This window comes from Hypanus sabinus, unplaced genomic scaffold (genome assembly GCF_030144855.1).
Source record: "Hypanus sabinus isolate sHypSab1 unplaced genomic scaffold, sHypSab1.hap1 scaffold_1806, whole genome shotgun sequence".
NCBI classification, from domain to species: Eukaryota; Metazoa; Chordata; class Chondrichthyes; order Myliobatiformes; family Dasyatidae; genus Hypanus; species Hypanus sabinus.
In genome coordinates, this window is record NW_026779894.1 from 1 (window position 1) to 65,000 (window position 65,000).

The window sequence follows — 65,000 nt, forward strand, 5'->3', positions numbered from 1 at the left end:
AGTGCCCCTGCCCCCTGCTTCTTTAGACCTGACGAAGGTTCTCGACCAGAAACATTGACTGCTTTTTTCAACTGATGCTGCCGGCCCTGCTGAGCTCATCCAGCCTTTTTGTACGTCCAGTAAATGGTTGACTCGTGCATAAGTCTTTACATTAATTCTTACTCATAGACTCAACTCACATCGGTAAAGGCATTTTTTTTTTGAGGTTTGCAAAATGGCTTTGTGTGGGTGAGATTATAGTTTACAAACCTGATCACATTGTTTATGAAAAATGGTTGATTGATGAAGCCCGGGGTGGATATTGTATTAGTCGAATTTGAAAAGCTTACAACAAGGCCTCTCATGGTGGTTCGGAGGGAGATTCCCTTTGTGTCTGACCCCGGGAGTGTGTGATGGGACGGGGTGGAGGGAGATTCACTCTGTGTCTGACCCCGGGAGTGTGTGATGGGACGGTGTGGAGGGAGATTCACTCTGTGTCTGACCCCGGGAGTGTGTGATGGGACGGGGTGGAGGGAGATTCACTCTGTGTCTGACACCTGGAGGGTGTGATGGGACGGTGTGGAGGGAGATTCCCTCTGTATCTGACCCCGGGAGTGTGTGCTGGGATGGTGTGGAGGGAGATTCACTCTGTGTCTGACTCCGGGAGTTTGTGATGGGACGGGGTGGAGAGAGATTCACTCTGTGTCTGACCCCGGGATTGTGTGCTGGGATGGTGTGGAGGGAGATTTACTCTGTGTCTGACTCCGGGAGTGTGTGATGGGACGGGGTGGAGGGAGATTCACTCTGTGTCTGACACCGGGATTGTGTGCTGGGATGGTGTGGAGGGAGATTTACTCTGTGTCTGACTCCGGGAGTGTGTGATGGGACGGGGTGGAGGGAGATTCACTCTGTGTCTGACACCGAGAGGGTGTGATGGGACGGTGTGGAGGGAAATTCACTTTGTGTCTGACACCGGTAGTGTGTGATGGGACGGGGTGGAGGGAGATTCATTCTGTGTCTGACCACGGGAGTGTGTGATGGAACGGTGTGGAGGGAGATTCACTCTGGGTCTGACACCGGGAGTGTGTGATGGGACGGTGTGGAGGGAGATTCACTCTGTGTCTGACACCGGGATTGTGTGATGGGACGGTGTGGAGGGAGATTCACTCTGTGTCTCGCCCCGGGAGTGTGTGATGGAACGGTGTGGAGGGGTTAACGATTCAATGCCTGACTCCGGGACGGACGGAGGGAGAATCACTGTTCCTTGTTCCTGAATTCCAGAGCATGCTTGTTCCAAGGACTGGATCAGAAATGAAGACCGGGGAGGGGGGGGGGGACACGTCACGTGATGACGTAGGATCGGGACGCTGAAACCCAGCCCTCCCGTAAAAAAGTTAATCAATTAATGTTTAAGTGAAGAAAAGTTAATTAATACTTTTTTAAGGTTACTTATAAATTACTTTGGATTGTTTTAAGCTATGCGTCATAAACAGTGGACGAAGAAAACTGCTACCGCGAAGACCGCTCATGTTGGAACAGAATCAAGGCCTACTTCTACTGAAGAACCGCGGACTCAGGTACAACACACCACCGGTGAAACAGAAAAGGAGAGTGCGGCAGCATCGGCCATTTCTAAAGGGAAAGATCAACGAGAACTGCGCAAGCGTAAAGGAACGAGCATGCGCAAAAGAGAGCAACCAGAACTACAAAACCCAGCAACGACTGAAACCGACAGTGAATCGAGTCTGAGAGAGAGGCGGACTCTCTGGAAAAATCAGACGAAGATGGAGAAGAAGAAGAAGAAGATGAAAGTTCCTCTGAAAATACAAAAAAGATTTTGAGGCAAATAATGCATAAATTAAATGCATTAAAAGTAATTAAAAGTAACCAAAAAGTAATTAAAGAAAACAATAACAAATATGGAGGCTATGTTTGATAAAATGACAAAGAAACAGGAAAAAATGGAAAAGAAAATTACAGATTTGGACGTCAAAATGGAAGAAATAGATGGAAGAATGAAGAAGATGGAAGATGATAATGATGCCTGGACATCAGAAAGAAAACAACTCGTGGGAAAAATTGATAAGCTTGAAAATTTTAGTAGACGCAACAATATTAAAATTGTTGGACTTAAAGAAGGTACCGAAGGAGAAGACCCAATAATTTGTTTTCAAAAATGGATTCCTGAGAAATTGGAAATGGGAGAAGAAACTTTAATTGAAATTGAAAGGGTGCACAGAGCCTTAAGACCAAGATCTCAAGATGATCAAAATCCGCGATCAATTTTGATAAGATGTTTAAGATACCAGGATAAAGAAAAGATTTTGAGGGCGGCTGCCCAGGGTGCTAAAAGAAGAGAAGGTCCGTTGATGATAGCAGAGAAACCAGTTCTTTTTTATCCTGATATAAGTTATAACCTTTTGAAGAGAAAGAAAGAATTTAATCCAGCTAAAAATGTTTTATGTGAAAAAGGTTATAAGTTTTTAATGCGTCACCCAGCAACACTGATAAATTTTTTGGAGGAAGGAAAAAGATTTTTTTCTGATTATCAAGATGCGGAGGTGTTTGCACAAAAACTTCCATCTCTTCGTTAATTAAACGTAGCGATTTCTAAATGTAATGGTTAAAGACGAAGACAGAGAAAGCAAATGGAACTGATGGACATTTAAGGACGATATAAGAGAGAAAAGTAAAATTTTAGAAATATTAATTGAGAATAGTATGTTTTTTATATATACTTTTTATGTTGCGGGGGGCTGCGGAGCTTTGAATCGGTTACTACGGGATTCACGTGTGTAATCACGGCGATTGCCATGACCCGTACAATAGAGGGGGGTAATGTTGTGTTTTTTTTCTTTCACAACATTAGTAAGGGGCTATTTTGTTTTTTTCTTTATTTTCTATTTTTCTTCTATTGTTTTGCCTGGATGATTGGTGGGGACACACATAGCAACATGGTGACTTCTAAAAAGATTTCCCAGGATGCAATGAAAGTTGAAAGATTAGGTATTATTATAGATTGGAGTGACATAAATAAAAATAATGACTAATTTATTGATTTTTTAAGTTTTAATGTTAGTGGGCTTAATGGACCAATAAAAAGAAAAAGAATTTTAACATATAATAAAAAAATGAAAATAGATATAGCTTTCTTACAAGAAACTCATTTAATGGATATAGAACATCAGAAATTAAAAAGAGACTGGGTTGGAAATGTTATTGCAGTTTCACTTAACTCAAAGGCAAGAGGAGTTGCAATTTTGGTTAATAAAAAATTACCAATTAAAATACAAAATATATTAATTGATTCGGCCGGAAGATATTTAATTATACATTGTCAATTTTTTTCAGAACTATGGACTCTTATGAATATTTATGCACCAAATGAAAATGATGTAAAATTTATATAGGAGGTCTTTTTGAATTTGGCTAATGCACATGATAAAATATTAATAGGTGGAGATTTTAATATTTTGTTTAGATCCAGTTTTAGATACATCAATAAAGGCTATTACAAAATCAAAAGTAGCAAAATTAACTCTATCATTGATGAAAGATTTAAATTTGATTGCTATATGGAGAAGAATCAATCCAAAAGAAAGGGATTATTCATTTTATTCAAATAGACATAAAACATATTCAAGGATAGATTTTTTCCTATTATCAACAAATACTCAAGATAGAGTGAAAAATGTGGAATATAAAGCAAGAATATTGTCTGATCACTCTCCTTTAATAATGACAATGATAATGATAGATAAAGAGGAATCAATTTATAGATGGAGATTTAATTCAATTCTACTAAAACGTCAAGATTTTTGTGATTTTATGAGAAAGCAGATTCAGTTCTTTTTAGCTACAAATTTACATTCAGTTGATGATAAATTTATATTGTGGGAAACAATGATAGCATATTTGAGAGGCCAGATAATAAGTTATACTTCTAAAATTAAGAAGGAATATATGATAGAAATAGATCAATTGGAAAAAGAGTTTATAAAATTAGAAAAAGAATCTCAAAGAAATATGACAGAAGAAAAACGAAGGCAACTTATTAATAAGAAGTCAAAACATAATACACTCCAGACATATTGAACAGAAAAAGCAATTATGAGAACTAAACAGAGATATTATGAACTAGGTGAATTTCTTGCATGGCAGTTAAAAACAGATCAGATTTCTAAAACAATAAATGCAATTCGAACAAAAGTGAATGAAATTACTTATTAACCTCTAGAAATTAATGAGGCTTTTAAGAATTTTTATTCTGAGTTGTATAAATCAGAATCAAAGAATGATGACGTTAAGATAGAAGAATTTTTATCACAAATAACTCTTCCAAAATTAAATACAGAAGAACAGAAGGGATTAGGTATGCCTTTTACATTGAAGGAAGTTGAAGAAGCTTTGGGATCACTTCAAAGTAATAAATCTCCAGGAGAAGATGGTTTTCCACCTGAATTTTATAAAAAAAGTTTAAAGATTTATTAATTCCTCCTTTTATGGAGTTAATATATCAAGCGGAAAGAACGCATAAACTTCCAGAATCTTTTTCAACAGCTATTTTAATAGTATTGCCAAAAAAAGATAGAGACCTTTTAAAACCAACATCATATAGACCTATTTATTACTAAACTCTGTACTAAATGACCTTTTTTAATGATCCTCTTTTTAAAACGTTTTTATTGCGTTTTCAAATAATTACAGAAAGAAAAACAAATATACCCTTAGCCCCTCCCCTCTAACAACCCTACAGAAAAAAAGAAAATGAAAAAAAAGAAAGAAAGCGAGAGTGCCTGTATATCTGAAGATCCCCACATGCTCCACGGAGTTCGTAATAACTTTATTATATATACTTGTTTCTTTCCCCAAATAACCAATTATTTTATCTTCGGAGCAGTCATTTGAGATCTTAAGCTGTGTTGCCTTTAAGGCATTTGTTTAGTTTATTATACTTTTGCTTTAGTAATTTGTTTGTTATCATTTTCTAGTTAAAGTTAAGGTTGTTTAAAGTAAATTCGTTTTCTGTGATATATAGCGGCATGCGATGACGTCACTCCCGGTTTCGCCGTGTGTTGTGGGAGAATACCGGTTTGGAGAAACAGGAAGGAGGGGGCTTATGTGTACAGTATCAGCGCGAGAAAAGTTTTCTTTCTACGCACGAGAAACATTAGTGAATCAACGCCCTAAGTTCATGAGATAATCGATATGTTGAATTAAAAATGTTAACGCTGATTCTGTTAAAAGTAATGATGATTGATAAAGTTTATGTTTTTTGTTATTTAAAGCGTTGCGGATAGTTTGTGTTGAAATGTATTTAAAGCCAGTCAATGGCATGGGTAGATTCTGACTGTATGTTGCACTTCAATGTAAGATTGTTGTTGTCGTTTTACTTTTGCAAGTGTTTATGATGTAAATGTGATGTCAAGAAGGAAACAAATACAGTATGTTTTTTGTATTGTTTTATCAACAGTTTTCACCATACCTTAATGTGGAAGAGTGAACATTAAATGGTTAATCTTACTGGGACCGCCTCATTGATTGGTTTATGCTTGGTGTTTAGTTCAGAGTTATTTTACAGCTGTGCGAGAACACTACATAAGCATTTACGAGAATGACACCATCTGATTTCAAATCCCAGAAAATCCTGCAGTCTCGTTCCTGCAGTTCTTCCATTGGAGTGAAAATCATATAGATATTGGAGATGATGTATGTTGCCGTATGTCGATTACAATAATGACATTTGTGCTGTTCATTTTTTTCAGACAGCTGCACCATAGACCCTGAAAGTGACATCAGGAATATCTTCTCCGCAAGTTACAGTGAGCATCTGGGTTAAATCTGATCAACAGCACAAGGTCAGAAACTTAGTGTCACTACCAAAAGTTCCAGCCAATAGAAGTTCAACACTGTATAATGTGTGTTAAAGAAATGTGAAATAGTGCAACACTTGTAATAATAATTAACAATCAATGAAGCATACAAACAATGTGTTCTTCATTAGCATTTATTGTAAGACTGGAAGTGGTTACTACTGATATTGGCAACATTTATTCACCATACCTAATATCTGTGCTCTTGAGATTGTCCCCATTAAACACAAAATTATTATAAATAATTAATTTTAGACGTACTTATTTAAGACCATATGACATAAGAGCAGAATGAGATAATCTGGCCCATTGAATCAGCTCTGCCATTCAATCACTGATGATCCTTTGTTTTATCTCCTCCTCAACCCCATGAGAAAGTAAGGATACATGGGATCCAAGGAGACACTGCTTTGTGGATCCTGAACTGACTTACCCCAAGAAGGCAAAATGTGCTTGGAGACGGGTCATATTCTGCATGGAGGCCAGAGTCCAGTGTTGTGCCTCAGGGATCTATTCTGGGACTCCAACTCTTCGTGATTTTTATAAATGACTGAGACGAGGTAATTTAATGAGATGAGGCATTAATAAGATGCAAAACTGGGCTGAGAAATGGTAGATGGAGTTCAACCCAGATAAGTGTGGCCTGGTTCATTTTGGTAGGTCAAATATGATGGCAGAATGTAGAGTTAATGCCTAGACTCTTGGCAGTGAGGAGGATCAGAGGGATCTTGGGGTCCCAGGCCCAAATTTTCTTTAAATAACTATTTATGGTTCTTAGTAATTGTTCCATCCAAATAAGTAAGTTTATTTCTTACAATTTTAAAAGGAAGGTTAGTATTAATTGATACTAAATGATTCAATAGAATAAGTTCACTCTTATCCTGAATACTGACTAAAACTGGAGACAAAAGAATGTACGATAGCTAATAAAGTCTCAACATTAGGAATATAAAGCAAAAGGTCATCGGCATAATGCAAAATTTCTAAGGTAAGGACATGTTCGGCACAGCTTTGTAGGCTGGAGGGCCTGTATTGTGCAGTAGTTCCGTGTTTCTATGTTTCTATCATATCTGTTTCCTCAACATTTCATGTCCCTCCACCAATATTCCTAATATCTGCAAACCTGGCAGGAAAGCCATCTATTCCTTCATCTAAGTCATCATATACAGCATAAAAGTAAGTGGCCCCATAGGAACCCTGCGGATCACCACTAGCCACTGGCAGCCAACCAGAACAGGATCCATTTATTCCCACTCGCTGCCTCCTACCAATCAGCCAATGTACTACCCATGTTAGTAACATTCTTGTAATACCATGGGCTCTTAATTAAATGCGCAGCCTTCTGTGTGGCACTTGTGTCAAAGGACCTCTTAACGCCCAGATATACAAAATACACTGCATCCCCTTTATCTATCCTACTGGCATTCTCATCAAATTATCGCAAAAGGTACATATTTTTAGCCAGATGGTGGAGGAATTATGGAATTCGTTGCCACATACAGTGTGGAGGCCCAATCATTGAAGGTGCTTAAGGAGGAGATTGATAGGTATCTAATTAGTCAGTGTATCAAGGGATATGGGGAAAAAGTCGAAAATTGGATCTAGATGGGAGAATAGTTCAGCTCATGGTGGAGTGGCAGAGCAGACTCAATGGGTCGAATGTAATATGAATTATTAATAGAGTAAACGAATAGACTATAACAGAGACAGTACTTAGCTCATGACGAATTAATGTTGTCACAAATAAAGTGACTATGAATCACTGATTATTTCTACTTGGCATAATTTATAATTATTTAATTATTTCTGGTTAAATATTGCTATATTTCTACACAATTCCTGCTTAGTATGAATGTAACGAGACCCAATTTCCTTCGGGATCCATAAAGTATGTCGTTCAGTCTGTCTGTCTGACTGAAGTTTCTGGCAGACTGAATTCCTTCCGATGGATCATTGCTGGGAGTGCTCGTTCCTTTTGGGCAGCTCGCCATCTACAACACAAGTTCAGAAATATTCATTTGTTACTGAAAGCATAGTACCTTAAAACCTGGAATACAACAAATGATTAATATTGAAAAGGATAAAAAAAAAACCTGACACATAAAGGTTTGGAACAAGAGGAAGTGGATTATGATGAATGTTAAATTGTGCCAATGCTTGAAATAAGGGATGGCAATAAATAAAGGGCAGCAAGAAGACCACAGACATGTCATCAGGTTTGAAGGACCATGTGCCTCAATGACACTGAGTTCTATGTTGTCTGGAGTCAGGGCCTTCTGCTTTAGCTCTTGGTAGTATCAGCCATACCTAACAGGTCAATAAGTAGAGGCCAGGCGAAGAGATGTCCATGGGTCCTGCCCGTTCAGGGTTTCAGTTCAGCAATAAAAATTCAGACTGGTAAATCAAAACTGGTCTGGAAAAGCAATAAAGAATAATTCTACATCTGAGTGTAACTGTATTCCTGAGTCTCCACATGAAATGCATACTAGACAGTAGAGAAAACTAAGTGGAAGTACTGACATGATGAAGGAAGCCCTGGACACAACCAGAGAGGAAGACCTTTATTGCTGCCAAAAACACCGGTAGTGTAATGGGCAGAAAATATAAATAGAACAGTTGCATTTGTCTTTCAGCATTGTTTGTTTTCGAATTATGATAACTCAGAACTTATAGTAGGATGCAGAAAATTTAATTCCTTTACTGCACAGAAGAAAGAGACATCTGGAATTTACTCCAATGTCGTGGTGAACATCCTCTTATCATCAGTCGTGTGCTCTGAATCATGCACCAAAAAATGCTGCTTGATATTTGCCACACACACATACTCCTTGCAGAAATAAAAATATTATTTCTGGAGCTGTATTTCCTCAGTGTCAGCTTGGCTTACAATTGAGACTAGATACAACTATTGTATTATACAATATTAATTAAAGTTCATAATGTGCTCCTTTGTTGCCTTTACATAGATCTAGTTTTATCAAGAGAACAGAAACATTCCCCGATATGTGACACAGCAGACTCTGCTTAGCTAATATTATAGACTGATTACTTTTGTTGAAAGTTATCAATATACGTTATCAAATGACAATTTTAATTAAATTACAAAGCAGTTCAAATCACTACAACAGGACTGACGATTTGGTATTCACTTAATGAGTGACATGTCAACAGAAACATTGAGAAAGTTTGTAGTATGATACCAAAGCAAAACGGATTATTGTGTAATGTGGGCATTGATTGCAAATTGATTGGAACTCATTGTCCTGTAATTCTGTTTGAGGCATCATGGTCGTGGAATTATGGAATTCGCTGCCACATGCAGTGTGGAGGCCCAATAATTGAGGGTGTTTAAGGAGGAGATTGATGGGAATCTAATTAGTCAGGGTATCAAGGAATATGGGGAAAAAGTCGGAAATTGGAGATGGGAGAATACTTAACTTCATGGTGAAGTGGCGGAGCAGACTCAAGGGGCCGAATGGCCTACTTCTGCTCCTTTACCTTGTCTTGTCTTGACATGTGAATTATTAATATAGTAAATGAATAGACTAAACTCAGAAACAGTGCTTAGCAGATAACGAATTAATGTTGTCACGAATAAAATGACTATGAATCACTGATTACTTCCACTTGGCATAATTTATTATTATTTAATTATTTATGGTTTTATATTTCTATATTTCTACGTGGGCTTTTCTGCCGGCTTTCACTATTACGCTGTTACAGGAGTTCTAGCCTTTCTTCTGGTGCGTCTCAAGGAGCTGTTCCCCAGACCCTCTTTTATCCCCACTCATAGGGTCTCAGATGTCACTCAGGGTGGAATGATGCCATCCCCTAACCTGCCCACGTTGCCTAAGGGCTTCCATGAAGCAGAGTACTCAATACACAATTCCGCCTCCAAGAAACAATGACCTTTTCCGTGGCTTTGTATCGCTGGGGGCCAGGACATTCCAAACTTCTCTCTCTCATTTCCTGGGTCTCCTACCCTGACTTAATAGCGATCTTGCAATTCTCAAAAATGAAGAGGGAGAAAACAGAGAACTATCGACCTGTCAGCCTGACATCGGTGGTGGGAAAAATGCTGGAGTCCATTATTAAGGATGAAATAGTGGCATATCTAGATAGGAGTGATAGGATTGGCCCGATCCAGCATGGATTTACCAAGGGTGAATCATGCTTGACTAATCTGTTGGAGTTTTTCGAGGAAGTAACCAGGAAGTTAGGCGGGGGAGATGCAGTGGATGTAGTGTACCTTGATTTTCAGAAGGCATTTGATAAGGTCCCACATAGAAGATTGGTGGGTAAAATCAAAACTCATGGCATCGGGGGGAAGGCATTTACATGGATAGAACACTGGTTGGCAGATAGAAAGCAAAGGGTAGGTGTGAATGGGTGTTTCTCGGAATGGCAGGTGGTGACTAGTGGGGTGCCACAGGGCTCGGTATTGGGACCACAGCTGTTTACCACTTACGTTAATGATTTGGATGAAGGCATAAAAAATAACATCAGCAAATTTGCTGATGATACTAAGCTGGATGGCAGTACGACATGTGATGAGGATGCTGGGAGAATTCAGGGTGACTTAGATAGGCTGGCTGAGTGGGCAGATACTAGGCAGATGGCGTTTAATGTGAATAAGTGTGAGGTTATCCACTTTGGGAGTAAGAACAGAAAGGTAGATTATTATCTGAACGGTTTAGAGTTGGGTAATGGAGCAATAAAATGAGATCTCGGAGTCCTTGTTCATCAGTCACTGAAGGTGAATGAGCAAGTGCAGCAGGCAGTGAAGAAGGCTAATGGAATGTTGGCCTTTATTGCAAAGGGAATTGAGTACAAGAGCAAGGAAATCCTTCTGCATTTGTACAGAGCCCTGATGAGATCTCACCTGGAGTATTGTGTACAGTTTTGGTCTTCAGGGTTAAGGAAGGACATCCTGGCTGTAGAGGAAGTGCAGCGTAGATTCACGAGGTTAATTCCTGGGGTGTCTGGACTGTCTTACGCAGAGTGGTTAGAGAGACTGGGCTTGTACACGCTGGAATTAAGGAGATTGAGAGGGGATCTGATTGAAGCATGTAAGATTATTAAGAGATTGGACTAGATAGTGGCAGGAAATATGTTCCAGATGCTGGGAGAGTCCAGTACCAGAGGGCATGGTTTGAGAATAAGGGGGAGGTCATTTAGGACAGAGTTAAGGAAAAGCTTCTTCTCCCAGAGAGTTGTGGGGGTCTGGAATGCACTGCCTTGGAAGATAGTGGAGGCCAATTCTCTGGATGCTTTCAAGAAGGAGCTAGATAGGTATCATGGATAAGGGAATCAAGAGATATGGGGACAAAGCAGGAACAGGGTATTGATAGTAATTGATCAGCCATGATTTCAAAATGGCGGTGCAGGCTTGTAGGGCCGAATGGTCTACTGCACCTATTGTCTATTGTCACAGGCGTAACACTGACATGATGAAGGAAGCACTGAACACAGCCAGAGAAGGAAGACCTTTATTGCTGCCAAAAACACCAGTAGTGTAATGGGCAGAAAATATAAATACAACCGTTGCACGTGAACTTTTAGCATTGCTCATTTTTGAATTATGATAACTCAGAACTTGCAGTAGGATGCAGCAAACTGAAGTCCTTTACTACACAGGAGAATGAGACATCTAGAGTTTACTCCAGTGTCATGGTGAACATCCTCTTATCATCAGTCGATGCTCTGAAGCATGTACCAGGAAATGTCGATGGATATTTGCCACACACACACATGCAGAAATAAAAATCATATTACTGGAGCTGTATTTCCTCAGCGAAAGCTTAGCTTACAATTGAGACTGAATACAATTGGAAAGGACGGTGAGTTGTTTCCTCTGGAGCACCAGATCCTGTGTGGAATTCCGATGAAGGTTTATAAGTTTAAAAGAGGCATAGATAGAGTAGACAGGGAGTATCTGATTCCCGGGGTTGAAATGTCAAATATCAAAGGGCAGGCATTTAAAGTGAGAAGGCGTGTGTTCAAAGGGCATGTGAGGCGTAGGGTTTTTTTTTTTTATTCAGAGAGTGGTGGATCACTGGAATGCACAGTTCTTAATAGATCTTAACAGACCTTTACTTCTAACAAACCACAAAGTCACCTGTTGTGTCGTCGGAATCTGCTTCTCAGACTTTCGCTCATATTTTCCTGTGAATTGACAAGAAACAAAGAATTGTGAATTCAACTTGCAGCTCAGTTATCTCAGACCATTGACTTTCTTGCCCATGGAAAAATTCCTCACCGTGTTTTCCGGAGGTCGGGTTTGAGAATATAGAGTTCGGGTATGAGGACAGATGACACATTATAGTTGAGTGAATGACACACACCAATCCTCATGGAGGGATCAGAAATGCAGTGAGGGAGCCATTTAAAGCTCATGGGGGCCAGTATGTCCGAGGAGCTAACCTGGACCCAACATATTGATACAGCTGTAAAGAAGGTGTGACGGCGGCTATATTTCAATAGGAATTTGAGGAGATTTGGAATGTCACCAAAAATGCTATGCTTTCTTGGAAGCTTGACAAAATTTGAATTATTATCTGAAACATTGACAAATTTCTACAGATGTCTGTTAGAGAGTTTATTGACTGGTTTCATCTTGGCCTGATATGGAAGCATCAATGCCATTGTACGGAAAAGCCTGTAATATGTACTAAATATGGCCCAGTCCGTCATTGGTGAACATCATCCACCATTGAACACAGGAAAGTATTCGGCACCAGTTCTCACTATTTAATTTGACCAGACAGCTCCTCAGAAAATATTTCCAAAATTTCCGTCCACCTCCCACCCCACTTGTGCATCAATCAAAGTATCTTCTCGATGAATAAACCCTGAAGTATCATGGGAACATTTCCATTGCAAGACCAACACGATTTTCTATAACTGTCCGTGAGTAACTTCTCGTGGGAAATTGTAATTGACGTTGTTTTCAGCCCTGTTGGGGATGCCTGCCTCAAGTAACATTCATCTATTTTGTCTAGTCAAACCAATCTCCCATTCATTACTATTCCAGCCAATTAACTTCTGAAAATATATACTCATGATGGCAAATCGACTTTATTGCATATGGCATGACTTAAGGAAGAGCTAATGCATAATCTATATTCTGTGTGCTGTCTGTCCCTTCATCTTTGTGATGTTGCTGCATGCAAATTTTCCTTGGTACTGAATCCGCACCTCACTGAATTTATGATAATAAGAATAAACTCAATTTGACTTGGAAAAATTAATGTTTTTTTATTGCATTTCAGTATGTACATTATATCAAAAAATAGATGTTTGACTTTAAATAAAATGTTGTTTGGAATATTAATGATCTGACACATTTGATTTAGTCAAAGCCCAAAGCATCATTGAGGATCCCTTGCACGTATCTCCCAATCTCTTTGACCTATAATCATCGGGAAGGAGGTACTGGAGCTTGAGGACTATGACTGCTAGACTGGGTAATAGCTTCTTTCATTAGGTTACAAAACCAATGAATGCCCTGCCACTCCCGACCTCTCATCACAAGACAGTGAGCTCTTTACTGTTAGTTGTTTTTTTTTAATGTGCTGCACACTGCATGCATTGTGAATTATATTTTATTCACTTATTTTTGACAATATTTAGTTTTATGTGCTTTGTGCGATCAATGTTCTGTGGTTGGAGCACGTTGTAGAGGAATGTTGTTTCGTTTGGTTGTATATCTGTGAAGAAAATTGAATTTGAACTTGAGTTCCTGAACCTGTTCAATTTTTGGGATTGCAGGCAATTTCAACAATGAACACTGTTAAAGAAGTGGAGGTAAGACAATCCTACCTGTGAAGAAATTCCCTCTGCATTACTGTTTAATCTGTGTTCAAAATGTCCGGTCATTTGAGCTTTGGAAAACTCAGTGTTAACAAGCAGCAGGAGAAACACCAGGACGACAAGTGTTTTTTGGAAGGCCATTATCTGGAGGAAGGTATCTCACTTTTGATAGCTCTGGTAAAGAGAAAAGAAGGACATTGAAAGCTTATGGTTATTGAAAGACCTAGATAGAGTTGAAGTAGAGAGGATGTATTTTGTGGTGGTGGAGTATGGGACCAGACGGTACAGCCTTGGAGTAGAAGTATGTCCCTTTACAACAGGGATGAGGAGGGATTTCTCGAGCCAGAAGGTGGTGAATCTGTGGAATTGCTTGCCACAGACAGCTGTGAAGCTAAGTGATTGGGGATGTGTAAAGTGGAGATTGATAGATTATTCATTAGTATGTTTGTGAAAGGTTCCTGACCAGGGGAAGCAAATGAGGTTGAGAGGGATAATAAATCAGCCAAAATGGAATGGTGGGGCAAACCCTTTGGGTTTAAATGGCCTAATTCTGCTCCTATGACTTTTGGAAACTACAAATTGAGAGGTAGAATATTTCAGAAAACTGAGAATACAGGTAAAGTGAATACAGACATACTTCTATATGACAAGAATGACTTATCGTTGGATAGCTGGGACAGTAAATCAGATCAGTTTTAAAGGCAATACTGTATTTTTGTAGTTTAAGTTGTGTGTGTTCAACAATAGGCTATAGTATATCTGTGCTGAATTCAGTTCCCACATATTGTCTTGTACAATCAGATACCTGTCACTGAAGGTAATAGATTATCTGCAGAAGTACAGACTCTAGTAGCCTTGAAGACTACTTTAGAAGACCCTTCAATTGTACATAGAATAACATTAAAATTACTATTCTCTTCTTTAATCACAGAGAGTATGAATTTAGATTCCATTCCGTATGAGCTGCAAGTTCCTGTACTGCTGCCTTTGCTGAGCTGATTGTTTTCCATTTCCCTAAAGTTGTTTTTATGCTGAGTTCGTATCAGTGTCAAGTGTGACCAGGTGGTGTGATTCTTCCCTTGAGGCTATAGAATGGGTTCAAGGTCCAATCTTGTGAACAGTTCAAATTCTAGGATGCTATTTCAATGCAGCTCTGAAGCAATCCAGACAGAGATGTTAAAGCCTCTTGAGTGATTTCCATGTACCTTGGAAAAGATGGGCAAGTTCTCCCTGGTGTTCAGTCCTTGTCCTTTCTATCAGTGTCATTATCAAACACATTGTCGTAACATTGCTGCATGAGTGAGATTGGATGCTGTTTTTTCAATTTATCAGAAACTCTACTTCTAAAATACCTCAATGACAGAGAAATGGTTCAGGACAGCCCAATCAGAGCATAATACATTCAGTGGCCATTTTATTATGGACACCAGTACATCCCATTACACTTGTTAGTGCCGATATCTCATCATCCAAAATTTTCGATGTAACTTAATGCATAAAAGCATTCTGGAATGGTCAAGAGATTCATTTGCTGTTGAGACCAAACATCAGCATAGAAGAGAAATGAGATCTTAGTGACCTTGACCATGGATTGATCACATGTGCCAGGCAGGGTGGTTTGAGAATCTCAGAACCTTCAGCGACTTTCATGTACAAGAGATTCCAGCGTTTAAAGATAAGTCATCTGATCTTTGGCAGTTCTATGGGTGAAAATATTTGTTTCTGTGATATGTCAGACTGTTTAAGGTGACAGAAAGGTGCTATTAACTCAAATTACGACATGCTAAATCAATGGTGTGCAGAAGAACATCTACATCTCATGAACATGGAATGTCGAAACTAATTTAACGTCATTGCTGCTTGTGTAGTTTAGGAGCCAACATGTTTAATGATATTGTGAGAGATTTAAAATTCTAATTGGAATCTTTACCTTGAGTTTAGAAATAGCAAGTTGTAAATTGCAAAGGATTTAACCAACAGCTACAAAGTAACAGTCAAACATGTCAGTTTGCTATGAAAATGCTTTGAGAACATAGAACAATGACGAGTACAGCACAGCACCAGGCCATTTGGGCCACAATGTTGTGATGAACTAGCTATAAAGCAAATCAAAAACACCCAAACACTAATCCTTCCTGCCTATACCATGTCCATACCCTCCATCTTCCTGCAATCCTCTATCAGATTACCCCTCAGCCTTTGGAGCTCCAGTGGAAACAACATTTTATTACGCCTCCTGTGATAGCACACACCCTCTAAATGAAGCAGTATCCTGGTAAACATATTCTTCACCCTCTCCAAAGCCTCCGCATCCTTCCAAGTGTGGGGCAACCAGAACTGTATGCAGTCATCCAGATGTGGCCCAACGAGAGTCTTACAAAGTAGGAACATGACTATTGAGCTAAATTATTTGAATAATAAATGCAAGCATGTTGTAAGCCTATTTCTAAACAACATACCAACTTGTGTAGCTACTTAGAACTAGCAATGAACTAGGATGCCATGATCTCTCTGCTCAGCAACACCAAAGGACCTTGCCCATAACAGTGTTCTGTCTTGCGTTTGCCTTACTGAGGTGCAATTCGTCACATTTATCTGGGTCAATTTCCATTTGCCATTTCCCAGCCTATATCTGCAATTGATCTACATTTTGCTAAATTTATTGCCAGTTCTCCACACTATCCACAGCTCCATCAATTGTTTCATCATCTGCCAATTTACCAATGAAGCCATCTCCATTTAATGCTTGTCAATAATTATTTCAGAAAGACTCAGACAAATCAGATTTACCTGTAACGAAGAAATCGAAGTTGCTTTCGTTGACCTGCTGAATCAGATTTCGGTGGTTGTCCCCTATATATTGTGATTCAGGGAGGGGAACAACCTCAAATGGAGTATTTTGCAATGGCGCAAATATTTGGATAAACATGTTTGTGAAGATTAATCAATGCACTGTGACTATGAACAAACAGTTCATATCTTAGTGTATTCAAATGGGGATCTTATATACTCACTGTGCCTGGAGATGAAATCCACATATTTACAAAATCAAAGTGAACACTCTTACTGTTAGGAGAAGTAAGAACCAAGATGCACTTATACCTCATCCGTAGCATGGACTCTCAAATTGCACCGTCCACTGCAATCTTGGTCAGCAACCAATAATTTCCTATCTTTTTCCTTCCTGTGTTCCTCAGGAGTAGAGTGACATTTGTGATTTCCCGGTCACAGGGAGCAATTCCTGACTAATTATTCTTGCACTATGAATGCCTTCACAATCGCTTCAGCCTCTTTTTGCGAATCCGTGGTGTCTTGTCCATCCACCGTCAGGATTTACAACTCTCCAAGCAATATCTCCTTATTAAAAGTGATGATACTCAATGCCGCCCAGGCTTCAATTTCTGGCATCTCTTCATGACGGAAAACATTGGAGACTGACACAAAGTACGTGTACAGTTCTCTGCCGTTTCAGTGTATCTGACAACTTCTCCAGTGTCATTTCCCAGAGGTCCAATATCCATTCTACACTCTCTTTTACTGTTTATACATCTGTAAAAGTACTCTTTGTATCCTCTTTAATATTCACAAAAAGAATTAGGTTTAATATCACTGCTATATGTCTTGAAATTTGTTATGCTCGAGAAGTACATCGTAATACATTATAATAAAACCAGTAAATCACAGTGAGATTTCTATAAAAATAGTATAAAAAAGTTAAATAAGTAAGAAATCCGATGTCAGATGGGAAGAGGCTGTCGCTGAACCATTGAGTGTGTGCCTTCAGGCTCCTGTACCTCCTCCATGATGGTAGAAATGGGAAGAAGGCATGTCCTGGGTGGTGGCGGTCCCTCATGATGGATGCTGCCTTTTTGAGGCAGCGCTCGTCAGTGATGTCATGGATGCTATTATTTCATCCATACTTTTCCTTAATTCTATTGTAATTATTCAGCACATTATTCTACACCTTCTGCATTATTAATGTTTTACCTTATCCTACCTCATTACACTGTGTAACGATATGATTTGATTTGTCTCAAGGGTACACATGCAAAACATTCACTATTGCGGTACCTATGGCAATAATAAAAACATTCCAATTCCAATCTGTTGAACCGACTTCCCTGCTATTTAGTGAAATACAGTCCACAGCCCTAGTTATGTGATTTGTCAGGACTTCAGACCTAGCATGTTTCAGCTGGGACCTGTCCAATCAAATCATCTCCATCCTTCCCCAATAGTGGAAGCAAAGTACCATGAATCTAAGCACTCTTCTCTTCCTCCAGCCAGCCCTCCTGTCACCCGGAGCCATTGGATCGTCCTGACTTAAGGAGGGACAGCTGTCGCCTAATAGGGGGCAGGTGTTTATAAGGGACTCGCGGACTGAGCCTGGGTGTGGGTTGTCCTACTCCGAAGCCGGTTTTACCCGATCTGTACCTGGGCTGCCGGCTCTGAATTCTGCTCTTTCCCTGGTTGCCGGCCTGCTCGGAATCCTGTTTTGCCCTGGTTGCCGGCCTCTTCTGCATCTGTTCTGTCCGGTTGGTCTTGTTCCACTGCTTCTCTCCTGTGCGCTGGTCCCGCTGTTCCGCCTTAGTCGCCTTGCCTGCGCTGTCACGCTGTCGGTTGCCCTTCCCAATAAACCGGTGTATCATGGTAGCCCTACTGCTCTCCCTGGACCCAACTTTCTTCTGATTCCTTGCCTTCCTCGGGCAGGACTGGCTGGACTGCCGCTGCCCGGTGGGGATTCTGCCCTTTCCACCCATTACTCACTAAGGGTTGTGCCCCGCACCTGCCCAGGTGTCCGCTCCTTGCAGATGCCTCCGTGTTTTTAGCCTGGGAGGTGGCCCTGCCCGGGATCCATGCGGCCCGCCACGAGCTCTGGGATCCTCCTGCCCTATCACGAAATCGGGGATCCAGCCCCGCCTGCATAAGCCCCTGCATGCCATGGCATCCCCATCCTGTCCTACCCCTAGTACTTCAGTGCCTGCGTTCTGCATTTGGGTCCAATCCTGTCCCCGTCCTGACAAGCTCCTGGAGACTTGATACTATCAAAAGGCTTGTCAGGAGGCAGATAAGAGTCAGGAGTCTAGATGTAGGGATGAGAGTGAAGAAAAACCAGAATGGGTAAGGATGGGATTTCTCTATTAGGTCTCCAGATAGAGTTTGAATAACCAACAGACTTATGATCTGTTATGGCTTCTGTCACATGAAGTGGATGCTTTTCACTGGGTACTGTAAAACAAATGGAAAGTTAAAAACAGTATATTCCCTGAATGGATGGTTACGTACTCGTGACATGACAGTGGTGCCCTTGTCACTTGACAGGGGTTGAAGCTGTACTGGACTTGAGGTAATGGTCTTGTGATGGTGAAATAACGTCAGTTTCCCACCAGTAGAGATCATGTGACAGTTTTTTTTTTAACTGGTTATAAAAGGAAGACTCCACCCTGTGAGGAGGGACAGCTCGTGGCTGGATTTGTCAAGTTGATTTCATGCCACTGCGTGATTTAATGGGATGACGCAGTTTAGCTGAAGGGTGAAGTTTTATCAAATGCCAAAAGTTTAAAAGATCATTGCCAGCAGGTTCTTGAAATACTGCTAGTTCCGAAATCAGTGGAGAGTGAAGATCGAAGATCGAGGAGGATCTACTTCGACGGTGAAACGGGTTCGACCTTATTTAATCCTTATTCGAAAGGATTTCGTGGACTGTTCACGTGTTAATCTCTGCGGGAAAGCAGGAGATTGAGGTCAGTGTGATAAAGGAAAGGTCAGTGCCTTTAAGCCGTTCCGTTTTGTAAATTCGTCGTGGGAGAAGTTCGACATCGGGTATCGAAGTGAAGCGACGTGAAAGAAAATTTAAATAGTCTTATAAAGTCTCTCCTTTTAGCTGAACTGTGAGCATATCGAACTTTTGGCAATACTACTTTAAAGAACTGTTTTTGCAATATCGCTTTAAGGACTGTTTGAGCTGCCGCACAACAGCTGTTTCCGGTTACGTTAGTGTTTGGTTACTTTTGGGGGGTTTGTTTTCTGTGTTTAATAAACGTGTTATTTGTTATACAGAACCCCTTGCCGAGCTCATATATTCATTGTTGCCGGAATATGTAACAGGATGACATCAGCTTTTCTGTCAATGCAGAAGCATCTCACCCACTTCCACGTAGCAAATCAGTGGTCAGCACTTTACACCACTTAATATCTTTGAATCCAAACCCCAGCTCCTGAAGGGAAAAAGGTAGGTCATCAGGCATCGTGAATAAATTATTGAGATTTATTTCTCGTCAGCTGAGGAATACTATGTTACCCTGCAGACTTTGTATGAATTGAACGAGCTGGTCTTTGTGCAACAGATGTCAAGTCTGATCTCTAATTGCGACTAATACGTATCCGTGGAGGGAAATCCCCATAACTGGACAACTGTAAATCCTGCATTGGACTCAGCCGACGGCCCCTGTGCTCCACCATAGACTTTCCATAGAGTCCAAAAAGAGAGAGTGACATTCCACAGATCTTCCCAGTTCTCAAGCTGGGAAATCCCCTGGCTAAATTCATCTCAGATTTACTAAGTACAAACTAAGTTAATAGACATGTTTATACCATTTAGAAGACATTTGGACATGTGCATTGATTAGAAAGGTTTAGAGGGTCATTGAGGGCAAATAAGAAGCTCATTCAGGTAACTTGCTCAGAGTGGATGTGTTTGGCTGAAGTGCCTGTTTTCTGTGCAGTATATTTCTCCAAATCTATTTTATTAAGTAGTTCAGATTATTTTCTTTTTGTAATAGTGGACATGTGTTTTCAGCCGATGAATCTTTAACACTGAGTTTGTGGAAAAAGCTCCTCACTGATTGCCGATGTCAGCAGAGCAGCAGCTCGCTCTGGAACTGGCCCTGTGCTCTTCGAGTCCAGCTGATGTGCAGTCAGCTGGCAAACCAGTGCAGAGGATCAATTGTCAAACTGATCTACTGTCACTGGTGCTTCCAGCTCCCCTGTGAGCTGACTCCGTTATCGAGTGTGACTTTATATATAGTAAGCAGCACTCAGCTTTCGGGCTGGCATGGACTGGCGTTATGAAGTGTCTGTGTGCCAAGATGGAAACATACCCAGATGAATTGTCGTAGGCCATGCTGAGCAGGTTCTCCAGAGAAAAATTGTAGTAAGAGGACAGCTTGCATAATGTAGATTTTGAGAAAATGATGAGTGATAATCTCAAACACTTTAGAATCTCAGTGTTTCCTGTGGGACTACTAAACCTGTTCCACTATCCAGCAGAGATCAGAGGCTGGTCACTGTCTGAACTTGATAGATTCATGGTGTTCTTTGCCTTACATCCACATCAGGTTTAAAAATGTTACTGGTGTTTATCTGCTGCACCTATATTTCCAGTACGCTCATCGCTACCCTTTCAGTGACAGATCTGAATGCCACTCGTATTGACCCAGACATTTACATTCGGACCTAAAATATCCTCTTCTACACCTCACCAATTGTTCACTTACATCGAAACAGTGCATCGTATTCCAATATATTTTATGTGCAGTCACAAAAAGTACAAATTGATCAATGTATATTTCACCCTTTGTGTGTTCTACTGGTGCCTGTCGACCATGTGGCCTTGCTTATCTTGTTGCTGCTCAGTTCTGTTATTCAGCTGATGGAAGACTGACGTATCATAGAGGGAGAAAGATGAACTTAGAGAAATGGAGACTGCAAGAACTGCTTCTGTTCTCAGCCATTCTCCATGACAACAAGAATTCTGGACTGGCTGGTTGACAGGACACGCTCAAGGAACAAAGACAGAATGAATGTTAACAACGTTTGAGGGCAGCATTAGTGAAATAACGAAGTTGAATTTGTTCAGGTCTCGTACCACACATCCGCCAATCTCTTTGACACCCACAATCTTTAGGAATTAAATGCTGGAACATCAGATCTACGACTGCCAGACTGGGTAACAGCTTCTTCCCTCAGGCTGAGAACCTAATAAATATACTCGCACCACCAAGGTCTCATCACGAGCAATGTGAGCTGTTTATTGTTTACTGTTTACTCTTTACAATTCACCCGTGCTGCCCACTGCATGTATTTGAATTTTATTTTAGCCATTTATTTGTGACAATGGTGTGTTTTATGTGCTGTGCTTTGTGGGTATATGTTTTCTGAGTGCACCATGGGTTGGAGGAACATTTCTTTATTTGGTTGTCTGTACTTGAACTTGAGTTACTGAACCTGTTGAGCTAGTGTATTTGTCGGTGCAGATTAACAATGCACAAATTACAGAAGTGGAGGAAAGTCAAATTCACCTGTGCAGACTGAGGTAGATCCACTTTGCTTCTGATACTTTTGAGTATACGTTGGGCTCTGGAAAACTCAGGGTTAACAAACAGAGGCCAAGTGTATTTTGAAAAGGCATTTACCTTTAGGAAGAGATCTCACTGTTCATGGCTCTGGGAGAAATTCATTGAAACAGGCGGGTTTGTGGATCTTGGATATGAAGTAGAAATGTTGGTTATGGGGTGAGGGTACTATTATGTTGGTGGCAGTCTAACATGTCTGGTGCTATGAAAATGCTTTGAAAACAATGCAGAGTACTGTTGGGGGGAGACAGTCTATGGGGGAAGCAACTATGGTGGCACTTCTGACACAGAGTCTGCCCCTGTGACTCAGATGACAGGGACATCAAAGATGCAATAATAACAGGGTTGACTTAGTGGGCGATTTTAATTTCCCAAATATTAATTAGCATCTCCATCGAGCAAGGGGTTTAGATGGAGTGGCATTGTTAGGTGGGTTCAGGAAAGTTTCTTGCCAAAATATGATGATAAGCCTACATGAGGAGAGGCTGTACTTGATCGAGTATTGGGAAATGAACCTAGTCAGGTGTCAGGTCTCTCAGTGGTAGAGCATTTTGGAGATAGAAATCACAATTCTATCTCCTTTACCATAACATTGGAGAGGGATAGGAACAGATAAGTTAGGAAAACGTTTCATAAGAGTAGGGGGAAATATCATGCTATCCGGTAGGAACGTGGAAGCTTGAATTGGGAGCAGATGTTATCAGGAAATGTATGGCAGAAATGTGGTAAATGTTCAGTGGATGTTTGTGTGGATTCCTGAAGAGATGTGTTCTAATGAGACAGGGAGAGGATGGTACGGGACAGGAACCATGGGGTACAAATGCTGTTGTAAATCTAATCAAGAGGAGAGCAAAAGCTCATGAAAGGTGCGAAAGACTAGATAATGATTGAGATCTGGAAGATTGAGGCCAGAAGCGGCCAGGTGAAGGATTGATGAGCAGGATAAAGGAAAACCCCAAGGCATTATACAATGACAGGAATAGCAAGAGGATAAGACGTGAGAGAATAGGACCAATAAAGAGTGCCGGGGGATACGTGTGAATGGAACACAGGCGACTGTGGAAGGCGAGGGGTGGAGCCCATGGCAATGATATTTGCTTCATGAATGGGGACAGAAGTAGTTCCGGAGGATTGGAGTGTTGCAGATCTTTTTCCATTATTCAACAAAGGAAGCAGAGTTAGCCCGGGAAATTGAAGACCAGTGAGTCTTACTTCAGTTGATGGTTAGTACTTTGGTGGAGAGATCCCATGAGGTCGAATTTATAAACATATGGAGAGGTATAATATGATTATAAATTAAAAGCATGGCTTTGTCAAAGAAGGTTGTGCCTTACGAGTCTGATTGAATTTTTTGAGGATGTAACTAAATATATTGATGAAGGTAGAGCGGAAAACGTAGTGTATATGGACTTTAGTAATGCAATTCATATGATATCCCATGGAAAGCTTATGGAGAAACTAAGCAGGCATGGGATCCAAGGGAAATTGCTTTGAGCATCCAGAACTAGCTTGCCCACAGATGGAAAAGTGTGATTTTAAACGGGTCATATTCTGCATAGAGGTCGGCGACCAGAGGTGTGCCTCAGGGACCTGTTCTGGACGCCTTTCTCATTCTGATTTTTATAAATGGTCTACATGAGGAAGTGGAAGAGGATTTAGTAAATTTGCTGATGTCACAGAGGTTGGGCGTGTTGTGGATAGTGTGGAAAGCTGTCAGATTTCACAGCAGAACATTGATATGGTGCAAAACTGGACTGAGAGTTGGCAGATGGAGTTCAACAAAGATAATGTGAGGTGGTTCATTTTGGTAGGTGAATTATGATGTCAGAATATAGTATTAATAGTAAAATTCTTGGCAGTGTGGAGGAACAGAGGGATCTTGGGGTCCAAGTCCATAAGACACTCAAAGCTGCTGTTCAGGTTGACTGTGGTTGATGAGACATACGGTGCATTGGCCTTCACCAACTGTGGGATTGAGATCAAGAGCCGAGAGGATAATATTGCAGCTATATAGTACCCCTGTCAGACCCCACTTGGAATACTGTGTCCAGTTCTGGTCGCTGTACATAAGGAAGAATGTGGAGACTACAGAGAGGGTGCAGAGGAGATTTACGAGGATGGTCCCGGTAGTGAGGAGCATGCCCATTGAGAATAGATTGAATGATCTTGTCCTTTTCTTCTCAGAGCAACGAAGGATGAGTGGTGACATAATAGAGGTGTATAAGATGATCAGGGGCTTTGTTTGTGCAGATAGTCAGAGGTCTTATCCCAGGGCTGAAAAGGCTAATGAGTGAGGGCACATTTTGAAGGTGTTTGGAAGTAGATACAGAGGAGATGTCAGGGGTAAGTATTTTAAGCAGTGAGTGATGAGTTTGTGGAATGGTGCAGGAGGATACAATAGGGTATTTGAAGAGACTCCTGGGATGGAACATGGAGTTTAGAAAAAAATAGAGGGCTATGTGTAATCCGGGGTAAATTCGAAATTCAAAAAAATGTTCGGTAAACCATTGTGGGCCAAAGGACCTGCATTGTGCTGGAAGTTTTCCATGTTCTATGTTCTAAATGCTCTTCATATTACAAGACATTCAATCCTCGGTTTTATATTCTGATTCTCTTGAAATAAAATTTTACACGGCATTTACCTTCCTGACCACAGAATCAACCAACAAATTAAGTTTTCAAATGCTGCACAGGAATCCCAAATGCTTTTGCACTTCAGATTTTTATGTTTTATTTCCATTTAGAAAGCAGTAAAACTTTCATTTCTTCTAACAAAGTTTACAACCATAAACCTCTCAACATTGGATTCATCTGCCACTTATTTGACCATTCCCTTAATGTGTCGAATTCTTCTGTATCTTCCCTATTCTTTCAAATCTACCTGCCGATTCACTTCTCTTTGTATCGTCTGCAAACTTTGCAACAAGGCCATCAATTCCATCAGGTCCATCAATCCCATCATTCAAATCATTCTCATATAATAAAAAAAAATTGGTCACAACACAAAGCCATGAGGAACACCAATAGTCAAGGTAATGAATCAGAAAAGGATCCCATTCTCCCCGCTCTTTTCCTCCTGCTAAGCAGCACTTCTTGAATCCGTGCTGGTATCTTTTCAATAATACCATGGGTTTATAGTTTGTTAAACAGCCTTATGTGTGGCAGCTTGTGAAAAGCCTTCTGAAAATCTATGTCCACAACATCAACGTATCTACATCGACACAACATCAACATATTTGTCTATCTTATTTTTTTCTTTCTTCAAAGAATTCCAACAGATTAGTCAGGCATGGTTTTCTCAAGGAAACCGACAAGCTATTCGTGCCTCCCAGAATCCCTAAACCACATCCTTTACAATCAACTCCAACATCGTCCCTACCACTAAAGTCTGATTATCTGGCCCCTTCTTTCCTATCTTCTGCCTTTCACATTTCTCAAAGAGTGGGGCGACTGGGACGTTCCGGAGTTTGGAGAACAATTCCAGTCCCATCATGCTCGGAGTCTCTTTACATCCACTGAGTGGAAAGCTTGGGATATTCCCGACTGATCGAGTTTCTTTTCACGGTTCAAAGACCGATAGGCTTGGGAATTGATCATTACAAATTGTCCTGTGATTACACAGCTTGTACCTTGGTTTACTAGGTGGCGCAGCTTGAGGGGATGGAAGTCCTTGTTCCATCTTGCATCTCAATAAATAAGTAAATAATAGATTTGGGGCATCACATCTGAACTGCGGAGGAATTTGGGGTGGGAGAAAAAAAATGATCAGTGGTCCTGGTCCAGGTGAGTCCAGCAAATAGGATAACCACTGAAAAGTGACTGCTAAGCAGCTAAGAAATAAATATAGGAATCAGAATCAAAAGGTTAATATACTCTGCATTGTTATATAAAGTGCGTGCGCTTGTTACAGGATCAATTAGATTAGGGAATTAAAAGTGTGCCTCAAAGACTGGAGGAAGATTGCTGATATTCATGATACTTTGGTCCCACTTTTGGGGAGGAATGGAGATGATTTGATTGGACAGGGTACAGCTGAATCATGCTCGGACTGAGGTCCTGACAAGTCACATAACTACGGCTATAGACAGTCTTTCACTAAATTGCAGGGAAATGGGTTCAACAGATTGGAAATGTTATGGATGATGTTTAAGTGTATCTTGTTTCTCACTTCTTCTGGCAGCAATAGTGTTAACTTTGATGTCTAAATATGTGGATTTGATCCCAGGGACAGTGCGGACATACGACCCCCAACTGACGACACTGAGTCAGGACCTGTTTGTTCATGGTCACCTTCAATTGATTATTCTTGGCAAACTTGTTTATCCAAATAGAAGCTATTTACATAGAGCTTGATAAGGGTAGGCAGTGCGTGTATCTACATTGATTTTACTCAGGCGCTGGGCAAAGTCTTTTTGGATGGTAATCCGGAAAATTCAGATGCATGTGGTTGGCAAGGAATTGGCTGTTTGGAGTCAGTACTGGCTTTCGCATAAGAGACAGGAGGAGTGGTTAAAGGAAAACATTGGAGCTGGAGGTCTTCGATTAGTGGAGTTTCACAGCGATCTATTATGGGACCTCTGCTGCTTGTAATGTCTCTAGATGTCCTGGATGAAAATGTAGATGGATTCGTTAGTAAATTAGCAGATGATACCAGGATTGACGGAGCTGTGGATAGTACAAGGGAGTGGCAATAAATACAACAAAATATAGATCAGTTGCAGATATAGGCTGAGAAATGGCAGATGGAATTTGACCCAGAGAAATGTGAGGAACTGCAACTCTGCAGGGCAAATGCAAAGAGACAGAACTCTGTTATGGACAAGGTCTTTTAGAGTGTTGCTGAGCAGAGATCATGGCATCCCCATTCATTGCTAGTTGAATGTAGCTACACAGGTTGATATGTTGCTTCAGAGAAGCTTACAGAATGCTTTCATTTATTTGTCCAGGTACTGAGTTCAAAATTCATGTTCCAACTTGGTAAAACTCTCGTTGGGCCACGTCAGGATCACTGCATAAAGTTCTGGTGGCCCCACACTTGGAAGGATGTGGAGGCTCAGTAGAGGGTGCAGAGTATGTTTACCAGGATGCTGCCTCAGTTAAAGGGTGTGTACTATCACAAGAGGGGTAATAAAATAGTTGTTTTCACTGCAACTCCAGAGACTGAGAGGTGATCTGATGCAGAAAGATGGAGGGATTTGGACATGGTGTAGGTAGGAGGGATTAGTGGGTTTGGTTTACCAATGACGGACTGGGCCATATTTACTACTACTGACAGGCTTTTCCGTACAATGGCATTGATGCTTCCATATCAGGCCACGAGAAAACCAGTCAATATACTCTCTAACAAACAACTGTGGAAATTTGTAAATGTTTCAGCTAACATGTCAAATTTTGTCAAGCTTCCAAGAAAGTATAGCGTTTTTGGTGACATTCAAAATCTACTCAAATTTCTATTGAAATATAGCCGCCGAAATACCTTCTTTACCACAGCATAAATATGTTGGGTCCAGGTTAGGTCCTCGGATATTTTCACACCCAGGAACTTAGCTCCCTCATTTAATTTCTGATCCCTCCATGAGGATTGGCGTGTGTTATTCTCTCAACTATTTTCTGTCACCTGTCCTCATACCTGAACCCTTTTCAGTGCAACAGCACTCCAGAAAGCATGCTGTGGAATTCTTCCATGGGCAACAAAGTCAATAGTCTGAGATAACGGAGCTGCAAGCTGAATTCACTGTTCTTTGTTTCTTGTCAATTCACAGGAAAATATGTGCGAAAGTCTGAGATGCATATTCCCACATAGCTGTCCAGAACACAGCAGGTAACCGTTTGGTAAGTAAAGATCTGTTAAGAGCTCGTAAGAACAATGCATTCCAGTCATCCACAACTCTCTGAGTCAAAAGCCTACCTCTCATGTGCCCCTTGAACCCATGCCTTCTCACTCTAGATGCCTGCCCTTTGGTATTTGACATTTCAACCACGGGAAACAGATACTCCCTGTCTAATCTATCTGTGCCTCTTTTAATCTTATAAACTTTTATCTGATCCCGCCTCAGTCTCTGGTGTTCCAGAGAAAACATTTCAGCTTCCTTTCCAATTGTATCCAGTCTCAATTGTAAGCCAAGCTGATGCTAAGGAAATACACCTCCAGAAATATGATTTTGATTTCTGCAATGAGTATGTGTGTGTATGGCAAATATCCATCAGCATTTCCTGGTGAATGATTCAGAGCACACGACTAATGATAAGAGGATGTTCATCATGACATTGGAGTTGTTTCCTTCTGTGTAATAAAGTACTTCAATTTGCTGCATCCGACTACCACTTCTGAGCTGTTATAATTTGAGAATGAAAAATGCTAAAAGTCCAAGTGCAACTATTATATTTATATTTTCTGCCAATTACACTACTGACAGTTAGGGCAGAAATAAATGCCTTCCTTCTCTGGCCGTGGTCAGGGCTTTCTTCACCATGTCACTAGCTTCCTCTTGGGTTTCAGTGCAGTCCAGTACACATCCCACGTGGAGACTGAGGAGAAGCCTTACACTCAGATCTAGAATAATTCTTCATTGCTGTTTCTGGAGCAGTTTGGTCTTACTAGTCAGAGTTGTTATTCCTTGGCTGAACGCCCAGACCCGTGGACCTCTCTTAGCCTGGCCTCTACTTATTGACCTATTTGGTACGGCTGATACTGCCGAGAGCCAAAGCGGAAGCCCCTGTCTCCAGACAACATAGAACTCAGGGTCATTGAGGCACAATGGCCTCCAAACCTAAAGCTTGTGGTCCTCTTTCAGGCCTTTATTTTTTGCTATCCCTTATTTTAAGCATTGACACAATTTAACATTCATCATAAACCACTTCCTCCTGTATCCAAACCTTTATGAATCAGGTTTTCTATCCGATTCAATGTTAAATGTTTATTTTATAACATTTTTATGGCTCCAAGCTTTCAGTAACAAATGAATATTGCTGACCTTGTATTGTAGATTGGGAATTGCACAGAGGGTTAGGATCACCTAAAGTCTGGATGGTGACAATCTTCAATCTTCCACGACTCTTCAGTCAGTGATAAATGGATGCTTTAGTTGTGTCAAAATAATTCGTCATCGGCTAAGCACTATCTCTGAGCTTAGTCTATTTATTTACTCGTTGAATAATTCACGTCTTCCTGTTGGAATTCTTTGAGGAGAATACAAGTAGGATAGATAAATGGGATGCAGCGGATTTTGTTTATCTGGACGTCAGGAAGGCCTTTGACAAGTTACCACACAGATGGCTGATTACAAAAGTAAGAGCCCATGATATTACTAGAATGTTATTAACATGGTCAGGTCATTGGCTGATTGGTAAGAGGCAGCAATTGGGAATAAAATGCTCCTTTTCCGGTTACCTGCCAGTGGCCAGTGGTGTTCCACAGTGGTCGGTGTTGGGATCACTTCTTTTTTTTTACTGTATATAATGACTTATATGATAGAATAGATGGCTGTGTTGCCAAGTTTCAGATGTTAGAAAGATTCGTGGAAGGGCATGTAGTGTTGAGGAAACAGGTAGAATAGGAACATACAGAACGTAGAATTGCAACAGCACAATACAGGCTTCTTGGTCCACAAAGCTGTGTCAAATATGTCCTTTCTTTAGAACTTTTGCATTATGCCGATGACCTTTTGCTTTAAATTTCTAATGTTAAGACTTCATTACCTTTCGTACTTCCTTCATTCTCCTGTTTTTGCCAGTTTTCAGGACATAAAATAAATTTTCATAAGAATGAACATTTTCCTTTGAATAATTTGTTATCAATTAATAGCAACCTTACTTTTAAAATTGTAAGAAATCAATGTAAACACAAGGAAATCTGCAGATGCTGCTAATTCGAGAAACACACACAAGATGAAGGTGGAACGCAGCAGGCCAGGCAGCATGTATAGAAAGAAGCATTGTCGATGTTTCGGGCCGAGACCATTCGTCAGGACTAACTGAAAGAAAAGATAGAGATTTGAAAATAGGAGGTGGAGGGGGAAATGCAAAAATATAAGAAAAGACCTGAGCGCGTGGGTTGAAGCAAAAAGCTAGAGAGCTGATTGGCAAAAGGGATACAGGGCTGGAGAAGGGAAAGGAACATGGGACGGGAGGCCTAGGGAGAAAGAAAGGTGGAGAGGAACACCAGAGTGAGATGGAGAACAGGCAGCGTGATGGACAGAGAGAGAACAAAAAGTGGCGGGGGGGGGGGGAAATAACTAAATCAGGGCTAGGGTAAGAAGGCGAGGGGCATTAACGAAAGTTAGAGAAGTCAATGTTCATGCCATCAAGTTGGATGCTGCCCAGACGGAATATAGAAAAAGGAAGACATCTCCTTCGTCCTGGAATGAAAAGCCTCATCCCGAGAGCAGATGCGGCGGAGACGCAGGAATTGCGAAGAGGGGATGACATTTTTGCAAGAAACATGGTGGGAATTCAAATAGTCCAGGTAGCTGTAAGATTCAGTCGGCTTATAGAAGATATGTGTAGATAAGCCGTCTCCAGAGATGGAGACAGGAAGATCAAGAAAGGGGAGGGAGGTGTCGGAAATGGACCAGGTAAATTTGAGAACATGATGGAAGTTGGAGGGAAAGTTAATGAAATCAACGTGTTCAGCATGCGTGCAGAAAACAGCACCAATGCAGTCGTCGATGTAGCGAAGGAAAAGAGGGGGGCAGATACTCGTATAGGCTTGGAACATGGACTGCTCCACAAAGCCAACAGAAAGGCTGACGTAGATGGGACCCATGCGGGTGCCCCTGGCTGCACCTTTGGTATGGAGGAAGTGGCAGGAGCCAAAGGACAAATTATTGAGAGTGAGAACGAATTCCTCTAGACGGAGTTGAGTGGTGATAGACGGGAATTGGTTTGGTCTGGAATCCAAAAATAATCGGAGAGCTTTAAGACCTTCTTGGTGGGGGATGGAGGTATATAGGGACTGCACGTCTATGGCGAAAATATAGCAGTGGGGGGCAATAGAACTAAAAATCACTGAAAAAATTCAGAACATGAGAAGTGTCACGAACATAGGTGGGAAGGGATTGAACAAGGTTGGATAAAACAGTGTCAGGATACGCAGAAATGAGTCCGGTGGGGCAGAAGCAAGCTGAGACAATAGGTCTACCTGGACAGGCATGTGGATTTGTGGATCTTGTGCAGGAGGCTGAGACGGGAAGGACAGGGTGTGGGAACTATGAGATTGGTGGCAGGGGATGGGAGCTCCCCTGAGCTGACAAGGTTAGTGATGGTGTGGGAGACAGTGGCCTGGTGCTCCTTAGTAGGGTCATGATCGAGGTGTAAGTAAGAGGAGGTATCAGTGAGTTGTCGCTGTGCCTCGGCCATGTAGAAGTCAGTACACAAGGCCACGACAGCGCCCCCTTATCAGCGGGTTTGATACTGAGTTTGGGGTTGGAGCGGAGAGCAGAGCTTTCGGAAGAAGTGAGGTTGGAAGTGGAACAAGTGGAAGTCCAGATGGTTGATGTTCCGTCAGCAGCTAGCAATAAAGAGATCCAGAGCAGGCAGAAGACCAGAGCGGGGTGTTGATGAAGAGGAGTTTGGTTGAAGACGGGTCATCGGTGGGGGTGGGAGTCCTTGCCGAAGAATTAGGCTCGTAGACGGAGCCGGCGGAAGAAAAGTTCAGCATCATGGCGTACGTCGAACTCGCTGAGGTGTGGGCGAAGGAGCACAAAGATGAGGTCTTTACTGAGGACAGAGCACTCTGCCTCAGGGAGTTGAATGTCGGAGGGGATGGTAAATTCCCGGCACGGGTGAGAGATAAGATCACAGGGGAGAGGCTGGTGAAGTCGGTGGAGAGGGGAGGATTAGGGTGAGAGGAAGGTGGAGCCTCTGAGGGTCCAGGAGCTGACGATGGGATTGAGGGAGAGGAGAATGCAGAGTGGTGCTTGGGGAAGGTCAGACAGGAGTCACAACCGCTGCACGTGAAGACCCGGCCTGGTGTTCAAGGCTGGAGTCGCAGTTGGGGTCTGCGCAATTGCGTTGAAGGTGTCCATGGTCGTTGGAACTGGCATTGATGATGCTGGAGTCCGGGTTTTGAATATGCCCTGGGTTGCTGTGGCAGCCGAGATCGACGGCGGGGCCATTCCATGGTCTTTGGAACCAGCATTGATGGTGCTGGAGTCCGGATTTTGAATATGCCCTGGGTTGCTGTGGCAGCCGAGATCGACGGGGGGCCATTACATGGTCTTTTGAACCAGTATTGATGGTGCTGGAGTCCGGGTATGAGAGAGTGTGAGATGTTTGAGAGAGCCATGGTTTTCAAGGGACATTGGAAGATTATTTCGAAAAAGAGAAAGATCTATAATAAATATAGGCAGCATGGTGTAAATGACGTGTTTGAGGAATATAAAGAATATAAATAAATTTTCTTAAGGAAGAAAATAGAAACGCTAAAAGAAGATACGAGGTTGCTTTGGCAAGTATGGTGAAAATAAATCCTAAAGGTTTCTACAGTTATATCAATAGCAAAAGGATAGTAAGGGAGAAAATTGGTCCCTTAGAGAATCAGAGTGGACAGCTATATGTGGAGCCAAAAGAGATGGGGTCGATTTTGAACAATTTATTTTCTTCGGTATTCAATAAGGAGAAGTAAATTGTATCGTGTAAGATAAGGGAAACAAGTATGGTAGTTGTGGAAACTATGATGAGTAAAAAAGAGGAAGTACTGGCGCTTTTAACGAATATAAAATGGCAAAAGCCTTTGGGTCCTGACAGGATTTTCCCTTGGACCTTGAGGGAAGTTAGTGTAGATACAGCTTGGGCTGTGACAGAAATATTTCAAATGTCATTAGAGACGGTCATCCCTACTTCGAGACACACCGCTAATTCTGCGACACCTCTGGTGCCTGACTGCATCGGTCTCGACCATTGCTCTGGATTCATCAGCTGCGTGGAGAGCATTCACCCCTGCATGGGCAACAGCTTGCTTTATGTATCGTACTACCCTGACTTGCATATTGACTTTCATCCGCGAAGGTACAATATCCATGGTCGAACCTGACCAGCGGAGGGCCATCAACAGCATGTCTGACTATGGCCCCCTCTCCTGCTGCGATGAGGCCAAGTATATGTTGAATGAGCAACGACTCATATTCCGATTGTGTAGCCTCCAATCTCGACGGCATGAACATTGATTTCTTCAAATTCAAGAAATGAATATCCTGTGCTTCTTCCGCCCACTCCACCTCAGCGTTCCTTCGGATCCCCCCGCCCCATTCTGGTGGCTTTTTACTCCTTCACTTCCCCTCACGCACCGCCATGACCTCCTCATCAATTCTGTCTGGCTCTCCATCTCTTTTGTGTAATCCCGTGGTCCTGCGTCTCTCCTGTTAGATTCCTTTCTCTTCATCTCTTTGCCTTTTCTGCCTGTCACTCAGCTCTTCACATAATCGTTCCTCCAGAAACCAGACCCCTCCCGCACTCACTTGTCCTTCTACTCCTCCCCCATCACCTAATTCTGGCTTTTGTCTCTTTCTCTTTAATCAGAATGAAGGTTCCCAGCCCGAGCTGTCGACTGGTTGCTGAGTTCCTCCAACATTCTCTGTGTGTTTGCTTCTGTTTGTTTATTGATTAAAATAATCAGACTGGTTCAGTGGAAGAGGAATTTGTGGAATGGTCAGAGACAGTTTCATACAGTAGTTTATTTACCCAGGAACATGCCATTTCAGTTGTAATCTGTGTAAAGAGGTGGTATTACAGAGAGTTCTTGCGGTGAAGGATCCTGAATATGAGCAGTGGCAGATGTTTAAGGAGAAGGTTCGTTAGAGCCGACATTTATCCCGATCAGACAGAGGAATCACAGGGAGCAAACAACAGTCTGTGGTTAAAAGAGTTCAAGGTAAATATTAACTCAGAGAACAAACAAAGAGGCAAAGACAGGGTGGACAAAACAGTCGGGATTTTTCCAGTAACTCATGATGCGACAAAAGATAAAAATATCAAGGAAAAACAGATTAGTTAACTCAATAATTTCCATTAGTGTTTTCAGTGGGGACACAGCAAACATCCTACAGATATCTAACGGTGACATTTCAATGCTGTGCCATAATGTGTAGCAATCACCATCAGGGGTGATAAACTAATGGGACTAAAAGCAAAAATATCCAGTTCCCAACGACCTGCACCAGACGGTTTCACAGGAAGGCTGGAGAGAAAGTAGAGACATTGGAATCTGTCAAAAATCACTGTTACAGAAAGGTCCCAGTGGAGCTGAAAACCATTGCTGAAGGGTGGAAGAGAAAGGAAAACAAAGTAGGTAACTGTACTGGAGTCTATAATCTGTGAAGAAATGACAAGTCATTTAGAAAAGTTTAATGTCATTGAACTAAACCAAGAGGGTTTACAGTCAGATTCACACAGCACAGAAACAAGTCTTCAGCTCAAATGGTCCACACTGACCAAAATTCCCATCTGAGCTTCTGGTCTGTAACCGCCTCACAACGATATTATGAACAATGTTATCCTCCGTCCCATTTCCCACCTTCTGACCCATATCCTTCAAAACCTTTCCTTCCCATTAGCCTGTCCGAGTACTGCTTCGATGTACCTCATTCAACCACTCCCCCAGTAGCTCATTCCATTTGCTGTCCAGCCTGTGCTTGGAAATGTTGCCCTTCAGGTTCCTATTAGATCTCCTCTTACACCAATGCCTTCCGGTTCCTGATTCCCCAACACTGGCAGAAAGACTGTTTTATTCGACCCACACTGCAATACACCTCTGCAATACCAGCACTCATTCTCTGACATTCCAGGGAAAATTGTCCAAAACACCTTTCACAATTCAGTCCTTTGAGATCCAGTCACATCCCAGTAAATCTCCTCTGCACTCTTTCCAGGTGATTGGTGTCTGTCATACAGCAGGGCGACCTGAACTAAACACTATTTGCAAAATGCGGCGAAACCAACGTGGTGTGCATCTGCACCATTTCTTCCCAGCTTCTATATTCGGTGCCCTGACTGAAGGACAGTGTTCCAAACCCCTCTTCACCACCCTGTCCATCTGGAACCTGGTCTTGGACCCTGTAACCTGGGTTACTGAATATTAAAACAACACACAGAAAATGCTGGTGGAACACAGCAGGCTAGGCAGCATCTATTAGGAGAAGCACTGTCGACGTTTCGGGCCGAGACCCTTCACCCCACACTCAGGTTGGAGGAATAACACCTTATATACCAGCTGGTTAGCCTCCAACCTGATGGCATGAACATTGACTTCTCTAACTTCCGTTAATGCACCTTCTTACCCCATCCCTGACATATTTAGTTTTTTTCCCCTTTCTCCCTTTATTTTTTCTTTCTCTCTCTGCGCATCACTCTGCCTGTTCTCCATCTCCCTCTGGTGCTCCCCTCCCCTTTTCCTTCTCACTCGGCATCCCGTCCCATGATCCTTTCCCTTCTCGAGCTCTGTAACCCTTTTACCAATCACCTCTCTGGCTCTCAGCTTCACCCCACCCCCTCCGGTCTTCTCCTGACATTTTGAATTCCCCCCCACTTTCAAATCTCTTACTATCTTTCCGTTCAGTTAGTCCTGACGAAGGGTCTCGGCCCGAAACTTCGACAGCCCTTCTCCCTATAGATGCTGCCTCGCCTGTTGCGTTCCACCAGCATTTTGTGTGATACCAGAGTTTTGAGACTTTATAGGGGAAGTTGGAGAAGTGTGTCTTTGTACTTTCAGGGGCATTTACCACATGTAAGGCAAGTGCACAAGACAAGAGCTCTGTGCTGGGAAGGAAGTGTGTTAATATTGATTGAAGTCAGGTTATCATACTGAGACAGAATAACGTGTAAGGAGGATATAATTGGTGGAGTTTTCCAGGGATCATCAATGACTTATTGATATTAATGACCCGATGAAAGGGCAGAATGTGCGGAATCCACGGTGTCAATGATGGGGAACGTGATGAGGGGACGTGTTGTGTTTGAACATCTGGTCTCTCCAACAAGACATGGGGAAGCTGGTGAGAAGAATACTTGGTAAATGAAGCTTAATGTGGTAAAGTGTGATGGCATGCAGAGAAGCAGGAGGAAACAAAAGTCAGACAATTATTTATGTAGAGATAAATTGTCAATGAGAGAAATAGAGAGGCGTCAATGTGTTCTCCTGCACAACAAAGTAGAGATGGGTGTAGTGAGTGGTTCATAAAAACATATATGACCAAGGTTCAGAGGTGAATGGTTCATTGATATTTATTGCTGTAGAGAAATAGAGAGGTTTTGTTACAGTGTCAGACAAATGCACAATGATGGATTTTGCAAAGTTAAAGCAGGTTATGACACAGACAGAGAATAATAGGTTCCTGAGGATTGTTGACGAAAAGAAAGATTTGGGGTACAGGTACATAATTTCATGAAGGTGCCAACACAGGTAGACAAGGTTGTGAAGAAGGTGCACGTCATGCTTGCCTTCATCGGCAAAAGGCTTTGAGAGGAGCTGGGATATCATAATACAGTTGTACAAATCAATAATGAAACCACACCAGGAGTACCCTGTGCAGTTCTGGTCACCACGAGAGGAAGGATGTGGTTCAGCTGAAACGATGCAAAAATGATTCACAGGAATGTTACATGGACCGCGGGATTCAGTTACAAGGAAAGATCATACTGACTTGGACTGTTTTCCACGAAGTGAAGGAGGCTGACAGGTGAAATGGTAGAACTTTATAAAACTAAGAGAGGCGTAGACAAGCAGAATCACTTACCCAGGGTGCAAGTATCAAATATGACAAGGTGCAGCTTTAAAATGCCAGGGTGAGTACTTAAAGGTGGGCATTAGTGGAGGTAAGATTAGTGTCTCCGTAAAAAGGGAAGGTGGGGAATAAATCGATCAGGGATGGGCTAAGAAAGGGAGGAAGTTTATTAACGGGTTTGAAAAAATCTATGTTCATTCCATCAGGTTGGAGGCTACCCAGACGGAATATGCGGTGTTGTTCCTCTAACCTGAATGTGGCTTCATCGTGCCAGTAGAGGAGTCGTGGATAGACATATCAGAATGGGAATGGGACGCGGAATTAAAATATGGGGCCACTAGGAGGTGCTGCTTTCTCTGGCTTTTCATGTCTATCCACGGTCCCAGAACAGGAACACTGCAATCCAGTAACGTTGCTCAGTCTCCTTCATCCTTCAACGCTGGCAGATGGTATCTATTTGGTACTACATATGCCGAATTGTAATAACCCCTTGACAGCGTTTGTTCAGCCTGCCAGCCGAATCTGTAACTGCCATCAGCAGAAGTTGTGATATTACTGGTGACATAGCTATTGTCCGTACAGTTAGCTAAATCTGATCCCATTACCCCGTAGATGCAATAACGGACTTCACACTCATTCTCGTGAAGTTGTTTCAGAGATTAGGATTCGTGCAGTCCATTATAAGAAATTTAATGTCAGCGTTCAAAACAGTTCCATTGGCAAGAGTAATTTCTCTGGGCAGTTCAGACCAGTGCTCCCTTCACAGATCTAACATTGCTACTAAAGTAAAACACAGACTCAATCTTGCCCAAACCTCAGCACCTGCAACTGGCTTTCGCACGGTGCTGACACCGATCGAAGCTTGTGTCTTCCTTGCTCTCAGCAAAGGATCGGCTATCTCGCCTCGGTTCAGCCACATCGAATTGTCTTCAATTCCAAAAGGAAGTTACAGACTATAACGTACGATGGTCTACACACACAAATTGCTTGAAGAACTCAGCAGGCCAGACAGCATTAACAGAAGAAGTACTTTTATTTTCAAAGATGCTGCCTGACCTGCGAAGCTCCTCCAGCATTTTGAGTTTGTTGCTCGAAGTTCCAGCAGCTGTAGATTTCCTCTTGTTTGCCAATTGTGATGATCGTTTGTCAGAAAACGTGTGGTGAAAAAACAGCGCAGAACCTCAGGATACTGACCACCACCCCTTTCTAGTGAAGATGCAAACTATCCCTTTGGTATCGATCACCCCTGCAGAGGTGAAGTCCCAGTGATTGGGTGAATGCAAGTCGGCTTTTTCCATGGGGGTTGGGAGGTACTACAACCAGAGCGCATGAGTTAAGGATGATGGGTGAAAGTTTAAGGAGAACAGGAAAGGAAAATTCTTCACTCAGACGGTTGTGAGAGTGTTGGAACGAGCTGCCAGAATGAGTGTTGCATGCCAGTTTGATTTCAATATTTAAGAGAAGTTCGGATAGATGCGTGCGAACGATCCCTGCGAAAAGCAGAGAGGGGTTGAGAGGGAACGATGTCCTTAGTGGTGGGGTCCTGTTGAAGGTGGCGGAAGTTGCGTAGGATAATATGCTGGTTCCGGAGGCTGGTGTGGTGGTCTGGTGGGGTCAACAACCCATTGTGCTTTTCCCTTAGATAACTTCTTCTCCTCTCCTGCCTAACCCCTCCCTGCTTCCCCTCCCCACCCCTTGATCTTTCCTCTGATTGGTTTTCCGCCATCTTCCTCATAGGGCCCCTGCCCCCTGCTTCTTTAGACCTGACGAAGGTTCTCGACCAGAAACATTGACTGCTTTTTTCAACTGATGCTGCCGGCCCTGCTGAGCTCATCCAGCTTTTTTGTACGTCCGGTAAATGGTTGACTCGTGCATAAGTCTTTACATTAATTCTTACTCATAGACTCAACTCACATCGGTAAAGGCATATTTTTTGAGGTTTGCAAAATGGCTTTGTGTGGGTGAGATTATAGTTTACAAACTTGATCACATTGTTTATGAAAAATGGTTGATTGATGAAGCCCGGGGTGGATATTGTATTAGTCGAATTTGAAAAGCTTTCAACAAGGCCTCTCATGGTGGTTCGGAGGGAGATTCCCTCTGTGTCTGATCCCGGGAGTGTGTGATGGGACGGTGTGGAGGGAGATTCACTCTGTGTCTGACCCCGGGAGTGTTTGACGGGACGGGGTGGAGAGAGATTCACTCTGTGTCTGACCCCGGGATTGTGTGCTGGGATGGTGTGGAGGGAGATTCACTCTGTGTCTGACCCCGGGAGTGTGTGATGGGACGGGGTGGAGGGAGATTCACTCTGTGTCTGACCCCGGGAGTGTGTGATGGGACGGGGTGGAGGGAGATTCACTCTGTGTCTGACCCCGGGAGTGTGTGATGGGACGGGGTGGAGGGAGATTCACTCTGTGTCTGACCCCGGGAGTGTGTGATGGGACGGGGTGGAGGGAGATTCACTCTGTGTCTGACCCCGGGAGTGTGTGATTGGACGGGGTGGAGGGAGATTCACTCTGTGTCTGACCCCGGGAGTGTGTGATGGGAAGGTGTGGAGAGAGATTCACTCTGTGTCTGACACCGGGATTGTGTGATGGGACGGTGTGGAGGGAGATTCACTCTGTGTCTGACCCCGGGATTGTGTGCTGGGATGGTGTGGAGGGAAATTCACTCTGTGTCTGACCCCGGGAGACTGTGATAGGACGGTGTGGAGGGAGATTCAATCTGTGTCTCACACCGGGAGTGTGCGATGGGACGGTGTGGAGGGAGATTCACTCATCGTCTGACCCCGGGAGTTTGTGATGGGAAGGTGTGGAGCGAAATTCACTCCGTGTCTGACCCCTGGAGTGTGTGATGGGACGGTGTGGAGGGAGATTCACTCTGTGTCTGACCCCGGGAGTGTGTGATGGGACGGTGTGGAGGGAAATTCACTTTGTGTCTGACACCGGTAGTGTGTGATGGGACGGGGTGGAGGGAGATTCATTCTGTGTCTGACCACGTTAGTGTGTGATGAAACGGTGTGGAGGGAGATTCACTCTGCGTCTGACACCGGGAGTGTGTGATGGGACGGTGTGGAGGGAGATTCACTCTGTGTCTGACCCCGGGATTGTGTGATGGGACAGTGTGGAGGAAGATTCACTCTGTGTCTGGCCCCGGGAGTGTGTGATGGGACGGTGTGGAGGGGTTAACGATTCAATGACCGACTCCCAGACGGGCAGAGGGAGAATCACTGTTCCTTGTTCCTGAATTCCAGAGCATGCTTGTTCCAAGGACTGGATCAGAAATGAAGACCGGGAGGGGGGGGCGGGGGGACGTCACGTGATGACATAGGATCGGGACGCTGGAACCCAGTCCTCCCGTAAAAATGTTAATAAATTAATGTTTAAGTGAAGAAAAGTTAATTAATACTTTTTTAAGGTTACTTATAAATTACTTTGGATTGTTTTAAGCTATGCCTCATAAACAGAGGGCGAAGAAAACTGCTACCGCGAAGACCGCTCAAGTTGTAACAGAATCAAGGCCTACTTCTACTGAAGAACCGCGGACTCAGGTACAACACACCACCGGTGAAACAGAAAAGGAGACTGCGGCAGCATCGGCCATTTCTAAAGGAAAAGATCAACGAGAACTGCGCAAGCGTAAAGGAACGAGCATGCGCAAAAGAGAGCAACCAGAACTACAAAATCCAGCAACGACTGAAACCGACAGTGAATCGAGTCTGAGAGAGAGGCGGACTCTCTGGAAAAATCAGACGAAGATGGAGAAGAAGAAGAAGAAGATGAAAGTTCCTCTGAAAATACAAAAAAAGATGTTGAGGCAAATAATGCATAAATTAAATGCATTAAAAGTAATTAAAAGTAACCAAAAAGTAATTAAAGAAAACAATAACAAATATGGAGGCTATGTTTGATAAAATGACAAAGAAACAGGAAAAAATGGAAAAGAAAATTACAGATTTGGACGTCAAAATGGAAGAAATGGATGGAAGAATGAAGAAGATGGAAGATGATAATGATGCCTGGACATCAGAAAGAAAACAACTCGTGGGAAAAATTGATAAGCTTGAAAATTTTAGTAGACGCAACAATATTAAAATTGTTGGACTTAAAGAAGGTACCGAAGGAGAAGACCCAATATTTTTTTTTCAAAAATGGATTCCTGAGAAATTGGAAATGGGAGAAGAAACTTTAATTGAGATTGAAAGGGTGCACAGAGCCTTAAGACCAAGATCTCAAGATGATCAAAATCCGCGATCAATTTTGATAAGATGTTTAAGATACCAGGATAAAGAAAAGATTTTGAGGGCGGCTGTCCAGGGTGCTAAAAGAAGAAATGGTCCGTTGATGATAGCAGGGAAACCAGTTCTTTTTTATCCTGATATAAGTTATAACCTTTTGAAGAGAAAGAAAGAATTTAATCCAGCTAAAAATGTTTTATGGGGAAAAGGTTATAAGTTTTTAATGCGTCACCCAGCAACACTGATAAATTTTTTGGAGGAAGGAAAAAGATTTTTTTCTAATTATCAAGATGCGGCGGCGTTTGCACAAAAACTTCCATCTCTTCGTTAATTAAACGTAGCGATTTCTAAATGTAATGGTTAAAGACGAAGACAGAGAAAGCAAATGGAACTGATGGACATTTAAGGACGATATAAGGGAGAAAAGTAAAATTTTAGAAATATTAATTGAGAATAGTATGTTTTTTTATATATACTTTTTATGTTGCGGGGGGCTGCGGAGCTTTGAATCGGTTACTACGGGATTCACGTGTGTAATCATGGCGATTGCCATGACCCGTACAATAGGGGGGGGGGTAATGTTGTGTTTTTTTATCTTTCACAACATTAGTAAGGGGGTATTTTGTTTTTTTCTTTATTTTCTATTTTTCTTCTATTGTTTTGCCTGGATGATTGGTGGGGACACACATAGCAACATGGTGACTTCTAAAAAGATTTCCCAGGATGCAATGAAAGTTGAAAGATTAGGTATTATTATAGATTGGAGTGACATAAATAAAAATAATGACTAATTTATTGATTTTTTAAGTTTTAATGTTAGTGGGCTTAATGGACCAATAAAAAGAAAAAGAATTTTAACATATAATAAAAAAATGAAAATAGATATTGCTTTCTTACAAGAAACTCATTTAACGGATATAGAACATTAGAAATTAAAATGAGACTGGCTTGGAAATGTTATTGCAGTTTCACTTAACTCAAAGGCAAGAGGAGTTGCAATTTTGGTTAATAAAAATTTACCAATTAAAATAAAAAATATATTAATTGATTCGGCAGGAAGATATTTAATTATACATTGTCAATTTTTTTCAGAACTATGGACTCTTATGAATATTTATGCACCAAATGAAAATGATGTAAAATTTATATAGGAGGTCTTTTTGAATTTGGATAATGCACATGATAAAATATTAATAGGTGGAGATTTTAATATTTTGTTTAGATCCAGTTTTAGATAGATCAACAAAGGCTATTACAAAATCAAAAGTAGCAAAATTAACTCTATCATTGATGAAAGATTTAAATTTGATTGATATATGGAGAAGAATCAATCCAAAAGAAAGGGATTATTCATTTTATTCAAATAGACATAAAACATATTCAAGGATAGATTTTTTCCTATTATCAACAAATACTCGATAGAGTGAAAAATGTGGAATATAAAGCAAGAATATTGTCTGATCACTCTCCTTTAATAATGACAATGATAATGATAGATAAAGAGGAATCAATTTATAGATGGAGATTTAATTCAATTCTACTAAAACGTCAAGATTTTTGTGATTTTATGAAAAAGCAGATACAGTTCTTTTTAGATACAAATTTACATTCAGTTGATGATAAATTTATATTGTGGGAAGCAATGATAGCATATTTGAGAGGCCAGATAATAAGTTATACTTCTAAAATTAAGAAGGAATATAAGATAGAAATAGATCAATTGGAAAAAGAGATTATAAAATTAGAAAAAAAATCTCAAAGAAATATGACAGAAGAAAAACGAAGGCAACTTATTAATAAGAAGTTAAAACATAATACACTCCAGACATATCGAACAGAAAAAGCAATTATGAGATCTAAACAGAGATGTTATGAACTAGGTGAATTTCTTGCATGGCAGTTAAAAACAGATCAGATTTCTAAAACAATAAATGCAATTCGAACAAAAGTGAATGAAATTACTTATAAACCTCTAGAAATTAATGAGGCTTTTAAGAATTTTTATTCTGAGTTGTATCAATCAGAATCAAAGAATGATGACGTTAAGATAGAAGAATTTTTATCACAAATAACTCTTCCAAAATTAAATACAGAAGAACAGAAGGGATTAGGTATGCCTTTTACACTGAAGGAAGTTGAAGAAGCTTTGGGATCACTTCAAAGTAATAAATCTCCAGGAGAAGACTTTCCATAGACTTTCCATAGACTTTAGACTATGACCATAGTCTAACATAGACCATAGACTTTCCATAGAGTCCAAAAAGAGAGAGTGACATTCCACAGATCTTCCCAGTTCACAAGCTGGGAAATCCCCTGGCTAAATTCATCTCAGATTTACTAAGTACAAACTAAGTTAATAGACATGTTTTTACCATTTAGAAGACATTTGGACATGTGCATTGATTAGAAAGGTTTAGAGGGTCATTGAGGGCAAATAAGAAGCTCATTCAGGTAACTTGCTCAGAGTGGATGTGTTTGGCTGAAGTGCCTGTTTTCTGTGCAGTATATTTCTCCAAATCTATTTTATTAAGTAGTTCAGATTATTTTCTTTTTGTAATAGTGGACATGTGTTTTCAGCCGATGAATCTTTAACACTGAGTTTGTGGAAAAAGCTCCTCACTGATTGCCGATGTCAGCAGAGCAGCAGCTCGCTCTGGAACTGGCCCTGTGCTCTTCGAGTCCAGCTGATGTGCAGTCAGCTGGCAAACCAGTGCAGAGGATCAATTGTCAAACTGATCTACTGTCACTGGTGCTTCCAGCTCCCCTGTGAGCTGACTCCGTTATCGAGTGTGACTTTATATATAGTAAGCAGCACTCAGCTTTCGGGCTTAATACTGAATTAACCCCATGGACTGGCGTTATGAAGTGTCTGTGGGCCAAGATGGGAACATACCCAGATGAATTGTCCTAGGCCATTCTGAGCAGGTTCTCCAGAGAACAATTGTAGTAAGAGGACAGCTTGCATAATGTAGATTTTGAGTGAATGATGAGTGATAATCTCAAACATTTTAGAATCTCAGTGTTTCCTGTGGGACTACTAAACCTGTTCCACTATCCAGCAGAGATCAGAGGCTGGTCACTGTCTGAACTTGATAGATTCATGGTGTTCTTTGCCTTACATCCACATCAGGTTTAAAAATGTTACTGGTGTTTATCTGCTGCACCTATATTTCCAGTACGCTCATCGCTACCCTTTCAGTGACAGATCTGAATGCCACTCGTATTGACCCAGACATTTACATTCGGACCTAAAATATCCTCTTCTACACCTCACCAATTGTTCACTTACATCGAAACAGTGCATCGTATTCCAATATATTTTATGTGCAGTCATAAAAAGTACAAATTGATCAATGTATATTTCACCCTTTGTGTGTTCTACTGGTGCCTGTCGACCATGTGGCCTTGCTTATCTTGTTGCTGCTCAGTTCTGTTATTCAGCTGATGGAAGACTGACGTATCATAGAGGGAGAAAGATGAACTTAGAGAAATGGAGACTGCAAGAACTGCTTCTGTTCTCAGCCATTCTCCATGACAACAAGAATTCTGGACTGGCTGGTTGACAGGACACGCTCAAGGAACAAAGACAGAATGAATGTTAACAACGTTTGAGGGCAGCATTAGTGAAATAACAAAGTTAAATTTGTTCAGGTCTCGTACCACACATCCGCCAATCTGTTTGACACCCACAATCTTTAGGAATTAAATGCTGGAGCTTCAGGTCTACGACTGCCAGACTGGGTAACAGCTTCTTCCCTCAGGCTGAGAACCTAATAAATATCCTCGCACCACCAAGGTCTCATCACGAGCAATGTGAGCTGTTTATTGTTTACTGTTTACTCTTTACAATTCACCCGTGCTGCCCACTGCATGTATTGTGAATTTTATTTTAGCCATTTATTTGTGATAATGGTGTGTTAAAATGTGCTGTGCTTTGTGGGTATATGTTTTCTGAGTGCACCATGGTTTGGAGGAACATTTCTTTATTTGGTTGTCTGTACTTGAACTTGAGTTACTGAACCTGTTGAGCTAGTGTATTTGTCGGTGTAGGTTAACAATGCACAAATTACAGAAGTGGAGGAAAGTCAAATTCACCTATGCAGACTGAGGTAGATCCACTTTGCTTCTGATACTTTTGAGTATAAGTTGGGCTCTGGAAAACTCAGGGTTAACAAACAGAGGCCAAGTGTATTTTGAAAAGGCATTTACCTTTAGGAAGAGATCTCACTGTTCATGGCTCTGGGAGAAATTCATTGAAACAGGCGGGTTTGTGGATCTTGGATATGAAGTAGAAATGTTGGTTATGGGGTTAGGGTACTATTATGTTGGTGGCAGTCTAACATGTCTGGTGCTATGAAAATGCTTTGAAAACAATGCAGAGTACTGTTGGGGGAGACAGTCTATGGGGGAAGCAACTATGGTGGCACTTCTGACACAGAGTCTGCCCCTGTGACTCAGATGACAGGGACATCAAAGATGCAATAATAACAGGGTTGACTTAGTGGGCGATTTTAATTTCCCAAATATTAATTAGCATCTCCATCGAGCAAGGGGTTTAGATAGAGTGGCATTGTTAGGTGGGTTCAGGAAAGTTTCTTGCCAAAATATGATGATAAGCCTACATGAGGAGAGGCTGTACTTGATCGAGTATTGGGAAATGAACCTAGTCAGGTGTCAGGTCTCTCAGTGGTAGAGCATTTTGGAGATAGAAATCACAATTCTATCTCCTTTACCATAACATTGGAGAGGGATAGGAACAGATAAGTTAGGAAAACGTTTAATAAGAGTAGGGGGAAATATCATGCTATCCGGTAGGAACGTGGAAGCTTGAATTGGGAGCAGATGTTATCAGGAAATGTATGGCAGAAATGTGGTAAATGTTCAGTGGATGTTTGTGTGGATTCCTGAAGAGATGTGTTCTAATGAGACAGGGAGAGGATGGTACGGGACAGGAACCATGGGGTACAAATGCTGCTGTAAATCTAATCAAGAGGAGAGCAAAAGCTCATGAAAGTTGCGAAAGACTAGATAATGATTGAGATCTAGAAGATTGAGGCCAGAAGTGGCCAGGCGAAGGATTGATGAGCAGGATAAAGGAAAACCCCAAGGCATTATACAATGACAGGAATAGCAAGGGGATAAGACGTGAGAGAATAGGACCAATAAAGAGTGCCGGGGGATACGTGTGAATGGAACACAGGCGACTGTGGAAGGCGAGGGGTGGAGCCCATGGCAATGATATTTGCTTCATGAATGGGGACAGAAGTAGTTCCGGAGGATTGGAGTGTTGCAGATCTTGTTCAATTATTCAACAAAGGAAGCAGAGTTAGCCCGGGAAATTGAAGACCAGTGAGTCTTACTTCAGTTGATGGTTAGTACTTTGGTGGAGAGATCCCATGAGGTCGAATTTATAAACATATGGAGAGGTATAATATGATTATAAATTAAAAGCATGGCTTTGTCAAAGAAGGTTGTGCCTTACGAGTCTGATTGAATTTTTTGAGGATGTAACTAAATATATTGATGAAGGTAGAGCGGAAAACGTAGTGTATATGGACTTTAGTAATGCAATTCATATCATATCCCATGGAAAACTTATGGAGAAACTAAGCAGGCACGGGATCCAAGGGAAATTGCTTTGAGCATCCAGAACTAGCTTGCCCACAGATGGAAAAGTGTGATTTTAAACGGGTCATATTCTGCATAGAGGTCGGCGACCAGTGGTGTGCCTCAGGGACCTGTTCTGGACGCCTTTCTCATTCTGATTTTTATAAATGGTCTACATGAGGAAGTGGAAGAGGATTTAGTAAATTTGCTGATGTCACAGAGGTTGGGCGTGTTGTGGATAGTGTGGAAAGCTGTCAGATTTCACAGCAGAACATTGATATGGTGCAAAACCGGGCTGAGAGTTGGCAGATGGAGTTCAACAAAGATAATGTGAGGTGGTTCATTTTGGTAGGTGAATTATGATGTCAGAATATAGTATTAATAGTAAAATTCTTGGCAGTGTGGAGGAACAGAGGGATCTTGGGGTCCAAGTCCATAAGACACTCAAAGCTGCTGTTCAGGTTGACTGTGGTTGATGAGACATACGGTGCATTGGCCTTCACCAACTGTGAGATTGAGATCAAGAGCCGAGAGGTTAATATTGCAGCTATATAGTACCCCTGTCAGACCCCACTTGGAATACTGTGTCCAGTTCTGGTCGCTGTACAAAAGGAAGAATGTGGAGACTACAGAGAGGGTGCAGAGGAGATTTACGAGGATGGTCCCGGTAGTGAGGAGCATGCCCATTGAGAATAGATTGAATGATCTTGTCCTTTTCTTCTCAGAGCAACGAAGGATGAGTGGTGACATAATAGAGGTGTATAAGATGATCAGGGGCTTTGTTTGTGCAGATAGTCAGAGGTCTTATCCCAGGGCTGAAAAGGCTAATGTGTGAGGGCACATTTTGAAGGTGTTTGGAAGTAGATACAGAGGAGATGTCAGGGGTAAGTATTTTAAGCAGTGAGTGATGAGTTTGTGGAATGGTGCAGGAGGATACAATAGGGTATTTGAAGAGACTCCTGGGATGGAACATGGAGTTTAGAAAAAAATAGAGGGCTATGTGTAATCCGGGGTAAATTCGAAATTCAAAAAAATGTTCGGTAAACCATTGTGGGCCAAAGGACCTGCATTGTGCAGGAAGTTTTCCATGTTCTATGTTCTAAATGCTCTTCATATTACAAGACATTCAATCCTCGGTTTTATATTCTGATTCTCTTGAAATAAAATTTTACACGGCATTTACCTTCCTGACCACAGAATCAACCAACAAATTAAGTTTTCAAATGCTGCACAGGAATCCCAAATGCTTTTGCACTTCAGATTTTTATGTTTTATTTCCATTTAGAAAGCAGTAAAACTTTTATTTCTTCTAACAAAGTTTACAACCATAAACCTCTCAACATTGGATTCATCTGCCACTTATTTGACCATTCCCTTAATGTATCGAATTCTTCTGTATCTTCCCTATTCTTTCAAATCTACCTGCCGATTCACTTATCTTTGTATCGTCTGCAAACTTTGCAACAAGGCCATCAATTCCATCAGGTCCATCAATCCCATCATTCAAATCATTCTCATATAATAAAAAAAAATTGGTCACAACACAAAGCCATGAGGAACACCAATAATCAGGGTAATGAATCAGAAAAGGATCCCATTCTCCCCGCTCTTTTCCTCCTGCTAAGCAGCACTTCTTGAATCCGTGCTGGTACCTTTTCAATAATACCATGGGTTTATAGTTTATTAAACAGCCTTATGTGTGGCAGCTTGTGAAAAGCCTTCTGAAAATCTATGTCCACAACATCAACGTATCTACATCGACACAACATCAACATATTTGTCTATCTTATTTTTTTCTTTCTTCAAAGAATTCCAACAGATTAGTCAGGCAAGGTTTTCTCAAGGAAACCATGCCTCCGACAAGCTATTCGTGCCTCCCAGAATCCCTAAACCACATCCTTTACAATCAACTCCAACATCGTCCCTACCACTAAAGTCTGATTATCTGGCCCCTTGTTTCCTATCTTCTGCCTTTCACATTTCTTAAAGAGTGGGGCGACTGGGACGTTCCGGAGTTTGGAGAACAATTCCAGTCCCATCATGCTCGGAGTCTCTTTACATCCACTGAGTGGAAAGCTTGGGATATTCCCGACTGATCGAGTTTCTTTTCACGGTTCAAAGACCGATAGGCTTGGGAATTGATCATTACAAATTGTCCTGTGATTACACAGCTTGTACCTTGGTTTACTAGGTGGCGCAGCTTGAGGGGATGGAAGTCCTTGTTCCATCTTGCATCTCAATAAATAAGTAAATAATAGATTTGGGGCATCACATCTGAACTGCGGAGGAATTTGGGGTGGGAGAAAAAAAATGATCAGTGGTCCTGGTCCAGGTGAGTCCAGCAAATAGGATAACCACTGAAAAGTGACTGCTAAGCAGCTAAGAAATAAATATAGGAATCAGAATCAAAAGGTTAATATACTCTGCATTGTTATGTAAAGTGCGTGCGCTTGTTACAGGATCAATTAGATTAGGGAGTTAAAAGTGTGCCTCAAAGACTGGAGGAAGATTGCTGATATTCATGATACTTTGGTCCCACTTTTGGGGAGGAATGGAGATGACTTGATTGGACAGGGTACAGCTGAATCATGATCGGACTGAGGTCCTGACAAGTCACATAACTACAGCTATAGACAGTCTTTCACTAAATTGCAGGGAAATGGGTTCAACAGATTGGAAATGTTATGGATGATGTTTAAGTGTATCTTGTTTCTCACTTCTTCTGGCAGCAATAGTGTTAACTTTGATGTCTAAATATGTGGATTTGATCCCAGGGACAGTGAGGACATACGACCCCCAACTGACGACACTGAGTCAGGACCTGTTTGTTCATGGTCACCTTCAATTGATTATTCTTGGCAAACTTGTTTATCCAAATAGAAGCTATTTACATAGAGCTTGATAAGGGTAGGCAGTGCGTGTATCTACATTGATTTTACTCAGGCGCTGGGCAAAGTCTTTTTGGATGGTAATCCGGAAAATTCAGATGCATGTGGTTGGCAGGGAATTGGCTGTTTGGAGTCAGTACTGGCTTTCGCATAAGAGACAGGAGGAGTGGTTGAAGGAAAACATTGGAGCTGGAGGTCTTCGATTAGTGGAGTTTCACAGCGATCTATTATGGGACCTCTGCTGCTTGTAATGTCTCTAGATGTCCTGGATGAAAATGTAGATGGATTTGTTAGTAAATTAGCAGATGATACCAGGATTGACGGAGCTGTGGATAGTACAAGGGAGTGGCAATAAATACAACAAAATATAGATCAGTTGCAGATATAGGCTGAGAAATGGCAGATGGAATTTGACCCAGAGAAATGTGAGGAACTGCAACTCTGCAGGGCAAATGCAAAGAGACAGAACTCTGTTATGGACAAGGTCTTTTAGAGTGTTGCTGAGCAGAGATCATGGCATCCCCATTCATTGCTAGTTGAATGCAGCTACACAGGTTGATATGTTGCTTCAGAGAAGCTTACAGAATGCTTTCATTTATTTGTCGAGGTACTGAGTTCAAAATTCATGTTCCAACTTGGTAAAACTCTCGTTGGGCCACGTCAGGATCACTGCATAAAGTTCTGGTGGCCCCACACTTGGAAGGATGTGGAGGCTCTGTAGAGGGTGCAGAGTATGTTTACCAGGATGCTGCCTCAGTTAAAGGGTGTGTACTATCACAAGAGGGGTAATAAAATAGTTGTTTTCACTGCAACTCCAGAGACTGAGAGGTGATCTGATGCAGGAAGATGGAGGGATTTGGACATGGTGTAGGTAGGAGGGATTAGTGGGTTTGGTTTACCAATGACGGACTGGGCCATATTTACTACTACTGACAGGCTTTTCCGTACAATGGCATTGATGCTTCCATATCAGGCCACGAGAAAACCAGTCAATATACTCTCTAACATACAACTGTGGAAATTTGTAAGTGTTTCAGCTAACAAGTCAAATTTTGTCAAGCTTCCAAGAAAGTATAGCGTTTTTGGTGACATTCAAAATCTACTCAAATTTCTATTGAAATATAGCCGCCGAAATACCTTCTTTACAACAGCATAAATATGTTGGGTCCAGGTTAGGTCCTCGGATATTTTCACACCCAGGAACTTAGCTCCCTCATTTAATTTCTGATCCCTCCATGAGGATTGGCGTGTGTTATTCTCTCAACTATTTTCTGTCACCTGTCCTCATACCTGAACCCTTTTCAGTGCAACAGCACTCCAGAAAGCATGCTGTGGAATTCTTCCATGGGCAACAAAGTCAATAGTCTGAGATAACGGAGCTGCAAGCTGAATTCACTGTTCTTTGTTTCTTGTCAATTCACAGGAAAATATGTGCGAAAGTCTGAGATGCATATTCCCACATCGCTGTCCAGAACACAGCAGGTAACCGTTTGCTAAGTAAAGATCTGTTAAGAGCTCGTAAGAACAATGCATTCCAGTCATCCACAACTCTCTGAGTCAAAAGCCTACCTCTCATGTGCCCCTTGAACCCAAGCCTTCTCACTCTAGATGCCTGCCCTTTGGTATTTGACATTTCAACCACTGGAAACAGATACTCCCTGTCTAATCTATCTGTGCCTCTTTTAATCTTATAAACTTTTATCTGATCCCGCCTCAGTCTTTGGTGTTCCAGAGAAAACATTTCAGCTTCCTTTCCAATTGTATCCAGTCTCAATTGTAAGCCAAGCTGATGCTGAGGAAATACACCTCCAGAAATATGATTTTGATTTCTGCAATGAGTATGTGTGTGTATGGCAAATATCCATCAGCATTTCCTGGTGAATGATTCAGAGCAGACGACTAATGATAAGAGGATGTTCATCATGACATTGGAGTTGTTTCCTTCTGTGTAATATAGTACTTCAATTTGCTGCATCCGACTACCACTTCTGAGCTGTTATAATTTGAGAATGAAAAATGCTAAAAGTCCAAGTGCAACTATTTTATTTATATTTTCTGCCAATTACACTACTGACAGTTAGGGCAGAAATAAATGTCTTCCTTCTCTGGCCGTGGTCAGGGCTTTCTTCACCATGTCAGTAGCTTCCTCTTGGGTTTCAGTGCAGTCCAGTACACATCCCACGTGGAGACTGAGAAGAAGCCTTACACTCAGATCTAGAATAATTCTTCATTGCTGTTTCTGGAGCAGTTTGGTCTTACCAGTCAGAGTTGTTATTCCTTGGCTGAACGCCCAGACCCGTGGACCTCTCTTAGCCTGGCCTTTACTTATTGACCTATTTGGTACGGCTGATACTGCCGAGAGCCAAAGCGGAAGCCCCTGTCTCCAGACAACATAGAACTCGGGGTTATTGAGGCACAATGGCCTCCAAACCTAAAGCTTGTGGTCCTCTTTCAGGCCTTTATTTTTTGCTATCCCTTATTTTAAGCATTGGCACAATTTAACATTCATCATAAACCACTTCCTCCTGTATCCAAACCTTTATGAATCAGGTTTTCTATCCGATTCAATGTTAAATGTTTATTTTATAACATTTTTATGGCTCCAAGCTTTCAGTAACAAATGAATATTGCTGACCTTGTATTGTAGATTGGGAATTGCACAGAGGGTTAGGATCACCTAAAGTCTGGATGGTGACAATCTTCAATCTTCCACGACTCTTCAGTCAGTGATTAATGGATGCTTTAGTTGTGTCAAAATAATTCATCATCGGCTAAGCACTATCTCTGAGCTTAGTCTATTTATTTACTCTTTGAATAATTCACGTCTTCCTGTTGGAATTCTTTGAGGAGAATACAAGTAGGATAGATACATGGGATGCAGCAGATTTTGTTTATCTGGACGTTAGGAAGGCCTTTGACAAGTTACCACACAGATGGCTGATTACCAAAGTAAGAACCCACGATATTACTAGAATGTTATTAACATTGTTAGGTCTATGGCTGATTGGTAAGAGGCAGCAATTGGGAATAAAATGCTCCTTTTCCGGTTACCTGCCAGTGGCCAGTGGTGTTCCACAGTGGTCGGTGTTGGGATCACTTCTTTTTTTTGCTGTATATAATGACTTATATGATAGAATAGATGGTTGTGTTGCCAAGTTTCAGATGTTAGAAAGATTCGTGGAAGGGCATGTAGTGTTGAGGAAACAGGTAGAATAGGAACATACAGAACATAGAATTGCAACAGCACAATACAGGCTCCTTGGTCCACAAAGCTGTGTCAAATATGCCCTTTCTTTAGAACTTTTGCATTATGCCGATGACCTTTTGCTTTATATTTTTAATGTTAAGACCTCATTACCTTTCGTACTTCCTTCATTCTCCTGTTTTTGCCAGTTTTCAGGACATAAAATAAATTTTCATAAGAATGAACATTTTCCTTTGAATAATTTGGTATCAATTAATAGCAACCTTACTTTTAAAATTGTAAGAAATCAATGTAAACACAAGGAAATCTGCAGATGCTGCTAATTCGAGAAACACACACAAGATGAAGGTGGAACGCAGCAGGCCAGGCAGCATGTATAGAAAGAAGCATTGTCGATGTTTCGGGCCGAGACCATTCGTCAGGACTAACTGAAAGAAAAGATAGAGATTTGAAAATAGGAGGTGGAGGGGGAAATGCAAAAATATAAGAAAAGACCTGAGCGGGTGGGTTGAAGCAAAAAGCTAGAGAGTTGTTTGGCAAAAGGGATACAGGGCTGGAGAAGGGAAAGGAACAAGGGACGGGAGGCCTAGGGAGAAAGAAAGGTGGAGAGGAACACCAGAGTGAGATGGAGAACAGGCAGCATGATGGACAGAGAGAGAACAGAAAGTGGCGGGGGGGGGGGGGGAATAACTAAATCAGGGCTAGGGAAAGAAGGCGAGGGGCATTAACGAAAGTTAGAGTAGTCAATGTTCATGCAATCAAGTTGGATGCTGCCCAAACGGTATATAGAAAAAGGAAGACATCTCCTTCGTCCTGGAACGCAAAGCCTCATCCCAAGAGCAGATGCGGCGGAGACGCAGGAATTGCGAAGAGGGGATGACATTTTTGCAAGAGACATGGTGGGAATACAAATGGTCCAGGTAGCTGTGAGATTCAGTCGGCTTATAGAAGATATTTGTAGATAAGCCGTCTCCAGAGATGGAGACAGGAAGATCAAGAAAGGGGAGGGAGGTGTCGGAAATGGACCAGGTAAATTTGAGAACAGGATGGAAGTTGGAGGGAAAGTTAATGAAATCAACGTGTTCAGCATGCATGCAGAAAGCAGCACCAATGCAGTCGTCGATGTAGCGAAGGAAAAGAGGGGGGCAGATACTCGTATAGGCTTGGAACATGGACTGCTCCACAAAGCCAACAGAAAGGCTGACGTAGATGGGACCCATGCGGGTGCCCCTACCTGCACCTTTGGTATGGAGGAAGTGGGAGGAGCCAAATGACAAATTATTGAGAGTAAGAACGAATTCCTCTAGACCGGGGGTCGGCAACCTGCGGCTCCCGAGCCATTTGTGGCTCTTTCACCTCTGTGCTGCGGCTCCCTGTGGCTTTGGGAAATAATTGGTCAGTATTTAATTAAAATGTATTTTATGTTAGTTTGTTAGCTTTTGAAATGTAATTCTAAATTTGAAGATTATGGTGATCTTGTACAATGTAAGTGTGGCGACACATTTTCTGACACATCCGAAACGGCTCTCAATTAGCCAGCATTCCGGCTAAGGGAGATTGCCTACGGGGGTTTGTGAGTACGTGTCTTTTGCAGCATCTGCGTCCATGGGGGCTGGGTTGAGGGAGGCTTAGAAGCAAGGCTGTTTAGTTCGAATAAAGTTATTCGACTGCAGTTTACTGACTGCCTGAACACACCGCTGCAACGTGTTTTTATCGCTATTAATATACGTCACCACTGCCAATACCTGACACCCGCCAGTGCGCGATTTCTTTAATTTTTCGATCCAAGGTAAGCCAACTATGGAGAATTCTAAAAAAAGAAAAGTGACTGAAGAAAACAGAACGTTTAATGATACGTGGACAGATTCATTTGCTTTCACTGTTGACGAGACTGGTTTACCGGTATGCTTAATATGCAATGAGAAACTAGCAAACAACAAAAAGTCAAATGTCGCAAGGCATTTCCAGAGTAAACACGCAGCCTTTGCTCAAAAATATCCGGATGGAGATGAGAGAAAAAAAGCAGTTTCGGAACTGATGCGGAAGGTTGATCTGAGCAAAAATCATTTCCAGAAATGGATGAAGTCAGGAAAATCAACGACATACGCCAGTTATATTGCCGCTCAGGAAATAATCAGGCACGGGAAGCAGTTTACAGATGGTGAATATATAAAAGAATCTTTCATTAAGATTTCAGAACATCTATTCACGGACTTTAAAAACAAGAGTGAAATTGTGCAGAAAATCAGGGATATGCCCCTCTCTGCAAAGACTGTCAAAGACAGAACCATAAAAATGGCAGAAGACATCACAAGACAGCAAATTAAAGACATCAATTCAGCTGTGGCCTACTCGATTGCCTGTGACGAGTCTAAAGACAAAGGCGATATTGAACAAATAGCGTTGTTCTGCCGGTATGTAAACTCTGCCGGGCCACAGGAAGAACTGATTGAGTTGATACCTCTAAAAGACCAAACACGGGGGGAGGACATCTGTGAGGCTGTCTTGAATTGTTTAAGAGCCAAAGGAATAAAGACCACCCATCTGGTGTCAGTAGCTACTGATGGGGCTCCGAATATGACGGGAACGCACAAGGGATTTGTGGCTTTACTGCAGAAGTCGCTGGACAGAAAGCTGCTGACTTTTCACTGCATCTTGCACCAAGAGGCACTGTGCGCTCAAACATTTCCTCCGGAATGCACAGAAGTAATGGATGTTGTCATTCAGATTGTCAATAAAATAATGGCAAAAAGTTTAAATCACCGTCAATTCCGTTTGTTACTGGACGAGATGGAAAGCGCATATTCTGATCTCCTGCTGCACAACAAAGTCCGGTGGCTGTCCAAAGGGGAGGTGCTGAAACGCTTTGTCGCGTGTCTGGAAGAAGTGAAAACTTTCCTGGGCAGCAAAGGGCTCAACTTTCCTGAGCTGGAACAGCCAGGGTGGCTGGAAAAGCTACACTTCATGGTAGACATGACAGCGCACCTGAACACGCTGAACACAGCTCTTCAGGGGAAAGGACGCACAGCCCTGCACATGTTGGAGGATGTCTTGGCATTCGAGCGCAAGTTGACAGTGCTTGCCAGAGATTTACAGAAAGGCACTTTGTCTCACTTCCCCAATTTGAGAGAGTTCAAACAAGGTCACGACATGATAATTTCGGAGTATTTACATTCTGCAATCATCGCAATGCAAACATCGTTTGGGAAACGCTTCTGTGAGTTCAGAGAGGAAAAAAACACATTATCCTTCCCGGTCACTCCCTTAAGCATCGATCCTTCCCTACTGAATACGACTGCATTGGCAGGTGTGAGTCAACCTGATCTTGAGATGGAACTGGCCGACATAGCCGACAAAGACATATGGGTGTCCAAGTTTAGACGCTTGACAGCAGACCTTGAAGATGTTGCCCGTCAGAAGGCCGTTCTTGCTCAGAATCACAAATGGAGTGATATTGAAAACCTTCCAAATCCGGACCAACTTGTGTTTGAAACATGGAATGCTGTGCCCGACATTTATGTAAACATGAAAAAGTATGCGCTTGGAGTCCTGTCGATCTTTGGATCCACATATGTATGTGAGCAGGTGTTCTCCAACATGAACTTTATTAAAAACAAACATCGCGCACGCCTCACAGATGACAGCTTGCGATCCTGTGTAAAGATGAAGGTGACGTCATACAGCCCTGATGTGCAGACGCTGTGCGCTGAGGTCCAGGAGCAGAAATCCCATTAACCAAGTATGATAAATATTTTAATTGCCTATTATTTTATGTATATTCATATTTTTTCATTGTTCAGTGAAATAGTCCTTTTATTTTTCAGGCTGACAGCTGGCTGATGTTATTTTTGGTTTGCTGCTGGCGGAAAATTTAAGTTCGGCGTTTTTCATAAATACAAGAAGGACTCAAATAGACATTGAGTATTTTACTTAAAAGTAACTTTCAACCCAACGTCTTTTTTTCGGAGTTCAAAATGTTTTTGTTGCATGCAGAAATGTAATTTCGTTTTCTCTGCAGGAGTTAATCAATTTCATAAATGCAACACATTATAGTTTGTTTATACATAGCATAAAGGCAAAAAAAACGTTGTATGCAGTGTTATTTCATTTTAAATGTCAAACGGGTTTTGCGGCTCCCAGTGTTTTCTTTTCTGTGGGAAACGGGTCCAAGTGGCTCTTTCAGTGGTAAAGGTTGCTGACCCCTGCTCTAGACGGAGGTGAGTGGTGATAGACGGGAATTGGTTTGGTCTGGAATCCAAAAATAATTGGAGAGCTTTAAGACCTTCTTGGTGGGGGATGGAGGTATATAGGGACTGCACATCTATGGCGAAAATAAAACAGTGGGGGGCAATAGAACTAAAAATCACTGAAAAAATTCAGAACATGAGAAGCTTGATACTGAGTTTGGGGTTGGAGCGGAGAGCAGAGCTTTCGGAAGAAGTGAGGTTGGAAGTGGAACAAGGTGCGGTGAAGTCCAGATGGTTGATGTTCCGTCAGCAGCTAGCAATAAAGAGATCCAGAGCAGGCAGAAGACCAGATCGGGGTGTCCATGAAGCGGATAGTTTGGTTGAAGACGGGTCATGGGTGGGGGTGGGAGTCCTTGCCGAAGTATTAGGCTCGTAGACGGAGCCGGCGGAAGAAAAGTTCAGCATCATGGCGTACGCCGAACTCGCTGAGGTGTGGGCGAAGGAGCACAAAGATGAGGTCTTTACTGAGGACAGAGCACTCTGCCTCGGAGAGTTGAATGTCGGAGGGGATGGCAAATACCCGGCACGGGTGAGAGATGGGATCACGGGGAGAGGCTGGTGAAGTCGGTGGAGAGGGGAGGATTAGGGTGAGAGGAAGGTTGAGCCTCTGAGGGTCCAGGAGCTGTCGATGGGATTGAGGGAGAGGAGATTGCAGAGTGGTGCTTGGGGAAGGTCAGACAGGAGTCACAACCGCTGCACGTGAAGACCCGGCCTGGTGTTCAAGGCTGGAGTCGCAGTTGGGGTCTGCGCAATCGCGTTGAAGGTGTCCATGGTTGTTGGAACTGGCATTGATGATGCTGGAGTCCGGATTTTGAATATGCCCTGGGTTGCTGTGGCAGCCGAGATCGACGGCGGGGCCATTCCATGGTCTTTGGAACCAGCATTGATGGTGCTGGAGTCCGGGTATGAGAGAGTGTGAGATGTTTGAGAGAGCCATGGTTTTCAAGGGACATTGGAAGATTATTTTGAAAAAGAGAAAGGTCTATAATAAATATAGGCAGCATGGTGTAAATGACGTGTTTGAGGAATATAAAGAATATAAATAAATCTTAAGGACGAAAATAGAAATGCTAAAAGAAGATACGAGGTTGCTTTGGCAAGTATGGTGAAAATAAATCCTAAAGGTTTCTACAGTTATATCAATAGCAAAAGGATAGTAAGGGAGAAAATTGGTCCCTTAGAGAATCAGAATGGACAGCTATATGTGGAGCCAAAAGAGATGGGGTCGATTTTGAACAATTTATTTTCTTCGGTATTCAATAAGGAGAAGGATATTGTATCGTGTAAGATAAGGGAAACAAGTATAGTAGTTGTGGAAACTATGATGACTAAAAAAGAGGAAGTACTGGCGCTTTTATCGAATATAAAATGGCAAAAGCCTTCGGGTCCTGTCAGGATTTCCCCTAGGACCTTGAGGGAAGTTAGTGTAGATACAGCTTGGGCTGTGACAGAAATATTTCAAATGTCATTAGAGACGGTCATCCCTACTTCGATGCACACCGCTAATTCTGAGACACCTCTGGTGCCTGACTGCATCGGTCTTGACCATTGGTCTGGAATCATCAGCTGCGTGGAGAGCATTCACCCCTGCATGGGCAACAGCTTGCTTTATGTATCGTACTACCCTGACTTGCATATTGACTTTCATCCGCGAAGGTACAATATCCATGGTCGAACCTGACCAGCGGAGGGCCATCAACAGCATGTCTGACTATGGCCTCCTCTCCTGCTGCGATGAGGCCAAGTATAGGTTGAATGAGCAACGACTCATATTCCGATTGTGTAGCCTCCAATCTCGACGGCATGAACATTGATTTCTTCAAATTCAAGAAATGAATATCCTGTGCTTCTTCCGCCCACTCCACCTCAGCGTTCCTTCGGATCCCCCCGCCCCATTCTGGTGGCTTTTTACTCCTTCACTTCCCCTCACGCACCGCCATGTCCTCCTCATCAATTCTGTCTGGCTCTCCATCTCTTTTGTGTAATCCCGTGGTCCTGCGTCTCTCCTGTTAGATTCCTTTCTCTTCATCTCTTTGCCTTTTCTGCCTGTCACTCAGCTCTTCACATAATCGTTCCTCCAGAAACCAGACCCCTGCCGCAGTCACTTGTCCTTCTACTCCTCCCCCATCACCTAATTCTGGCTTTTGTCTCTTTCTCTTTAATGAGAATGAAGGTTCGCAGCCCGAGCTGTCGACTGGTTGCTGAGTTCCTCCAACATTCTCTGTGTGTTTGCTTCTGTTTGTTTATTGATTAAAATAATCAAACTGGTACAGTGGAAGAGGAATTTGTGGAATGGTCAGAGACAGTTTCATACAGTAGTTTATTTACCCAGGAACATGTCATTTCAGTTGTAATCTGTGTAAAGAGTTTGTATTACAGAGAGTTCTTGCGGTGAAGGATCCTGAATATGAGCAGTGGCAGATGTTTAAGGAGAAGGTTCGTTAAAGCCGAAATTTATCCCGATCAGACAGAGGAATCACAGAGAGCAAACAACAGTCTGTGGTTAAAAGAGTTCAAGGTAAATATTAACTCAGAGAACAAACAAAGAGGCAACGACAGGGTGGACAAAACAGTCGGGATTTTTCCAGTAACTCATGATGCGACAAAAGATAAAAATATCAAGGAAAAACAGATTAGTTAACTCAATAATTTCCATTAGTGTTTTCAGTGGGGACACAGCAAACATCCTACAGACATCTAACGGTGACATTTCAATGTTGTGCCATAATGTGTAGCAATCACCATCAGGGGTGATAAACTAATGGGACTAAAAGCAAAAATATCCAGTTCCCAACGACCTGCACCAGACGGTTTCACAGGAAGGCTGGAGAGAAAGTAGAGACATTGGAATCTGTCAAAAATCACTGTTACAGAAAGGTCCTAGTGGAGCTGAAAACCATTGCTGAAGGGTGGAAGAGAAAGGAAAACAAAGTAGGTAACTGTACTGGAGTCTATAATCTGTGAAGAAATGACAAGTCATTTAGAAAAGTTTAATGTCATTGAACTAAACCAAGAGGGTTTACAGTCAGATTCAGACAGCACAGAAACAAGTCTTCAGCTCAAATGGTCCTCACTGACCAAAATTCCCATCTGAGCTTCTGGTCTGTAACCGCTTCACAACGATATTATGAACAATGTTATCCTCCGTCCTTTTCCCATTTACCACCTTTTGACCCATATCCTTCAAAACCTTTCCTTCCCATTAGCCTGTCCGAGTACTGCTTCAATGTACCTGATTCAATCTCTCCCCCAGTAGCTCATTCCATTTGCTGACCAGCCTGTGCTTGGAAATGTTGCCCTTCAGGTTCCTATTAGATCTCCTCTTACACAAATGCCTTCCGGTTCCTGATTCCCCAACACTGGCAGAAAGACTGTTTTATTCGACCCACACTGCAATACACCTCTGCAATACCAGCACTCATTCTCTGACATTCCGGGGAAAATTGTCCAAAACACCTTTCACAATTCAGTCCTTTGAGATCCAGTCACATCCCAGTAAATCTCCTCTGCACTCTTTCCAGCTGATTGGTGTCTGTCATACAGCAGGGCGACCTGAACTAAACACTATTTGCAAAATACGGCGAAACCAACGTGGTGTACATCTGCACCATTTCTTCCCAGCTTCTATATTCGGTGCCCTGACTGAAGGACAGTGTTCCAAACCCCTCTTCACCACCCTGTCCATCTGGAACCTGGTCTTGGACCCTGTAACCTGGGTTACTGAATATTAAAACAACACACAGAAAATGCCGGTGGAACACAGCAGGCCAGGCAGCATCTATTAGGAGAAGCACTGTCGACGTTTCGGGCCGAGACTCTTCACCCCACACTCAGTTTGGAGGAATTCCACCTTATATACCAGCTGGTTAGCCTCCAACCTGATGGCATGAACATTGACTTCTCTAACTTCCGTTAATGCACCTTCTTACCCCATCCCTGACATATTTAGTTTTTTTCCCCTTTCTCCCTTTATTTTTTCTTTCTCTCTCTGCGCATCACTCTGCCTGTTCTCCATCTCCCTCTGGTGCTCCCCTCCCCTTTTCTTTCTCACTCGGCATCTCGTCCCATGATACTTTCCCTTCTCGAGCTCTGTAACCCTTTTACCAATCATCTCTCTGGCTCTCAGCTTCACCCCACCCCCTCCGGTCTTCTCCTGACATTTTGCATTCCCCCCCCACTTTCAAATCTCTTACTATCTTTCCGTTCAGTTAGTCCTGACGAAGGGTCTCGGAACGAAACTTCGACAGCCCTTCTCCCTATAGATGCTGCCTCGCCTGTTGCGTTCCACCAGCATTCTGTGTGATACCAGAGTTTTGAGACTTTATAGGGGAAGTTGGAGAAGTGAATCTTTGTACTTTCAGGGGCATTTACCACATGTAAGGCAAGTGCACAAGACAAGAGCTCTGTGCTGGGAAGGAAGTGTGTTAATATTGATTGAAGTCAGGTTATCATACTGAGACAGAGTAACGTGTAAGGAGGATATAATTGGTGGAGTTTTCCAGGGACCAGTTCTGGATCATCAATGACTTATTGATATTAATGACCCGATGGAAGGGCAGAATGTGCCGAATCCACGGTGTCAATAATGGGGAACGTGATGAGGGGACGTGTTGTGATTGAACATTTGGTCTCACCAACAAGACAGGAGGAAGTTGGTGAGAAGAATACTTGGTAAATGAAGCTTAATGTGGTAAAGTGTGATGGCATGCAGAGAAGCAGGAGGAAACAAAAGTCAGACAATTATTTATGTAGAGATAAATTGTCAATGAGAGAAATAGAGAGGCGGCAATGTGTTCTCCTGCACAACGAAGTAGAGATGGGTGTAGTGAGTGGTTCATAAAAACATATATGACCAAGGTTCAGAGGTGAATGGTTCATTGATATTTATTGCTGTAGAGAAATAGAGAGGTTTTGTTACAGTGTCAGACATATGCACAATGATGGATTTTGGAAAGTTAAAGCAGGTTATGACACAGACAGAGAAAAATAGGTTCCTGAGGATTGTTGACGAAAAGAAAGACTTGGGGTACAGGTACATAATTTCATGAAGGTGCCAACACAGGTAGACAACGTTGTGAAGAAGGTGCACGTCATGCTTGCCTTCATCGGCAAAAGGCTTTGGGAGGAGCTGGGACATCATAATACAGTTGTACAAATCAATAATGAAACCACACCAGGAGTACCCTGTGCAGTTCTGGTCACCACGAGAGGAAGGATGTGGTTAAGCTGAAACGATGCAAAAACGATTCACAGGAATGTTACATGGACCGCGGGATTCAGTTACAAGGAAAAATCATACTGACTTGGACTGTTTTCCACGAAGTGAAGGAGGCTGACAGGTGAAATGGTAGAAGTTTATAAAACTAAGAGAGGAGTAGACAAGCAGAATAACTTACCCAGAGTGCAAGTATCAAATATGACAAGGTGCAGCTTTAAAATGCCAGGGTGAGTACTTAAAAGTGGGCATTAGTGGAGGTAAGATTAGTGTCTCCGTAAAAAGGGAGGGTGGGGAATAAATCAATCAGGGATGGGCTAAGAAATGGAGGAAGGTTATTAGCGGGTTAGAAAAATCAATGTTCATTCCATCAGGTTGGAGGCTACCCAGACGGAATATGCGGTGTGGTTCCTCTAACCTGAGTGTGGCTTCATCGTGATAGTAGAGGAGTCGTGGATAGACATATCAGAATGGGAATGGGACGCGGAATTAAAATATGGGGCCACTAGGAGGTGCTACTTTCTCTGGCTTTTCATGTCTATCCACGGTCCCAGAACAGGAACACTGCAATCCAGTAACGTTGCTCAGTCTCCTTCATCCTTCAACGCTGGCAGATGGTATTTATTTGGTACTATATATGCCGAATTGTAATAACCCCTTGACAGCGTTTGTTCAGCCTGCCAGCCGACTCTGTAACTGCCATCAGCAGAAGTTGTGATATTACTGGTGACATAGGTATTGTCCGTACAGTTAGCTAAATCTGATCCCATTACCCCGTAGTTGCAATAACAGACTTCACGCTCATTCTCGTGAAGTAGTTTCAGAGATTAGGATTCGTGCAGTCCATTATAAGAAATTTAATGTCAGCGTTCAAAACAGTTCCATTGGCAAGTGTAATTTCTCTGGGCAGTTCAGACCAGTGCTCCCTTCACAGATCTAACATTGCTACTAAAGTAAAACACAGACTCAATCTTGCCCAAACCTCAGCACCTGCAACTGGCTTTCGCACGGCGCTGACATCGATCGAAGCTTGTGTCTTCCTTGCTCTCAGCAAAGGATCGGCTATCTCGCCTCGGTTCAGCCACATCGAATTGTCTTCAATTCCAAAAGGAAGTTACAGACTATAACGTACGATGGTCTACACACACAAATTGCTTGAAGAACTCAGCAGGCCAGACAGCATTAACAGGAGAAGTACTTTTTTTTCCAAAGATGCTGCCTGACCTGCGAAGCTCCTCCAGCATTTTGAGTTTGTTGCTCGAATTTCCAGCAGCTGTAGATTTCCTCTTGTTTGCCAATTGCGATGATCGTTTGTCAGAAAACGTGTGGTGAAAAAACAGCGCAGAACCTCAGGATACTGACCACCACCCCTTTCTAGTGAAGATGGAAACCATCCCTTTGGTATCGATCACCCCTGCACAGATGAAGTCCCAGTGATTGGGTGAATGCAAGTCGGCTTTTTCCATGGGGGTTGGGAGGTACTACAACCAGAGGGCATGAGTTAAGGATGATGGGTGAAAGTTTAAGGAGAACAGGAAAGGAAAGTTCTTCACTCAGACGGTTGTGAGAGTGTTGGAACGAGCTGCCAGAATGAGTGTTGCATGCAAGTTTGATTTCAATATTTAAGAGAAGTTCGGATAGATGTGTGCGAACGATCCCTGCGAAAAGAAGAGAGGGGTAGAGAGGGAACGATGTCCTTAGTGGTGGGGTCCTGTTGAAGGTGGCGGAAGTTGCGTAGGATAATATGCTGGTTCCGGAGGCTGGTGTGGTGGTCTGGTGGGGTCAGCAACCCATTGTGCTTTCCCCTTAGATTCCTTCTTCTCCTCTCCTGCCTAACCCCGCCCTGCTTCCCCTCCCCACCCTTGATCTTTCCTCTGATTGGTTTTCCGCCATCTTCTTCATAGGGCCCCTGCCCCCTTCTTCTTTAGACCTGACGAAGGTTCTCGACCAGAAACATTGACTGCTTTTTTCAACTGATGCTGCCGGCCCTGCTGAGCTCATCCAGCTTTTTTGTACGTCCGGTAAATGGTTGACTCGTGCATTAGTCTTTACATTAATTCTTACTCATAGACTCAACTCACATCGGTAAAGGCATATTTTTTTGAGGTTTGCAAAATGGCTTTGTGTGGGTGAGATTATAGTTTACAAACTTGATCACATCGCTTATGAAAAATGGTTGATTGATGAAGCCCGGGGTGGATATTGTATTAGTCGAATTTGAAAAGCTTTCAACAAGGCCTCTCATGTCTGTGTCTGACCCCGGGAGTGTGCGATGGGACGGTGTGCAGGGAGATTCAGTCTGTGTCTGAACCCGGGAGTATGTGATGGGACGGTGTGGCGGGAAATTCACTTTGTGTCTGAAACCGGTAGTGTGTGATGGGACGGTGTGGAGGGAGATTTATTCCGTGACTGACCACGAGAGTGTGTGATGGAACGGGGTGGAGGGAGATTCACTCAGCGTCTGACCCCGGGAGTGTGTGATGTGACGGTGTGGAGCGAAATTCACTCCGTGTCTGACCCCTGGAGTGTGTGATGGGACGGTGTGGAGGGAGATTCACTTTGTGTCTGACCCCGGGCGTGTGTGATGAGACGGTGTGGAGGGAGATTCACTCTGTGTCTGACCCCGGGAGTGTGTGATGGGACGGTGTGGAGGGAAATTCACTTTGTGTCTTACACCGGTAGTGTGTGATTGGACGGGGTGGAGGGAGATTCATTCTGTGTCTGACCACGGGAGTGTGTGATGGAACGGTGTGGAGGGAGATTCACTCTGCGTCTGACACCGGGAGTGTGTGATGGGACGGTGTGGAGGGAGATTCACTCTGTGTCTGACCCCGGGATTGTGTGATGGGACGGTGTGGAGGGAAGT

At 42.3% G+C, this 65,000-nt stretch overlaps 2 long non-coding RNA genes across 2 annotated transcripts; one reads left to right on the forward strand and one right to left on the reverse strand.

The window, feature by feature from the left end:
• Positions 1–5,745: 5,745 nt before the first annotated feature.
• LOC132387394 (uncharacterized) lies at positions 5,746–13,827 on the reverse strand. Its single transcript, XR_009509876.1, has 3 exons — positions 13,674–13,827; positions 11,971–12,017; positions 5,746–7,843 (listed from the first exon to the last, which is right to left on the reverse strand). It is a non-coding gene; the product is annotated as an uncharacterized LOC132387394 (long non-coding RNA).
• A 5,944-nt stretch (positions 13,828–19,771) lies between these two features.
• LOC132387393 (uncharacterized) lies at positions 19,772–33,629 on the forward strand. The gene is made up of 3 exons (XR_009509875.1): positions 19,772–19,896; positions 27,781–27,850; positions 33,536–33,629. It is a non-coding gene; the product is annotated as an uncharacterized LOC132387393 (long non-coding RNA).
• The last annotated feature ends 31,371 nt before the right edge of the window (positions 33,630–65,000 follow it).